The 72089-nt window shown below is 39.2% G+C and overlaps 3 protein-coding genes across 3 annotated transcripts; 1 reads left to right on the forward strand and 2 right to left on the reverse strand.

Annotated features, from left to right (window-relative positions):
• Positions 1 to 12415: 12415 nt before the first annotated feature.
• On the reverse strand, positions 12416 to 15001 carry LOC104884546 (uncharacterized). Its single transcript, XM_057393085.1, has 3 exons — positions 14592 to 15001; positions 13736 to 13793; positions 12416 to 12848 (listed from the first exon to the last, which is right to left on the reverse strand). The coding sequence occupies exons 1-3, from the start codon at positions 14844 to 14846 to the stop codon at positions 12802 to 12804; spliced, it is 360 nt and encodes a 119-aa protein (XP_057249068.1). The 5' UTR covers positions 14847 to 15001; the 3' UTR covers positions 12416 to 12801.
• A 13890-nt stretch (positions 15002 to 28891) lies between these two features.
• LOC104884548 (xyloglucan O-acetyltransferase 3) lies at positions 28892 to 47125 on the forward strand. The gene is made up of 3 exons (XM_010669224.4): positions 28892 to 29712; positions 30167 to 30450; positions 45838 to 47125. The coding sequence occupies exons 1-3, from the start codon at positions 29463 to 29465 to the stop codon at positions 46618 to 46620; spliced, it is 1317 nt and encodes a 438-aa protein (XP_010667526.1). The 5' UTR covers positions 28892 to 29462; the 3' UTR covers positions 46621 to 47125.
• Positions 47126 to 50997: 3872 nt separating this feature from the next.
• On the reverse strand, positions 50998 to 52198 carry LOC104884549 (hypothetical protein). The gene has a single exon (XM_010669225.4). It carries the CDS (start codon positions 51648 to 51650, stop codon positions 51096 to 51098), a length of 555 nt encoding a protein of 184 aa, XP_010667527.1. The 5' UTR covers positions 51651 to 52198; the 3' UTR covers positions 50998 to 51095.
• Positions 52199 to 72089: the final 19891 nt, after the last annotated feature.

The following is a 72089-nucleotide window of genomic DNA, read 5'->3' on the forward strand; positions in this document are numbered from 1 at the left end:
CTGAGGAAACGAAAATAAACTTGGAAACGAATTTTCTAAATTTTTTTGAATTGTGTAGCATGTTTTATTCCAATTTTAGTGAATAACTTATTATAATATAAGTAGTTACAAATTATTTAAATTTGTTTCATCATGTTATTAGTATATTATCATGTTAATATGTTATTATAACATTTAGTGATTGCATCATGCTAAAATGCTATAATAATATTTTTTAGTGAAATTAACATGTAATAATTCGTAATTATATTTGCTAATGTTGTTAGTATGTTATAATTTGTAAAGACAAACATGCGTAGATATTAAAATAAATATTTGAAATTGATTAAATAGTAAATAATAAACAAAATTGATAATTAGGCTTAGTCGAGGGCTTTAGGCAGTGAGAGTGCGCGTCTCGAGGTATTTGGACCACGACACACTCGATCTCATGGTGTCGATGCATCTTGTAGGAGGACGAGGGAAGAAGAGCATGCTAAGCCGACTCCTATTCCTAAGGATGTGCCTCACATTCCGGGTTGGGATACCGAGGATGAGGAGGATTTAGAAAATGCTTTGAGTGGTGCTGCAAATCAAGCCACCTCCCGTGTGACTGAGGAAGGGTAGAGGAGGGAGGGTTGTTTCAAAATCGTCGGGTTCCATACGTAGTAGGACTACAAGCAAGACTAGAGCTACCAGTGATACTTCCTGGTTAGTTACGGAGTCTAGCATGAGGACCCTCTTGGCGGTAGCGTGATTCCTTGTTGGCCGACTCACATCAACGCCTCTATCTACAATAATTCACCGGCTCATCTAGTTATGTTGTGTCATAATCGTTGTAGTGTGTTTGATGGTTTGATGAATTTACCATTCCATCAGCATTCGCAGCAGCGTATACATGCGTCTGGTATTGGCCATCTGTCGTTTATTATGTTTTCGCACCTTAACTTCCCATTGCTTTCAGTATTTGTAGAATGTTGGCAACCCGTCACCAACACGTTTCACTTGCCTTTTGAGGAGATGACGATCATGTTGCATGATGTTCGGCAGATTATACGAGTTCCTATTGAGGGTGGTATAATGAATGATGCTTTGCCATCTTCTAATTTGTATGTTCAGTTAGAGGAGCTACTTAGTGTACTCGAGAGGAGCTATTTAAGGAAACACACCTATTTGGAAGAACGGTGGCGTTAGTGTTTGCGAGATTTTTAACAGATGCAAGTGTGTTGATCGTCCCGTTAATGTTAAGATTCGCGCTTATCTGCTCATCAAACTTGGATGTACGTTGTTCACTAATAAGAGTGGTACCTGGCTCTTGCCGCAGAAGATTATTGAGTTGGATGACCTTGATTCACTACATAGGTATTCATGGGGATCAACGACTTTGGCTTATCTATATCGTCAACTAGGGTGGCAACTAGGCAGTTGCCAGACGGAATTTTGGGTGTCTCACGCTTTTACAGTGTTTGATATACGAGTACTTCCCATTTTTTCGACCTCAAAGAGATGGTTTAGCGTTGTTTGGTCACGAGGAACGGGCTATAAAGTCGGATCATCACATCGTCAGCAAGGATTTTGTTCGACTAGAGTCGATGCGCAGACACTTTGGACACCCTTTACGCTTAAGAGATACGCAATTTATTTAATAATTGATGTAATTGGGACCCTCGGATCTTAAAAACTTGCATACAATAGGGAAATCATGCTACAAAGGTTTTATATCTATTCCTTATTGAATGATTCATGTGTTTGATTAGGTTTGCGATCCTATGATAGATGTTAGGAAATCGTTTCCTGAAATTCCGTTATATGCATTTATACATTCCTATTGTGATACATCTGAATATGTAAAGGCATAATATACATTTTCATTCAGGGATGTAATGCCATAAGAATTCATCTTGGTTCTTGTTTTTTTAAATAGGAAATCAACCAATTCACGTTCCTAGTAATTATTAGTTCGACAAGAATGCAAAGTGTAACATCCCAGCTCTTCCGCAGTCAATCGTCACCAACGCGCATAAAGGGCCAACAACTGTCCTCAACAACCAACACAAGTTCTTCCGTCGCATTTTGTCCTCACTCATGCGCACCTCGAGAAAGTTCCCAAAAGATCACCCATCCCTAGACTACTCGCAAGCAAGCATGCTAAACTGTGGAGTAACTAAGGAAATGATCTTCCTAAAAGAAAGATGCATCATGTTGGAATGAGTAGCCTTCTAAATCCATTTAAAGCAATCATGACGGGTATTACATACATTCCCACATGAAAACAGCAACGCCCTTGTGGCGCTTGAGGACTCCACATATTCGCTATACGACATGTGGGTCGCCCCAGCCTGAAAACTAATTACATATTTGACACGCAACCGATGATATAGCCCTGGTTGCCTCTCGCACTAGGTGACTAACCTTGGATTAACTATCCACACGACCAGCACGCGGTCGCAGGGTTGCTTTGATACTATTTGTAACACCCTAACTCTTCCAAAGTCGAGTTTATCGTCACCAATGCGCATCCAAAACCAACAACTGTTCTCAACAACCAACACAAGTTTCTTCTGATGCATTGTCCTCACTCATGCGCACCGTGGGAAACTTCCCAGGAGGTCACCCATTCCTGGACTACTCCCAGTCAAGCATGCTTAAATGTGGAGTAAGGTCTATGAGGACTGGAGGTCTCACTACTACATAAATCAGCTAACACAACATGCCTATTGCTTCGCCTTTATAAAATGTATGACGCACAAAGCTAACGTGTCGCATTTATGTATAAAGTTGGATGTGATAGGGTTGGGAAAAATTCTGAAATGGCCCATCGCATCCCCTCTAACATAATAGGCGACACATAAAGTTTTCATGTCATGTAAAATTATATCTTTGACGCAGTAGGGTTGTGGCTATTACATTACCTCTAACATAACCAGTTATGCAAAAAGCTACTGCATCGCCACTGATGTAACTAGTGACGCGTTAGATGATATGCGTCTACCAATAGTTAAAGATGATACATTAGAGTTATTCTAGATATACTTGAAAAGTACCTATCTCGTCCGCTAATAATTATGGGCGACACATTAGGTTTTATTCTGGACGTGTTTTTTTTGTTTTGGGACAAAAGTTGTAAACCTTACTGCTTCTCTCACTCTTTAACGTCTTTCACACACTCTCTAATTTCTATTCTATCATGTCTCCTCACTACATACTCGACAGTCACACAGTCTCACTTCAAGGACCAGCGACCATCACATCGAGGGCTGCTACGCGCATAACCACCCACCAGTCTTCGAGCACACCACCACCGCACCACCGACGTCCGGATGTAAGTTGTCTCTTTTTTTTTTCTCATTCAATTTCAATTTAGGGTTTGCAAAAAGTTGAATCAGTTGTCTTTGATTTTGAGTTTAAGGTTCTACTTTGATTATTTTGTAGTTGATTAATTACGAACTCATTTAAGATTCCTATTTTGTTATAGTTGTTAAAACTGTAAAACGTCTCCTCACTCCAGTCCTTGTAAGTCTAATTATACTTAACATGCTCATGAATAATCTGAATTGAACATGAATTACATGGGCGGAAGCTTTAAAGTAGATGAGAATTACCTCCAGCCATTGCTAATCTGATATCTCCTTCCTCTTGTGCGAACTATTGTAACCAATTGATTTGGATTTTCTGAAATTTCGGTGCCAAACCCTCACTCTCACTGTATAGATGGTGTTCTTTTCTTATTTTTGGAGAGCAGATTTAGTGACCTTTTTCAGAATAAAGCACCTATTTCTATATTAGAGTCTTGCCATCAAAGAGCCCTAAGAAAATGGTGAACGTTATGAGTGGTTAGCAGAAGTGGGGAGAGAATCATGGGGAGTTCCTTGATCATGGTTAACTACGCACATAAATGGACCACTAAATATTTTTTGAAAACTAAATATTAATTAACAAAATATAATTGATTTTTTCAAAGTTTCCAACATTCTCCCACTTGGTCCATTTTAACGAGAAAAACTTCATATATGAATCATGGCGATAAAATTCCCTTTAGAACAAGAATCTATCTTCCATGTATCACAATATACATTGTCTTTCACCACTCATACTAATTAATGAGTAAACCCTATGTTTATGCAAGGTCAAACATAATGACATTTTCTCAAATAACAAAAACAACATGTACATGCATAAACTTGAAAGAGAAATATCCAACTGAATGAAAAGTTACAACATAACACAAATAGTGTTTTAAATGATATAGGACCAAGTCCCATGCTCTCTACATGACCCTTGAAAACTTTAATTTGCATGCCTTTTGTCAAGGGGTCAGCAATCATTAGTCCAGTGCTAGTATATTCTATGATCACTTTCTTTTCTTAAACACGTTCTTTTATGGCTCGAAACTTAATGTCGATGTTCTTACTTCGACTTCCACTCTTATTGTTCTTAGCCATAAAAACAGCAGCGGAATTATCACAAAACATTGTTATCGGCCGATAAATAGAGTCAACGACTCTAAGTCCAGATATGAAACTTTTCAGCAATACACCATGTGAGGTAGCCTCAAAACAAGAGACGAACTCAGCCTCCATAGTTGAAGTAGCAGTTAAGGTCTGTTTTGCACTCCTCCAAGAAACTGCACCATGGGCTAACATAAACACATATCCAGAGGTGGATTTTCTTGAGTCAATGCAGCCACCGTAATCGGAGTCAGAATAACCAACTACTTGGAGATTATCAATCCGTTTATACATAAGCATGTAGTCCTTAGTACCCTGAAGATATCTCAACACTTTCTTTGCAGCCTTCCAGTGATCTGGACCTGAATTACTCTGATATCTTCCTAATACTCCAACAACATATGCTATGTCAGGTCTTGTACAAACCTGAACATACATAATGCTTCCAACAGCTAAAGCATAAGGAAAAATTTTCATCTGTTCCCTCTCAATATCATTCATAGGGCACTGGTCCAAACTGAACCGGTCACCTTTCACAATGGGTGCTACACTTGGTGAATAATTTTTCATATGAAACCTATCAAGTACCTTGTTGATATAGGTCTCTTGAGATAAACCCAACATGCCTCGGGATCTATCTCTATGAATCTTAATGCCAATGACATAAGATGTCTCACCCATATCTTTCATATCAAAGTTACTTGAAAGAAATTGTTTCACTTCATATAACAACCCTTTATCATTAATTGGTTGCTAGCAAAATATCATCCACATATAACACAAGGAAACAAATCTTACTCCCACTGACCTTATGGTATATACATTGATCCATGATGTTTTCTTCAAAACCGAATGAAGTTATCAATTGATGGAACTTCATATACCATTAGTGAGAAGCCTGTTTCAATCCATTTATGGATTTATTTAGCTTACAAACCAAATGCTCACCCTTTTTAGAGAAGAATCCTTCTGGTTGTTTCATGTAAACTTCTTCTTCTAAATCACCATTGAGAAATGTCATTTTCACGTCCACTTGATGCAACTCATAGTCAAAATGAGCTACTAAGGCCATAATAACTCGAAGGGAATCTTTCTTTGATATAGGAGAAAAGGTCTCCGTGTAGTCGATTCCTTCCCTTTGAGTAAACCCTTTGGCAACGAGTTTAGCCTTATGTCTCTCGATGTTGCCTGCTGAGTCTTTTGTTGTCTTGAAGACCCATCTACATCCAATGGCTTTAACACCATCAGGCAACTCGACGAGATTCCAAACTCTATTTGATACCATAGAGTTTATCTAATATTTCATGGCATTCATCCACAATTCAGAATCTCTTGAACTTGTGGCTTGTGAAAACGTAATTGGATCATTGTCAGCTTCATCATTACAATCCGATTCTTACAAATACACCTCATAATCATCAGAAATTGCTGATTTCCTCATTCTAACAGATCTCCTTAAAGGAACTTGATCCATCTGTTGATCATCCGAATGTTCCTCATTCTCATTATTATCTATTAAATTATCATCAACATTTTGTGGAATTTCTGTCACTGGTTGTCTAACGCCTAGTTTATCTTGAGGAGCGTGAACAACAACCAGCCTATCACTTGAAATATCAGTCAAGTCAGGGGGTGAAACTTTATCGTGATCCTGTTCAGAAACAATGTCCCGAATTTGATCACTCCCACTAACTAAGTCATTTTCAAGAAATTTAGCATTTCTTGATTCCACAATTCTGGTATTGTGAGACGGACAATAGAATCTATAACCCTTAGATTTCTCAGGATATCCAATGAAATATCCACTAATAGTTCTCGGGTCAAGCTTCGTTTCATGTGGGTTGTAAACTCTCACTTCTGAAGGGCATCCCCAAATGCGCATATGGCGCAAGCTCGGTTTCTATCCTTTGAATAACTCAAAAGGCGTCTTTGGGACTGCCTTGGAAGGAACCCGGTTTAATATATATGCTGCCGTCTTAAGAATTTCAATCCACAAAAATGATGGAAGTTTAGTGTTACTCTGCATACTTCTCACCATGTCCATTAGGGTCCTATTTCTTCTTTCTGCTACACCATTTTGTTCTGGAGAACCAGGCATAGTGTATTGGGCAACAATCCCATTTCTTGAAGAAATTTTGCAAATGGTCCTAATGCTTGTCCATTCTCGGTGTATCTACCATAGTACTCTCCACCTCTATCAGATCTCACGATCTTAATGTCCTTACCACATTGTTTCTCTACTTCAGCCTTGAACAATTTAAAGGCATCTAAAGCTTCGTCTTTGGAACGAAGTAAGTAGAGATACATATATCGTGAATAATCATCAATAAAAGTGATGAAGTATTTCGGATCTTTAGTGTTCATGTCCGGACAACAAATATCTGTATGTATGATCTCTAATAGGTCGAAGCTCCTCTTAGCACCCTTTTTAGATTTGTTAGTTTGCTTTCCCTTAATACAACCAACACAAGTCTCAAAATCAGCAAAGTCTAGAGCATCAAGTACTCCTTCCTTTACCAATCTCTTAACTCTTTCAATGGAGATATGTCCCGATCTCCGGTGCCATAACATTGAGGACTCTTCATTCACAATACAACGCTTTAAACCAATATTAACATGCAAGGAACTATTAGCGATATTATTTTGCAATTCAAGATGATATAAACCATCACACAAAATACCATAACCAATAATTTCATAATCTTCAATTAAACTGAAACTAGAGTCTGAAAAATTAAAGGAAATTCTCGAAGGTACAAGTCATGAAACTAAAATCAAATTTCTAGAGAAATTTGGAGCATAAAATGTTCTCTCTAAATGCAAAATAAAACCACTACTTAAAGTTAAGTTGCATGTCCCAACGGCCTCTACACACGAACTCATCTGGTTGCCCGAATAGATGTGATGTTCACTCCCCATTCGTTGCCATAACATTGAGGACTCTTCATTCACAATACAACGCTTTAAACCAATATTAACATGCAAGGAACTATTAGCGATATTATTTTGCAATTCAAGATGATATAAACCATCACACATAATACCATAACCAATAATTTCATAATCTTCAATTAAACTGAAACTAGAGTCTGAAAAATTAAAGGAAATTCTCGAAGGTACAAGTCATGAAACTAAAATCAAATTTCTAGAGAAATTTGGAGCATAAAATGTTCTCTCTAAATGCAAAATAAAACCACTACTTAAAGTTAAGTTGCATGTCCCAACGGCCTCTACACACGAACTCATCTGGTTGCCCGAATAGATGTGATGTTCACTCCCCATTCGTTTCCTTAGGTTTGTCATACCCTGCAAGGTATTCGAAACATGGATTGTAGTACAGAGTCAATCCACCATGTATTGTTATTAACACTAACCATATTAGATTCATAACAAACAAACGTAAGAAAATTACCTTTCTTCTTAAGCCAAGCCTTGAACTTTACACAGTCTTTCTTCATGTGTCCCTTCTTCTTACAAAAAAACACGAAAACTCTTTCTTGATGGCTTGATTGGGTGGAATCTGACCCTTTCCCTTATCCTTACTGTGATCCTTCTTCTTCTTTGCAGAAGTAGTAAAGTTCACCTTTTCACCATCCTCCATCACCAATCTTCCCTCCTCTTGCACACACATGGTCATAAGCTCATTAATTGACTATTTATCCTTATGTGTGTTTTAAGAGACCTTAAAAGGGCCATATTGGTGAGGAAGAGTGCACAAAATTTAATGCACAAGGAAAGTGTCAAAAATGGTAACATCCAAGTCCTTAAGCTGAGTTGCAATATCCCTCATGCGCATGATATGATCACGCACTCCCTTAATCTCAGTGAGCCTCATGGATGAGAACTGCATAATTAAGGTGCTAGCAAGAGCTTTGTCAGAAGATGCAAACTTCTCATCGATGGCCTTAAGAAGATCCTTGACTTTGGTATGCTTATCGACGGAACCACGAATACTAGAACTGATCTTGGTCTTTGTGAACATAACAGAGAGGCGGTTAGACCTCTCCCACTTTTCATAAAGATCAACTGCCTGGAGTACTAGTCTTTGTAATGCCAGACGGTTCGTCTTTCCTAATAGCATAGTCAATATCCATCCATCCCAACTGCAGTAGCACTCTCCTTTTCCATACCTTATAGTTATCACCCTTTAATTCAGGAATGTCATATTTGATATCAGAAATATTCCCAGGTAAAACTACTGCAAAAATAAATTACAGTTAGAAAAAATCATGCTTATTAATAAATTTGAGACCTTTAACATTAACCATGTTTTACCAATGTAAATCATGTAAAATATGAATCTAGTGACATAAAACTTGCCTGTGGGCTAAAGTTTACTCAATTAGATTTATAGTAATAACCATATGGTGAAACTAATAAACTGTATCGATTTCTTAATTCCTGTGGGATGCTTAAGAAGCAAAATTTACATTTTACCCCAATTAATTGTTCAAACACAATAAAATTCATGTGGGTAAGTTTTATTCTATCATATACAATTAACTACAACAAAAATCTAGTATCCACAAGTGATTCCAAAAATAAAATTTTAACAATTAGAGGTGCTGTGGCTACTCCCCAACTAATAAAATTTTGAACCACTCAACTTTTACTTGATTTTATATACTAAACAAAATGTATATAAATTATCTTTGACCGAAAACTGAATTGATCTAAATCTTCAAATTTTATTTTATTCTAAAACAACATAGTATTATAATGATCGTAGAGCCTAAATTGATTTATACTCCAAGGAACATCACTGACCACGCTAGATCAACATATCTGACCAAAAACCTCCAAAATATTCCACTAGTGCCATCATACTCCAAAAGTACATTAAAGTCAATAAAAAAAATAATGACAATGAATGCAAATAGGGGGACTATGGCAGAGAAAAGACAAAACAAAACCACGATACAGTAGCAAACTTCATCTTCCTCATTGATTTAAAAAGTCTAAAGCATGAGAAAAAATGAAAAACTCTCCAGCCACGAAATACAATCAAATAAAAAAAATAGAACTTTTCTTCAACAATAAGCAAAAATATTTCAAACAAGTAAATGCACTCAATTGCTCAAAACAAGAAAATATCAGATCTGAAAAGCAGATGAAGAAAAGAAGAGCCAAGCAAGGCAGAGAAGCAACACTGGCTCTGATACCAAATGTAAGTCTAATTATACTTAACATGCTCATGAATAATCTGAATTGAACATGAATTACATGGGCGGAAGCTTTAAAGCAGATGAGAATTACCTCCAGCCATTGCTAATATGATATCTCCTTCCTCTTGTGCGAACTATTGTAACCAATTGATTTGGATTTTCTGAAATTTTGGTGGCAAACCCTCACTCTCACTGTATAGATGGTGTTCTTTTCTTATTTTTGGAGAGCAGATTTAGTGACCTTTTTCAGAATAAAACACCTATTTTTATATTAGAGTCTTGCCAGCAAATAGCCCTAAGAAAATGGTGAACGTTATGAGTGGTTAGCAGAAGTGGGGAGAGAATCGTGGGGAGTTTCTTAATCATAGATAACTACCCACATAAAATGGACCACTAAATATTTTTGGAAAAACTAAATATTAATTAACAAAAAATAATTAATTTTTTCAAAATTTCCAACAGTCCTCAGTCCTCACTCGGCACTCCGCGTCTCCTCACATCTCACTCCACCGACTGGCGACCTCAGCACGTGACTACGTCAATCGCTGTTGGGCGCACACCAGTCCACCACTTACCAGTCTTCGTGCTGTAAGTTAACTCTTCGTTTCTCCTTCAAATTTCAATTTTCAATTTATGGTTTGCAAATTGTGAAATTAGTTGTATTTAATTTTCAGCTTAAGGTTTTCAACTTTGATTTTTAGTTATAGTTGTTAAACTAATTGCTAATTATCTCTATATTTCCAATTGTATATAAAAGATGACTGATTTGTTTGATTTAAGTTAGCTAAGTTTGAAGCTGATTTGTTGTGAAATGCTTACTGTTTTTAGTTAATTGAGAATATAAGTTTAGTGTCCAAGAAGCCCGATTTGATGATTTGATTACATTTGCATAGATAGATAGAGCATGCTATAAAAGGCATGTGGGTTTTCCCCTTTTCTATCTAGCCTTTGCCCATGTTAGAGAATTAGGATACATCAATACTATGAAAAGAAATTTTGGTAAATAAATTACTGTAAAATTGAAGGAGAGTGATTTGGGCAAAAAGACAATTTATGTACATTTTTGAGACTTTAAAAATTTTCTAACTGAAATTTTATGGTTTGATTGTGTAAAGCTTGTGAAACAGTAGCCTTAAGTCCAGCTATATTAATGGTTTATTTGTAGTTGGGGTCCTATATATCTGAGAGATTGAGTTGATTTTGTCTGCTTGGTTTCATGATTTATTTATGCAAAACTATTTTTTGTTTGTTATCATAGATCGTAATTTGGAATACATAAATGAATGTTGCCATCCTCTATCTTTAAGTGCAAAAGATTGCCAATGCTAAATGGCAGTGTGTAGTTATTAGCTTATTCAGGAAGAGGACCTGGTAGATCTCTATTTTAGTTGATTCAATACTTTGTGTATTTTTTTATGTTTGTATATATTACTTGATCATTCATGACCATGTATAGATGATATAGACTTGTATCTTTGATGAACTGGACCTGATATGGGTATCCTGCTAGTAATCTGAACATTTAGAACTTTATCTTTCAGTCTCCAATGTTCATGACTTGCAGCACTTTTACTTTTACACTGAGATGTTGTAGATCCTACAGTTCTATATTAGTTTTTACTACTTCTCTTTGAACTTTAGTTCTATGCCTAACTATTTTATATTTGGTACCTATGCAAGGTTGGCCTTAAAATTCTCAGTCGAGTTGTCTGACATTTGTTTTCTTCTTTATTGCATAATTGGCAATGTTCTTGTTTGATTCGCTTTTATTTATCAGGGTGTAAGTACCCTCCTTATCATTCTCTTTACATTCCGAATCTCCTTCTTATGACTATTCCTCCACTTCTGAATCTCTTCCTTAGTAGTCATAAATATATTACTATTCTTATCAGTATTAATATACTTCTAAGCTTCTTCTTTAATAAATTTCAGCCTATATATCATAATGGAATGAATGAGTGGAGCTGCTGCAAAAAAGAAGTCACGACTTTAGCTTGTTTTTCAAACTTCGAGGGTATGTGTCTTATGTCATTTTAGATATGTATGGTCACTACTACAAATATTGTTTCTGGCAATCCTTAGGATAATAGCTTGAGTGATAGGTTCATTTGGTTTTCTTTTTTCTTATAAAGTTTGTCTTAATACATTCTTTGGTTTCTTTAACTTGTGACTGATGAGATCTTTTCGGCCCGTTTGGTAATTGGTTATAAATGATGGTAATGGGAATGAATTTGTGTGTAAATTTGTGAAGAATATCATTGTCCACTCCCATGGTAATGCTAATTTATCATGAAGTGTCAACTTTCCTTCTTGAATTTTTATTCCCATCCAATACCACCTTGTAGGTGGTAATGAGTGGTAATGAAAATTGCTTCCTCTTGGTGACAAAAACACAAGTTTAGGGGTGAGATTGCTTGCCCATGGAGAAAAAATGTATCCCCATGGAGAAAAAATGTATCCCCATGGAGATTTAAAGGGTGCTGCCCTAATAAAATTACACTTAAAATTCATTTCTATTACAACAATTTATTAACGACTACCAAACGGGCCGTTTGTGTAATGAACTTGGGCAATGAGGAATTGTAATTAACTCAGCCCATTGTACTTGCCAAGTTGTGTAAACTTACAACTCTTAGTCGAGTGAAGCGTCTTCTTGCCATCTTTATGATTAATCTTATGCTTAAGGAAGATTTAGCATGTATCATGACAGTCGTAGTATGCCATAATATGAATTATAGCCCTGCCTCATAAGTTACAATGTAAAATCTGAACACGAATTCTTAAACCTGTTGTAACGCCCGGATAACCAAGAGAACTACGAAATTCCTAAACTAATTAAATAAATAATATTACGACTGAAAATTTCGACAAGGTTTCCCCCCAATTAGCATAATCTTAATGATGGGGTACCTAGTTTTCTCCCACCAGCTTTTATAAAAAAAAGAAAATAAATTCCAAGGCGTTACCGCCACACTTATAGAGCATAAGTGCAAGGCTTAGTGACTGCCTATCCAACAAACCCATTTTAACATCAGTATCACTAGATAACGTTTTGTGCCAAGAGATTCTTCTAGATGGTTAACTACATAAGTAACTATTTACAAAACTCCTTATCCATACATAGCCTAAATTTACAACCCAAAATGACCCTTTTTCCTTATTAGAGAAAAGATTATTCCTAAAACATAATCGCAAGTACTAAGCCGTCCTCACTCCAACGCATTCCCAAAAACATCATTACCTGTAACCTGCAAATCTGCTCACCATGGTGCAGACACAATGGATCATCACAGGTCAAATAATAGAAAAAAAACAACACACACAGACAAGAAACCGTCAGCGAAGCTGGTAACCACCATTCCACCTAATTCATAACAATGTAAAGTAACTTAATATGTAAAGATATACCACAACAAATATCTAATAGAAGTTTGCCAGATAACAAATTCTACTTTGCTCAATTTTGCATTCCAATAATCTGAACAGGAGATTAAGGTGGATCCGGGAGTCCCGGCCGACCCACTAATAAATATTGATAGACCCGGGAGCCCCGGCCGGTCATTTCATAACGTAAACCCGGGAGCCCCGGCCGGTTTACTAATAATTTCGATGGCCAATGACCTATAGTGTGCACACCCCTCCACTCAAGCTTTTATGTGACCCGGGACCCCCGGCGGGCCACGCTAGAGTAAGGACGGTCTAATATCTTGCCACATACGGCGATAACAATCAATTCTTGCCCCCAAACAGCAGATAAAAACCAATACTTACTACAATCAGTAGTAATTAACCTAATTAAGCCATATATACTTCTGAAGTCAATTCAATTCAATAATCCATAATCAACTCATAATTTAAAGTTCCATATTAAGTTCTCTCAAATTTAGAATCATAACCAAAGTATTAATAAACTTACGCATATGAATTCCAATCATGGTTTTTATACAACTAACATCATCTATCAGAAAGAGATAAGCTAGTATATACGTACTAGTAAAACAAAGTTCCAAGAAAGCATTATTTAAGGTTACTTAGAATCTTAAGAGCCTAAAACTATAACTCAAAGTTTCATGAGTGTCATATATACATATATATATATAGGTTTATTTTCATTCTTGGTGAAAAAGGTGTTCATGGGGTTACCTTGAGTGAATCCGATGCAAGCTGATGATCTTCTAATTCTCAGATTGCTCCCCTTCTCCTAAGGTAGTTAATAAATCATGAGTACAAAGTGGGGAATTAGTTTTTGCTTAGAATTTAAACTATGAAATTTAAAACTTACTTCTATACTTGCTTTCTATATTTCCCAAAATCAAACTATGTGAAATCAAAGACGTATACTTTTAAAATTCATAGCTCCTTGGAAGGAAATTAATAATATGGTTATCTATAATAAAATCAGTATTTTGAGATGTGTTGTTAAAGATTGAAAGCCTATAGTGAACTTGTACATGCAATGGTAGGTAGTCTGTAATGAAAGGTCACCATTTCTTGCCTTGCATACTCTTATAAGAAATTCTCAAATGTAGATGTATGTCCATATATATATAGGTTTATATTCGCACCATTTATATCCATATAACTAGTCTTAGTAGCCACTAACACCAAATTTCATTTCCAACTTATGAGATAAGAACTCAGTTTTAGTTACAAATTGAACCTCCCATACTTTGTGGATGATATTTATTTTGTAAAAGCTGTAAGATACGAAGGGAATTATACAATTATGTATTTAAGAATTAAGCAACCTAAAGTTCCAGTATTAATCTTCAAAAACTGATTCATGTAAATTATACACCCGAAATATCAGAATTTCAATAGTTTAAACTAGGATTCAGATAATTAACAAGTTCAATTCATAAAAAAAACAAAACAATCTACCACCACCATGAAGGCGGCGGCAGCAACAGTGGCTCGATCACAACCGCCAGCCGCCTTTTCAACAACCTCCAAACATCGACAAAGAAGAAAAGAAAAGAAGAAAAGAAAAAAAAAATACCTTCAGGTTCTTTGTCGGCGAGAGAGAGCGGCGAGGGATGGCTGACGGTGGAAGAGCGAGTGAGAGCTCTTCACAGAGTGACGGGTTGAGGGCGAGAAGTTTCGAGAGAGTGAAATTGGAAGATTGAAAAAAAATTAAGTCTAAGAAGGATGCCTCAACAGGGGAAATAAGTAAGGGGTGAGAAATGTCGGTTAAGGATTTCAAATTCCTAGCTATACCATTTAACTTTTGGTATTCGGGTTTTCCCTTAGTCATCTTGACTTTATCGATCTGTTTTTTTTTTTAAAAGACTAATTGGATTAATTAAAACACTATGCAAAATATGATATTAATAATATTTCAGAATACCAATACTTTGAAAATTTAATTTATAGAAAAAAAAATATTGGGGTATTACACGTTATCCCCCTTAAAAAAAAAGTTCGTCCTCGAACTTAGACCAATTACCCTTATACAATAACACTACTCTAAGTATGTCCATATTACGTGATATAATTACACAAATTAACTCAACATCATTCACAAGGCTAATAGAATCCAAAGACTCTTTCGTAGAGAAAGATTTCTTAATTATTGGGTCGATATATTCTAGGTCATAACATTTTTTTTTTCACTCTCAAATTTTTGTTCCATACCTTGTCCAAATAAATGTGGGAATTTTCTTTTCATATCTGCTTCCGTTTCCTAAGTAGCCTCTTCAATTTCTTGGCTCCGCCATAAAACTTTTACAAGTGGAATCTGTTTATTCCTGAGTACCCGAATTTCTGTGTCAAGAATCTTTATCGGCTGCTCTTCATAAGTTAATTTTTCTTCCAATTCGACGCTTTCGGGTTCAATGATATGTGAAGGATCATAAACATATTTTTTTAATTGGGATACATGAAAAACATCGTGTATCCGATTCATCTCCATGGGTAAAGCCAACCTATAAGCAACTTCTCCTATCCTTTCTAAAACTTCGTAAGGCCCTACGTATCTTGGGGTTAATTTTCCTTTTTTTCCAAATCTTACAACCCCTTTTGTTGGAGATACCTTTAGGAACACTTTCTCTCCAATTTCAAACTCCAAAGGTCTACGGCGTATATCTGCATACGACTTTTGACGATCTTGAGCTTCTTTCAACTTTTCTCGAATAATCTTAACTTGTTCGAGCGTCTTACTAATATAATCGGGACCTAAAATGAGAGTTTCACTAATGTCATCCCAACATAACGGGCTTCTACATTTCCTTCCATACAAGGCTTCATATGGGGCCATTCTAATACTAGAATGGAAGCTATTATTGTATGAGAATTCTACGTTGGACAAATGTTCGTCCCAAGCTCCCTGAAATTCCATGGCGCATGCTCTTAGCATATCTTCCAGAGTTTGAATAGTTCTTTCAGTTTGTCCATCTGTTGCAGGATGAAAAGCAGTGCTGAATTTTAAGTAAGTTCCCATAGCTTGCAACTTCTTCCAAAAGTGAGAAAGAAAACGAGAATCTCTATCAGAAACAATATCTTTGGGAATGCCATGTAATCTCACTACTTTTTTCATATATGCATCTGCAAGTTGTTTCAACTTCCACGTATCTTTCATGGCAATGAATCGGGCAGATTTAGTAAGTCGGTCTACTATCACCCATATTGCATTCTTCCCTGATCTAGTGAGTGGTAAACCCATAACAAAATCCATCGAAATAGAGTCCCATTTCCACATTGGTATCTCTAAGGGTTGAATCAACCCACTTGGTCTTTTATGCTCTGCTTTGACCTTTTGGCATGTTAAACATTTTGAAACAAAAGTTGCTACCTCTTTCTTCATTCCCTGCCACCAGAAGTGTTGTTTAAGGTCTTTATATAATTTGTTTCCGCCTGGATGAACTGAATAAGGCGTATTATGGGCCTCTTCTAAGATTTTTCTTCTAAGTTCCTTATTACTCGGAATACACCATCTGCCTTTATACTTTATAACACCACCAACATCAATTTCAAAATCTTCTGCTCCACCTTTTTCTTTCATTTCCTTAACTTTCAAGAGCCATTCATCTATTTGCTGCTCCTCCATAATTTCATCAAATAAACTCGGTCGAACACTCATGGCATTGAATACAGCTTCTATTCCTCCCTCTGGAACAACTTCAATTGAGAGTTTCTGAAACTCGTGACAAAGCTTATTAGGAAGTACAAATGTCATATTCAATGTATGCTTTGATTTTCTACTGAGGGCGTCAGCAACAACATTTGCTTTTCCTTCATGATACTAAATCTCGAGATCATAATCTTTTATTAATTCTAACCATCTCCTTTGTCTCATGTTGAGCTCTTTTTGAGTGAATATGTATTTAAGACTCTTGTGATCTGTGTAAACCTTACAGGAAGACCCATAGAGATAATGTCTCCAAATTTTCAGTGCAAAGACAATAGCAGCAAGTTCAAGATCATGCGTTGGATAGTTGACTTCATAAGGTTTTAATTGTCTTGAAGCATAAGCAATAACCTTCTTATTTTGCATTAATACACAACCTAAGCCGTTCTTAGATGCATCACTATACACTTCATACCCTTCCAATCCTGAAGGCAAGGTTAGAACTGGTGCCGAGGTCAATTTCTTTTTGACCTCTAGAAAAGCACTTTCACAATCTTCCCTCCACTCAAACTTAGATTCTTTCTTCATCAACCTCGTCATAGGTTGAGCTATTCTCGAAAAGACCTTAACAAATCTTCTATAATATCCTGCTAGTCCTAAGAAACTCCGAATTTCTGAGACACTGGTTGGTTTTGGCTAATCTGAAACGGCTTTTACTTTTGCAGGATCAACAGAAATTCCATCTTTTGAAAGAACATGCCCTAAGAGAACTATCCTTTCCAACCAAAATTCACACTTTGATAACTTAGCATACCATTTATCCCTTCGCAGTATATCCAAAATTTTCCTCAAGTGTTTTTCATGCTCTTCCTTTGATCTCGAATATATAAGAATGTCATCAATAAACACAACAACAAACCTATCTAAAAATTCATGAAAAGTCCTATTCATTTGATCCATAAATGCTGCAGGTGCGTTTGTCAACCCAAAAGGCATGACTGTAAATTCATAATGGTCGTACCTAGTCCTGAATGCGGTTTTAGGGATATCATATTCTTTTACCCTCAACTGATGATATCCCGACCTTAAATCAATTTTCGAGAATATTTGAGCCCCTTTTAATTGATCAAACAGATCCTCAATCCTTGGCAGAGGGTATTTATTTTTAATAGTCACTTTATTTAAGTCTCTATAATCTATACATAATCTCAATCCTCCATCCTTCTTTTTCACAAAAAGAACTGGTGCTCCCCATGGTGATACACTAGGCCGGATATATCCTTTTTCAAGCAATTCTTCTAATTGAGTTTTCAATTCCCGCAATTCCATAGGTGCCATTCTGTAAGGTGCTTAAGAAATTGGTGAGGTTCCTGGTATTACATCAATACTAAGTTCAACTTCCCTATAAGGTGGCACTCCTGGTATTTCATCGGGAAAAACATCTGCATATTCTCGAATTACACGAATTTCTTCTAATTTTTCTTCTAAGGTTGTGTCTCTAACATTACACAAGAATATGGGGTATCCTTTTCGAGAATATGACATGGCTTTCATCATATATATGATTTTAATACCAGGTTTCATCATCACTCCTTTATACGAAATTCTAATTCCTCTAGGCCCCCTAAGTGATACTTTTTGTTCATGACAGTCTAAGCTAGCTTTATATTTACTAAGCCAATCCATCCCCAAGATAGCATCAAATTCAGCAAGATCAAATTGAATAAAGTCAGCAGTAAGTTGAGACCCCGCAATATCAATAGGTACATTTTCAAATAATTTAGAACACGATATTACCGTGCCAGATGGAATAGTTACTTCAGTACCATGAATGGCAGAAGGTTTCAGGTTCAACTTTGTAACAAATGATGTTGATATAAATGAGTGAGATGCACCCGAATCAAAGAGTAGATAAGCTGGAGTAGATTGAATAAGGAAAATACCAGTGATAACATTTGGATTATTTTCTGCTTCAGTTCTATTCATGATATACATTCGTGCTTGATTTCCATCATTACGGTTTCCTGCTCCAGTTTGTTGCTGTGGCTTTGCAACTCCACTTCCACCACGGGTACCAAGGTTGTTACCTGCATTGGAGCTTCGAGGCCCACTAGAACTTCCTTGCCTATTATACCCTTGGTAATTGAAATTTTGAATTCCACCCTGCCCGGGATTGTTTCTTGATCCTTGGCCACTATAATTAGGCCTTCTAACCTGGCTTCCACTTTCATCAAGCATGCTAGGACAATGAGCAGCTCGATGTCCCAACCCTTTACATTTAAAGCATGTCACAACTTCACCAGCACAAGTCTTTCCCGGATGATACGGCTTGTTACATCCCCTGCATACTGAAGTTTGACGATTAAAAGATTGGCCTTTATTTTGGTTGATTCCCCCTCCAAATCCTTGATTTCCTCGATAATTGTTATTCCCACCTTCATTATTGTTACGATTGTCGTATCGGGGTTTCTTATCATAACTACGCTGATTAGAGGAATCTCCTCCTTCTCTTCTCTTGTTCCGGTTAAATACAACATCTTCATTTTCTTGAATACGCTGCAGGTTTGTTGCTCTCTCATAAGCTTCCTGGAATGTCTTCGAAGATATTCCACCAAGTAATTTTTGCAACTTAAATTTCAATCCCTCTTCGTACTTCTTAGCTTTTTCTTCTTCAGTAGGGATAATGTGAGGGGCAAAATGAGAAAGCTCAACAAACTTATCAGTATATTCTTGAACTGTCATACCCCCTTGATTTAACTTCAAAAATTCTTGCTGTTTCTGCCACTTCAATGCAACTAGATAAAATCTTGCCCTAAGCCTCTCTTTAAAGGTCTCCCATGAGAAGTCACTTTCAGCAAGGCAAGCTACCTTAACTGTACTCCACCAGTTGTCAGCTTCTTCCTTGAGATAAAATGTCGCCACCTTAATTTTCATGTCCTCCGGGCAGTTGGTAGCATCAAAAAGTTTTTCAATGTCCCTCACCCAATTCTATAGGGCTTTGGGATCAACTTTTCCTCCATAAATAGGTGGGTTATGCGCCGAAACTTTCTTTAGAATTGAGCTGGAAGGATCAAGATCTTGTTGTCTTTGTATCAGATGTTGGCCAATGGATCGAGTAAGGTCTTCAAGTACCCTAAGTCTAGTAGTCATTTCATCATCATTGGTGCTTCCCTCATTTCTTGAGGCCATCCTGGAGTAGAAGATCACAACGTTCTTAAGCAAGCTGTTTTCTAGTCTGCCGCAATAAGTCTTTGAATCCAAGTTTATTAACTTATCTAATGTAGGCTTTGATGAGGTTATAGTCTAAACTAGGGTCTACATAAATAACGTTTAGGCATAACATATACCGTTTAATATCAATTTACAATCAAATAATATTCATTCACACAAGCCACAATAATAACATTATCAACAGAATTCTTAACATACTTGTCACAACCATAAAGCCATTCCACACTGGTGATAAAATCCAGTGTCGGCTAACACACATCTCATTCTCCGTTTTCCATATTCTCATATAATTACAAATTCAATATCAACATTCTCATTTCATCATTTTATAACATACTAACAAGATTTATATATTTCTCATAAACATTATTCAACTAAAATAAAATAAAAAATTTTGAAAAATAAATTACCACCGCCTGTAACACCCTCTCTCGATGCGATCCCTCTTCCCAAATGTTTTAGTTTTCCTAATTCTATTGGTTTTACAACCTATAATCCTTATTCTAACTTCTTCACCACCACACTCAACCAAAATTAGCCTTCGGTTCTGATACCATTTTGTAACGCCCGGATAACCAAGAGAACTACGAAATTCCTAAACTAATTAAATAAATAATATTACGACTGAAAATTTCGACAAGGTTTCCCCCCAATTAGCATAATCTTAATGATGGGGTACCTAGTTTTCTCCCACCTGCTTTTATAAACAAAAGAAAATAAATTCCAAGGCGTTACCGCCACACTTATAGAGCATAAGTGCAAGGCTTAGTGACTGCCTATCCAACAAACCCATTTTAACATCAGTATCACTAGATAACGTTTTGTGCCAAGAGACTCTTCTAGATGGTTAACTACATAAGTAACTATTTACAAAACTCCTTATCCATACATAGCCTAAACTTACAACCCAAAATGACCCTTTTTCCTTATTAGAGAAAAGATTATTCCTAAAACATAATCGCAAGTACTAAGCCGTCCTCACTCTAACGCATTCCCAAAAACATCATTACCTGTAACCTGCAAATCTGCTCACCATGGTGCAGACAGAATGGATCATCACAGGTCAAATAATAGAAAAAAAACAACACACACAGACAAAGAAACCGTCAGCGAAGCTGGTAACCACCATTCCACCTAATTCATAACAATGTAAAGTAACTTAATATGTAAAGATATACCACAACAAATATCTAATAGAAGTTTGCCAGATAACAAATTCTACTTTGCTCAATTTTGCATTCCAATAATCTGAACAGGAGATTAAGGTGGATCCGGGAGTCCCGGGCGACCCACTAATAAATATTGATAGACCCGGGAGCCCCGGCCGGTCATTTCATAATGTAAACCCGGGAGCCCCGGCCGGTTTACTAATAATTTCGATGGCCAATGACCTATAGTGTGCACACCCCTCCACTCAAGCTTTTATGTGACCCGTGACCCCCGGCGGGCCACGCTAGAGTAAGGACGGTCTAATATCTTGCCACATACGGCGATAACAATCAATTCTTGCCCCCAAACAGCAGATAAAAACCAATACTTACTACAATCAGTAGTAATTAACCTAATTAAGCCATATATACTTCTGAAGTCAATTCAATTCAATAATCCATAATCAACTCATAATTTAAAGTTCCATATTAAGTTCTCTCAAATTTAGAATCATAACCAAAGTATTAATAAACTTACGCATATGAATTCCAATCATGGTTTTTATACAACTAACATCATCTATCAGAAAGAGACAAGCTAGTATATACGTACTAGTAAAACAAAGTTCCAAGAAAGCATTATTTAAGGTTACTTAGAATCTTAAGAGCCTAAAACTATAACTCAAAGTTTCATGAGTGTCATATATACATATATATATACATATATATATATATATATATATATATAGGTTTATTTTCATTCTTGGTGAAAAAGGTGTTCATGGGGTTACCTTGAGTGAATCCGATGCAAGCTGATGATCTTCTAATTCTCAGATTGCTCCCCTTCTCCTAAGGTAGTTAATAAATCATGAGTACAAAGTGGGGAATTAGTTTTTGCTTAGAATTTAAACTATGAAATTTAAAACTTACTTCTATACTTGCTTTCTATATTTCCCAAAATCAAACTATGTGAAATCAAAGACCTATACTTTTAAAATTCATAGCTCCTTGGAAGGAAATTATATAATATGGTTATCTATAATAAAATCAGTATTTTGAGATGTGTTGTTAAAGATTGAAAGCCTACAGTGAACTTGTACATGCAATGGTAGGTAGTCTGTAATGAAAGGTCACTATTTCTTGCCCTGCATACTCTTATAAGAAATTCTCAAATGTAGATGTATGTCCATATATATATATAGGTTTATATTCGCACCATTTATATCCATATAACTAGTCTTAGTAGCCACTAACACCAAATTTCATTTCCAACAACTTATGAGATAAGAACTCAGTTTTAGTTACAAATTGAACCTCCCATACTTTGTGGATGATATTTATTTTGTGAAAGCTGTAAGATACGAAGGGAATTATACAATTATGTATTTAAGAATTAAACAACCTAAAGTTCCAGTATTAATCTTCAAAAACTGATTCATGTAAATTATACACCCAAAATATCAGAATTTCAATAGTTTAAACTAGGATTCAGATAATTAACAAGTTCAATTCATAAAAAAAAAACAAAACAATCAACCACCGCCATGAAGGCGGCGGCAGCAACAGTGGCTCGATCACAACCGTCAGCCGCCTTTTCAACAACCTCCAAACATCGACGAAGAAGAAAAGAAAAGAAGAAAAGAAAAAAAAATAATACCTTCAGGTTGTTTGTCAGCGAGAGAGAGTGGCGAGGGATGGCTGACGGTGGAAGAGCGAGTGAGAGCTCTTCACAGAGTGACGGGTTGAGGGCGAGAAGTTTCGAGAGAGTGAAATTGGAAGATTGAAAAAAAATTTAAGTCTAAGAAGGATGCCTCAACAGGGGAAAATAAGTAAGGGGTGAGAAATGTCGGTTAAGGATTTCAAATTCCTAGCTATACCATTTAACTTTTGGTATTCGGGTTTTCCCTTAGTCATCTTGACTTTATCGATCTGTTTTTTTCTTTTTAAAGACTAATTGGATTAATTAAAACACTATGAAAAATGTGATATTAATAATATTTCAGAATACCAATACTTTGACAATTTAATTTATAGAAAAAAAAATATTGGGGTATTACACCTGTGGCTGGTTTCTATGTTAGATTACGAACAGTCGTGCAACTTTGCAAATGCTATATATTCGGAAATTCAATGAACATTAGTGAATTCTTCTTTTGGGATAATGTGGTGTTTGTCGTTTCTCTTTCTTCGACGGGCAAGTGTTGGGAGGGGGATATGTTTGGTATTGAGATTATGCAAGGAGTTCAAGAAATAATTCCCTGGGCATGGTATTGTTTTGACTAGTGTTGTATGCTTGCTGTTGTACAACCATTACTATGAGGGTGTTCAATATCATTCTTGTTAATTTAGAAACTAGTAATTGTGTGCACATGTTAGAGATGGCGTGACATATTGTTGGAGCTTAGTTCTAGCAGATTATATACTAATACTATGCACTTTGTTTATCTTCAAAACCTAAGTGTGATGTAATTGGGCTTATTGAATTTTTTGGGTAGTGTAATATAAAGTAGTATCTCCTCTCAAGCTTCTTGTTGTTGTATTCTTGGTGTTGTACAGCAGCAACAACATTTTTTTAAAAAGACGTAAGTGCTCCGGTTGTTAGGAAAAAAGCGAAGCACTTCACAAGTGCTCCGGTTTTCTCTTATCAACCGGATCACTTGACATATTTTCAACATATAGAATTCACAAGTGCTCCGATTTTTAAGACAATGCGAGAGCTTGTAAATCTAAGTTCTTCAGTTTTTAACCGTAGCACTTGGTAAATACTCAGGTGCTCGTATGACGTCTGCTATGGGTGAAATACGGAGCACATGTAAAAATCGAAGCACTTGATAAATACTCAAGTGCTCGTATGACGTCTACTACGGGTGAAATACAGAGCACTTATATAGTTTTTAACCGGAGCACTTGAAGTTTTTTCCACTAGTATTATACAGGTATCATTGACTAATCATTTCAAGTTCATGTTTTAATTATTTCAGGTTACGATAGGATACCATGTGCAAGATTTGCAAAGTTAGTGGTCAGGTGCAAGATTCATACATGCAGGAGGATTAGGTGGTGTTTGAGGTGCAGGACCAAGTGCATTTAGATTTGTAAATATTTTGCAATTATTTGAAAGTTTTATTTCTAATAGAAATGATCAAAATATGTACATTAGACCATTTAATTCAAATAATTTATGATGTTTCCGTTAATCAAACCTAACGCGTTACCTCTTATGAATCATGCAACTCGTGAGGCTGTTTTTTTTATAAAGAAAATTACCTATCACATCACCTTCTATGATAGAGGCGACACATTAGAGGGTCTATCGCGTCCCTTTTTATAATGGAGGTGACACATTAGAGGGTCTATCACGTCCTCTTTTATGATGGAGGCGACACATTTGAGGGTCTATCGAGTATGCTCTCATCATGGAGGTGATGCATAAATCTACCTAATGCGTCGCATATTATATAGCAGATGATGCGTTAGTTTAATATGAAAACTAATTTTTGAGGCTAACGCATTAGTTTTTATTTTTTGTTTTAGGCGACGCGTAAACCAACCTAATGTGTCGCCTATTACATAATTATTGGTGCGTTAGCATGAGGCTATCATGTCCCCTCTTATGTTTTAGGCGACGCATAAACATTTCTAATGTATCGCTTGATATACAAGACGTTATGTATATAGTGTCGGCAGCTATTATGACGGGTCAAACGCGACGCGATAAGTCCTCTAGAGGGGACACGATAGGGGCTTTTTGTAGTGTCTGCCACTCAAAGAATTTGGCCAGAAGAATTTGCTTGAGAAGTGTGCCACTGAGTACTTTATCTTCTCAGGCATGTTTGGTATCAGTGTGTGTACAAGAATGAGCTCAAAATACCTCCAGTCTTGCACCATGAAGGTTAAGCGGAAGACAGATTTGGATGTGCTTGGGAAATTTATCACATCGGCTTCTTGGCAAGCCGACCTTTGTTACTGAAATGGAATTTCAAATTGAGGTCATATAGTTGCGCAAGTATTCCTGAATTTCTTCTTATACCTTTTTTCTTTGTCTGAGGAAAAAAATATACAACTCGGGGTGAAAGACTTCGTTCTACTTGCAGGCTTCCAAGTTCTACATATGTTTGCCCTTACTAGCTGACAAGGAAGCAAACCCTCATCTTTTTCTGATGGACTCTAGTGATGGTAGTGAGTTTCTTATTATCTGCCATATGTTAAGTTTTTACATTTGGGATTGCATTATAACTTCCTTTATCCCCTTGAACTTAAAGTGACACTAGGGGAAAAAAAAGGAAGGGCTGCGCAGGAAGGGCTGCGCTTTTTATATAAGCGCAGCCCTATAAATTAAGGGCTGCGCTTTTCTACAAAAGTGCAGCCCTACAGAACAGAAGGGCTGCGCTTTTGTAGAAAAGCGCAGCTCTTCAGTTAGTAGGGCTGCGCTTTTTAAAAAAGCGCAGCCCTTCTACTCTATAGGGCTGCGCTTTTTTTAACAGGCGCAGCCCTATTGGGCCTTAAAATAAAAACCCGCCAATAAACTTCAGCATCCTCACAAAAAAACCCTCGCTCATACTAAAAAACTTCAGCATCTTCACGCCTCTCTCTCTTCTCTCTCATACGCCCCCACTCTTCTCTCTCATACGCCCCTTCTCTTCTCTCTCTTCCCTCCCTTTCATATGCCTTTTACACTCATGCTGTCAAATGGCTTAAAGCAGACGACAAACACCGTGACTTAGTCGAGAAATTCCGGTTATCTTCCACCGTGACAAACACCGGTTTGCGGATGTTTTCAAGTACACCGTGACAAACACCGGTTTGCGACAACCATCGTGCTGCTGCATTTCGAATTTTCTGGTTATCTTCCACCGTGACAAATTCCACTATTGCGCTTTGAATCTATCTCCTTCGTTCGTCTCTTCACAACAACAACAACCACCGTCGCCATCAACCCCGACGAGTTGGTCTTCAGATCTATAATTTTAGGGGTTTTTTTTTGCATTTTTGTTCATTTTCGTTCATCTTTTTTTATTTTTGTTCTATTTTCGTTCTTTTTTTTCTATTTCCGGTCGTTCGTTGCAGTAATTTCAGATCTATAATTTTAGGGTTTTTTCTTCATTTTTTTTTTTTTCGTTTATTTTTTGTTACATTTTTCGTTTCTGATTTTGTTTTTTTTTGTAATTGTGATGTAATTTTTTTCGATTTTTCTTTTCAGGATATTAATTTCTGTTTTTTTTTGGTTTGTATTCAATTCTTTTTGTGTAATTACTATGTAATTTTTTGGGATATTTTTCATTTTGTTGAATATTTTGCTGCAGTAATCACTTTTTGTTTTTTGTTGTATTGTTTATGTTTTATTTTGATATTTATCTCAATTTTTGCGCAAGTGTTGATGGCGGATAATGAATTGTGTTTGTATTTGATGTTTTTTTTTTTTGTCAATTTTATGTTGTTGTTCGTAATATTTCTCTATATAAAAATGGAAAAAAAAAAAAAAATTTATTTTTTTTTTGGGTCAAAAGGGCTGCGTTTTTTACTAAAAGCGCAGCCCTTCAAGCTTAGAAGGGCTGCGCTTTTTACTAAAAAGCGCAGCCCTTCTAAGCTTGAAGGGCTGCGCTTTTTTTGTAAAAAGCGCAGCCCTTTGTTGTGAAGGGCTGCGCTTTTAGTAAAAAACGCAGCCCTTTGTTGTGAAGGGCTGCGCTTTACTAGCGCAGCCCTACTTGAAAAGTGAAGGGCTGCTATTGAAAGGGCTGCTGTCAAAAAGCGCAGCCCTACATGCCATTTTTAGCGCAGCCCTTCTTCATTTTTCCACTAGTGTGAGGATTTATCATTGAAGTTAATCTGCTAATTATTGTATTATGAGCATACTTTGTATAAACTTTAACTTTTATCTATATATAGATGTTTGTGTGTCAATTTAGTATCAAAAGGCAAAAAGAAAAATTTAGTATTTGGAGTCACAAGGGTAATGGTTTTTGCATTATAACTTCCTTACCCCCTTGAACTTCAAGTGAGGATTTATCAGTGAAGTTGTCTTAGTCTTTAAATCTGTTGACGTTTGTATTATGAGCATACTTTGTATGAAAACTTTTAACTTTTATCTATAGATAGATGTTTGTGTGTATTTGGCATAAAAAGGCAATAAAAAATCAATTTTTTGGGTCACAAGGGTAGTGGTTTTTACTCAAAATTGCAACCCTTAATTATTAAGGGCTCCGGTTAAAATTGTTAAGGATTGCGGTCAAAAAAACGTAATCCTTAGGCCGCTTTGGACTACCGTCCTTGCCCTTTTTTCCTCTAGTGATTGGAAAGAATAGTATCAATATTCAAATGAGAAAAAAAAAGCTTTAAAGACTGGGGGAGTATTAATCATCAAATTTTAATGCAGCTAACATATATAAATATACATTAAATAATTAGAATATAAATAAATTGATTAAGCAAAAAAATTCCCATGTAATTGTACACGAGTTTAAAATCTAATGCAATATAGTACTTTCATTTCACAATACATGCACCATTTTTATATAGCACACAAACCAAGGGTGAGCAAAGTGAGTAATATGATTACATTTATAAATTGATGTGATTATGATTTAATGGAGGAGATGTATTGTCAAACATCCAAAAAGAGAAAATTATACATGCATTGTGAAATATCCTAAAGAGGAAAATGGCGCAGATAATGTGAAATGGGCTAGTATCCATAAATCAAACTACTCCTCCGTCCCAGAATACTCTTGACACTTATTAAAGCATGTAGTTTTAGATGATAAGTTGTTTGATTATCAATTGTTATTTTATTAAAAAAGTAGATGTGATAAGAGTTAGTAGTTAGTAAAAGTAGTATTTTATTTATTTCAAGGAGAGAAAATGTGAGCCATGATTAGAATTGGTAATTAATAAAAGTGGTATTATTTTATTTGGATGAGAGAGTGTGTGAGCCAACAGTTTAAAAGTAGAATGATTAAAATAATAGTAGGTCATATCCAAAATAAAAGTATAAAGAATATTTTGATACAGATAAAAAAATTTAGAGTTAAGCATAAAGTTGAGCCCTAACTTTTAGTATTTTTCATCACCAATTGGGGGCTCAAGTTTTTTTTCATCAATTGAGTACTCTGATTGATTTTCACTACAATTAAACCATAACCACTCCTAATCAACTCTCTCCTCTAGTCCTCCCCTCACCCCTTTCTCTCTCTTCCCCACAAACACAAACACTCACCCGCACAAACACTATTTGCCACAAAACAACCATCAGCAGACACCTAGCTACAACCAACCGCCCACCACTCCACCTCAACACCGACCAAGCTCCACCTCACCTCACCACTCCAGCAAACCTAACACTACCATCATTAACCACCCCAAAACCCAACCTAAACCCGAGCACCCCCGCAAACCAACATCAAATCCAACCCCACCACAACACAGCCAACCAATCCACCAACGGTCCCCCTCTAGCACAACCAAATCGGCGGCACTCAACCCAAACCAACAAGCAACCTAAACGAAAGAAGAAGGTGGTGAGAGAGAATTTCGAACAACAACCACGACCATTGTTGTTGAGGTTGTTCGTTTTCTGCTGTTGTTGGTGTGATGGTGTTGAAGGGCGTGTGGTGGTGACTGGCACTGGAGGTCCAGTGAGATCTCAAGCGAGGGTGAGCGAGCATGAGTGTGGGTAGGTGTGTGAGGATGAGGGTGGTTGCACGTGAAGGGACGACGGTCGGATAGGGGCGGCCAAGGTTGCTCGCCGGTGGTGGTTGTGGTGGCGAACATTAGGGCAGTGGTGTTGGTTGTGCTGGTGGACAATAGGGCGGTGGTGGTGGTTGACTGCTAGTGGCTTGTAGCTTAATTTGGTATAGGAGAGAAATTTATGGTTTAGGGTCTAATGAGAGAATTGAACCAAAGGGATTAAATTATAATTACTGCTGTTCAAATTGGTCTCAGTACCTAATTGGTAAAAAAAAAAAACTTGAGTTCCTAATTGGTGAAAAATACCAAAACTTGGGGCTCAACTTGATGCTTAACTCAAAAAATTTAGTGTAAAAAATATTGTAGACGGAGGGAGTATGATTCAACACGTGTCTAAATCTAATGCAAAAGTTAACACACAAACATGGTACAAATACTATGTTTTTGCTGCACTTTTGACGACGTTCGGTGCTGACTTTCACAGAGGAAATTCTCAACATCAGAATCAACTGAACAACTTTCCTTTCTTTCTTCATCAAATCTTCTACGCTATTTACTTCCTTCCTCAATAAAACCTAAAACAAAATAGGGAAATATTATTCCACTCACAAAACCAAAAAGAGTAAGGGGTTTTGCAAAATAAAACAAACCAACGCCAACAAAAAAAAATCACTATTTGCATTGTTCAAAATTCTCATTGATCTTTCTTTTTCTTTTCATTTTGCATGGGTGAAATAGAAAAATGAAAACATCATCATCATCATCATATTCATATGAAAACAATCATAACAATGGAAAAAATCATAACATCTATTTTATCAAAAATTACAAAGGTGGACTGCCCCCATTTTTAATATGGTCAGTTGGTCTAACCTCCATTTTTAGCCTCTTTTTTCTTTACTCTATTAACCCTTTTCATTTCTCTTCCCAACTACTGAAACCACAACAACTTTCTCGCAACACTCATGCGCCGCCGATCAAACCCCAATTTGGTAAGTCATAAACTTCTTTTTTCCCCATTTCTTAGAATTCAACCATCTTCATCGAATTAAACCCTTTTATTTTACTTGAGTAAAAAATTTAAATTATCATTGTTTTACGTTCTTTGATACAAATTTCTAGTTAGATGTGATAAATCAATTTTGCAAATGTTTCCAGAATTACGTTCAAGATTGCTTCTTTTCGTGTCTTTCTAGTTTTTTTCTCGTGTTCCCAATGTTGATTATTTTAAAAAAAAATAAAAATTGAATAAAATATTCGGGACTTGGCTTAATTTTTTCACTTTCTTTTGGGTTTTTTTGATTTTATTTTGGAAATCAAGGGTATATTATTTATAGTAAGCTTTTGATGAAGGATGAAACTTATATTTGGTTTTATATGTTATGTATGTATTTTTATAAATGTGGTATGACTCTTAATCAGTGAAGTAATTCTTTTTTCTAATAGGTGAAGATGATTGTGATTTGTTTAAGGGTAAATGGGTACGAGACCGAAATGGATCCCAGTATACAACAACTAGTTGTGTAACAATTCCGGACTCAAAAAATTGCTTCAAACATGGAAGAATGGACAAAGATTTTGTGAATTGGAGATGGAAACCAGAGAAATGTGAGCTTCCAAGATTTAATCCCCATAAATTTTTGCAACTTGTTGGTGGAAGAAAATTGGGTTTTGTTGGGGATTCAGTTGCCCGAAATCACATGGAATCTCTTCTATGCCTTTTGTCTCAGGTTAGTTTTTATGTTCATTTCAATTTTGTTATTTTTTACAACTTTTATTTAATTTCTTCAAATGTTTCATTTTGGTGACCACAATGGAACAAGGCATAAAAGTTGTTGAAGGGAAATGCATGTAACAAACTCATTTATGAATCTTCTTTGCGTGAATGTGGAGAAATGATATGTAAAATGTAGATTCTATGATTTGTTTGCAAGCAAATGTGATGGCATTTTATTAGGGAGAGAAGTTTTAGGTTTGACTAGCATTTTCTATGTCATGACTAATTTTAGTGGGGGCTTAGGGTCTGTTCTTTTCGGCATAAAACAACTGAACTGAACTGAACTTATTGGAGCTGAACTGAACTGAACTGAACTTATTGGAGTTGAACTGAACAGAACTGAATTGAATTGAATTTAATTTAATTGAATTGAATTGAATTAAATTAAATTAAATTGAATTAAATTGAATGTAATAAATATATAAATAATATTTTAAACAATAATAATATGAATACTAAATAATAATTATAATGATAAGTAATAATAATGAATAATAATAATAATAGTATTTTGGATATTTTTAAATGATAGTTATAAATAATAATAATAATCATAAATTAATAATAATAATAATTAATGATAATAATGATAATTAATAATAATTATTTTATATTATTTGTATTAATATATTAATACTTGATGATAATATATAATAACAATAATATCTAAGAAGTAAATTAATATTACTATTTTAATAATTAGATTGAATAATATAAAAATATTTATAAAAATAATGATTGGGTTGGACCGCGAAAATTACATCATAAAACGTCTTGACGCGATTTGATTGGTTTATGGGCTAAAAAAAATGAGTTTATTTGTGCTTTGACCTAAACCATGTTCCTCCTAATAATAATAGTAATAATAATGAGTAAAGGTATAATAAACAAAATAATATATAGAAACAACAATAATAATTATAATACTTAATAGTAATGATATATATTTAAATAATAATAATAATAATAATAATAATAATAATAATAATAATAATAATAATAATAATGATAATACTAATAATAATAATAATAATAATAATAATAATAATAATAATAATAATAAGAGTAATTAGTAAAATAAATTATACCAACATAATAATAATATTTAACAAAATGATTATAAAAGAATGGAGCTGAGCTGAACTGAACTTATTGGAGCTGAACTGAACTGAACTGAACTTATTGGAGTTGAACTGAACTGAACTGAACTTATTGGAGTTGAACTGAACTGAACTGAACTGAAAATAAGTTGGGGAGAACAGACCCTTAGTTTAAATAATTGATATGAAATTGTAGACAAATAAAAACTACAAAATATAGCTAATTTAGTAATCTAACACTAGTTTACTATTGTTGTTTGGTTTTCTTTATGAATTTAAAATCTATTGTTACATGAGAATTACGAGGATCTCATTCCATATGGAGTGATTTGTGTGAGCATGAGTTTCCATACACAAATATCTCAACCAAACACTTACTTATTCTTGGTAGTATCACTTCCTTTCATTTCTAAACTTTTCACCTAATTATAGGCAAATACCTCCATAGTGGATTATTCTTTGAGAAATATTCTTTTATCTATGTAAATAGTGGGAATAGAAGGACAAGAAGGAGACGTATTTGATGCAATCTATCTTAATATAGGAGATCATATGAATTTTTTATTTGAGATTGACGCCAAGAACCTTATAATTCATAATGGATTGTAAAGTTTAATACAGTACTCCTTCTGTATTTTTTTTTATCTTTCTCATTTAGAATCTTGACACTATTCCTAATTAGAGAGAACTTTTTAGATTTTTCTCAATATATAAGAATAAATATAGTCGTGCGGGGTCTTATTCAATTATTGTAATTTTACTAATATGTAATGAAAGATATTTAATGTAGAATAAGTGTATTGACAAACGTGCAAAGTCGAAGTAGGAAAGATAAAAAAATACAAAGGGAGTACATAAGACACACAGACTACAACCTTGAACCTTATACTCTAGACCTTGAGAACAGTGGCGGATCTTGATCAATTATTTCACAGGGGCCGAATAGATAAATTAAAAGAATTTAAGGGTTTGTTCTCTTCGGCATAAAACAGCTGAACTGAACTAAACTGAACTGAACTGAATTGAACTGAATTGAATTGAACTGAACTGATATGAACTGATCTGAACTGAACTGAACTGAAATGAATAGTGATATGTGAGAGTAAAAGTATTGTCAAGAGCTGAACTGAACTGAACTGGTCTGAACTGAACTGAATTGAACTGAACTGAACTGAATTGAACTGAACTGAACTGAACTGAAAATAAGCCGGGGAGAACAGGCATTAATGAAAAAAAAATTAATCGAAGCACATCAAGTTTGAATGAATATACTATTATCAACAACTATAAAGAATTTATAGATAATGTAGTTGCTATAAATCTCGATCCTTCAACTTTGAAGGAGTTTTGTATATTTATTTATTTGACCACTATCGAATCTTCAAGAAATTGAAAGAATAACTTATAAGTACGTAAATTTTACGAAATTGAAGTAGTTTATTACTCTCCTTGTTTTTTTTATTTGCTACATTGTTGTTTTCACTAGATTTCAAGAGATGTTCTTTTTAATATTTTTTGGTGTACTTTTTGACTCCTTTAACATTAAATGTGGTGGAAAACATTGAAAAAGTAGTACTTTTTAGTGAAAAAAGAAAAAAAAAACAAATATAATAGTACTTTTTGGTGGACCAAGTCTTCTAATAAGTAATTAGGAAAGTTGAAATAATGTAGCAAGTAAAAAAAAACAACCATTTAAGAAAAATTTAGCAAGTAAAAAAAAAAGCAAAAGTAGTAACTAAGTCAATTACCAATTGCTTTCTTAAATTATAACAAAAAGAAAGAAAGAGATACACTTGACTTTTATGATTGTTGGATCTAATTTGAAGAAAAATAAAGTACAAAACAATATCACAAAAAAATGTAAAAAAATATCACTGTTGGAAAAAAGAAGAAGATAGGAACGATTAAGGGGAAAAGGCAATATTTTTGAAGATAGTTCGGAAAATAAGTAGAAAACATTAACTCAGTGGGGTTCGAACCCTCGTCCGCTTATGAATGTTGCACTGCATCAAGTAGACCTACCACTGTGCCAATTTAAACATCAGCTATTAATTGCAGTTTGGATTATTTTTACGGTTTTTTCTCCAAATACCCCTGACAAATCAACAAATTTACAATATACTCTCAAGGTTTCAACAATTCACTATATACCCCTGACTTTTCATTTTTGTGCACTAAATACCCTTTTTTTAACTGCCGTTATCTCACCGTTTGCATTATTTACGATTTTACCACAATTAACCCATAACCCTAACATCTAACCCTGATCCTAAACAATAACCCACCCCTAATCCTAACCCCCTGCCAGCCTAGACCCGCCCCTAACCTCCTGCCAGCCTAGACCCACCCCTAACCTCCTGCCAGCCTAGATCCCACCCCTCCGTCCACCCCAGCCTAGCCCCACCCCTCCCCCTTCCCTCCACCCCAGTGCAGCCACACCACCGGTCTCCCCCACCCATCCCCCACCGTCGCAGGCCGCAGCCCACTGGGTTTTCTCTCTCCTCAACAACTCCGAGGCTCAATGCCTTCTTGGATTCCTCAGCTCGGTAGGGTCGGGAATCGAACCCATGGCTGCTGCTTTTCTCTCTCTCTCCTCACTGTGTTTTTCGCTCTCCTAAAATGGCGAAAACCCTAGAAATGGAAAAAGGGGGAAAAGGGGAGAATGTGATTAAATCTGGGTTGCTCAAATCTGGCGGCATTAATGGTGACCCACGAGTTCTTAGATGGTGGTGGAGAAGAAGGTTCGCACCACCAAAACAACAAGAACAACAATGCCGTTTCTCTCTCTCGCAGCCCCTTGACGTTCGCACCACCAAAACAACAACAACAACAACAACAACAACAACAACAACAACAACAACGACGACGACGGGGATTGGGTGGCTCGATTTCTGGGCTTGGTTGGGTCAGTGTCGGGGCTAGGGTTGGCTCGACTTCGCAAATAGTTTTCGATTGTGGAGATGGTGGTCTAGGCTAGCAAGGGGAGGGGTGGGGGATTGCGGCGGATGGGCCATGAGGTCCGACGCAAATTGGGCTTTTGCAACGCACTAAAGTACCATGCGACGCAGATAGTGGAATTTTCTTTTTTCTAAGAGGAGACGATTTGCGTCGTATGTGCCAGGTGGTCCAACACACATTGGGCTTTTGCAACGCACCTATGGTACGTGCGACGCAAATAGCTCGTACTGGTGCTCATTTACCCATGATGTGTGTCGCACTCTTCTTTGCGTGCGACACAAATTACCCTTTTGCGTCGTTTTGCTTTACATTCGACGCACTTGGGGCGACGTAAATCATCGTTTTTCTACTAGTATTCAAAAAAAGTTCACAATATATCTCTGGGTACAAATGGCAGTTTTAAATAAATATTTTGGATTTATTTTGATGAATGCTGAAGTTATACTTACATTTGTTTGATTTAGCACCAAAAAATATCATTATCAATTAATGCAAATTCTCTCGATGTCAAAAAAAAAATACACATAAGGTGTAAATGAGTTGTATCAAGTTTTATCCTCTTCATGTCCGAGCTCTTTGTTGAAGTTCAGCTAAAAAATCTTGTCCTTTATCAATTTATAAATAGTTCTGCAACTAACTACTAGACATTTTTTTTTGTCTTCGAGCTCAACTTATCTATTAATCAAGCTTCCGGTAGGAATTATGCCTTGAATCTGGTAATATTTGTCAAGGGAGTTGTTCGTAGGGCAGCCCGATTGGGCGGGGCCGAAGAAGCTCAATAGGACTAATTACAGGGCGCCCGATCGGACATAGGTACCGAGCTACGATCGGGTGAGGGTCGCCCGATCGGGCCCGAGTACATTTGGGGTTTGAGAAAATACGCCACCCGATCGGGCGGTGAGCTGTTTTGACGCGGAAACGCGTTTTCTCAATCGGGTTATAAATAGGTTTTAAACTAGTTTCTTTAGATTAAGAAAAAATCATTAATTACTCCGTAATCTGGATTTTCCTCACGTCAATAAAACTATTCTCTCTCTCTCTGTCCGTGGACGTAGCCAACACATCGTTGGTGAACCACGTAAATTTGTGTGTTATTTATTTTTTTTAGCATTCGTTATTTGTTATTTCTCAAATCCATTATAACAAATTGGTATCAGAGCTTTGTGTTCGATCTGGGTGAGAAAGATGTTTGGGATGAATGTGAAAATTGATAAATTTGCTGGGGGAAGCAGTTTCAGTCTGTGGCAGATCAAGATGCGGGCTTTATTGAAGCAACAAGGGTTGTTGATACCGTTGACAAAGAAGTCAACATACTGAGATGACCACTCTGGAGGAGAAGGCTCATTTAAAGATTATGTTTTGTCTGAGTGATGGCATAATCACTGAAGTCGTGGAGGAGGAAACCACGTACATCTGATCTGTGGTTGAAATTAGAGAATTTGTATATGACAAAATCTCTAATCAACAAGTTGCTTTTGAAGCAACGTCTGTGCAGCCTGCGTATGAATGAAGGTACACCTCTTAGAGATCACCTAGATCAATTAAATACAATATTGTTAAAATTGCATAATATTAATGTTAAGGTAGAGGATGAGGATGCTTCTTTGATTCTGCTTGTTTTCTTTACCGTTGTCATATGAAAATTTTGTGCAATCTTTCATTGTTGGTAAAGATTATGTGTCCTTAGAAGAGGTTAGATCATCTTTGCATACTAGTAAATTGCCCCATATGGCATCTGGAAATACGAGTACAGATAATCAGGCCGCTGGGTTAGTGACCAGTAGTAGTAGGGGGTGGGATTCTAGAGAAAAGAATTTCAAGAAATCCGGAAATTCCAAAGGGGACCCTAAACCTAATGATATATGTAATTACTGTAAGGAGAAGGGGCATTGGAAACAGGAATGTCCTAAAAGGAAGAATCAGGAAAATAAAGCTGGGTCTGGCTTTGCTGCTGTTGCAGCAGAAAATTCGATTTCTGAGGATGATCTTGCTTTAGTTGCTAATGAACAAACATATTGTAATGACGTGAGGTTTATTGATTCTGGAGCGTCGTATTATACGAGTCCTCGTAGGGAGTGGTTCATTACTTATGACTTATGAGCAAGTAGATGGAGGTAATATTTCAATGGTTAACAATGCAATATGTAAGACAGTTGGAATATGCTTTCTCAAGATTTGGACACATGATGGTACATTCTGCACTCTGAATAATGTCAAGCATGTTCCATAGATGACCAAGAATATGATTTCACTTAGACTGTTAGACATAAGGGGTTCAGTTTCAGAGGTGGGGGTGGAGTTGTGTATGTCTGCAAGGGTTCGAAGGATGTTATTGAAGGGCGTCAAGTGTGGTGCCTTGTATGTTTTGCAGGGTTTTACTCTCTCAGGTTCAGCTGCTATTGTTTCATCTGAAATTCCAAAGGATGATATGACCAAGCCATGACACATGAGACTTGCGCATATGAGTGAGAGAGGGATGCAAATTCTCTCCAAAGCAGATCTTCTGCGTAGACATAAGGTTACAAACCTTGACTTTTATGAGAATTGTATTTTTGGGAAACTACATCGTAGCAAGTTTTCTAAGGGCATTTATAGAACAAAAAGTACTCTGGATTATATCCACTCTAATTGATGGGGTCCTTCACATGTGGAATATTTGGGAGGTCACATGTATTTTGTATCCTTCATAGATAATTTTTCAAGAATGACTTATTTAATTGTCATGAATTTAAAAGGTGAAGCTATCAAAATTTTCAAGCAGTGGAAGGCATTGGTGGAGAATCAAACAGGGAAGAAGATCAAAAGGTTGCGAACTGATAATAGTCTGAAGCTCTGGTTGTCTGAGTTTGATGCGTTCTGCAAGAATGAAGGGATTGCTAGGCATCATACTGATAGGAATACACCACATTAGAATGGTGTAGCTGAATGAATGAATCAAACACTTCTGGAGAGAGCTTGGCATGCTTTCTAATGCTGGTATGACTAGAAGGTTTTGGAGAGAAGTCGTTAGTACAACAATCTGACCAGCCGTGGACCTCACTCTAGAATCAGTCCCAAAACACCATATGAGAAGTGGTTAGATAAACCTACAGATTACTCAAATATGCGAGTTTTATGGTTGTAATGTTTACCATCATGTAAATGAGGGTAAGTTGGAGAAAAAAAAACAAAATGGGAGTGTTTGTAGGATATAGGGATGAGGTGAAAGATTATAGAATTTGGTTCCCATCTGAGGGTAGGGTTATACCGAGTAGAAATGTTGTCTCTGATGAAAATTCTATGTTTAATCCTACTATGAAGTCCATTATTGTAGCAGATAGTGGTAGTGTTGATAAACAGGGAGCAGCAAGTCACTCATGAGGAGAGTGATTATCTACACATTATTGATTATGAAGCATCATAATCTCCAATACCAAATGAAGAGGCGCCTAGCCTTGCTCGGGAGCGTCCTAGGAGGAAACATTTTGGGAAACCCCCAAACAGGTCTGGTTTTGAAGATATGGTGGCTTATGCACTGCAGGTTGCTGAGGAGGTGGATGTATATGAGCCATGTACCTATAGGGAGGCAGTTACATGTACGGAGTCTACCCATTGGCTTGCTGCAATGGGAGATGTGACACTAGTGAAAAAATATGCAAGGGTTACGGTCAAAACAGCCCCAAGGGCTTCGTTTTTGGCCAGCAGTCCTTGATGTAGCAACCCTTCAGCTAAAAGGAAGGGCTGCGGTTTTTATACAAACCGCAACCCTTTAGTACTTGAAGCGTTGAGGTTTAGGGAGAAAACCGCATCCCTTCACTTTTAGAAGGGTTGCGGTTTAATAGAAAAACGCAACCCTTCATTATCAAAAGGGTTGCGTTTATTCATAAACCGATGTCCTTCAAATATAGAAGGGTTGCGGTTTGTGTCTAAAACTGCAGCCCTTTTAAATATTTTTTTTAAAAAAAACAATTCCCAAAGGCCACACCCTACTGCCCCCTGCCCACCTCCCCACACCCCTGCCCACCTACTTGCCCACCTCCCCATACCCCTGACCACCCACCTACCCATGCCAGACCCGCCCTCTGTCCACCCAGACCATCTTCCTATCCACAGACCACCTCCCACACCCTCTACTTCCCCCAGCACCCCCATCCCACACCTACCTGCCCACCTCCCCACACCCCTACCCACACCCCTACCCACACACCTACCCACCTGCTCACCCACCCACAGACCATCTCCTACACCCCCTATGCCCACCTTCCACAATCCCTACACACCCACCTTCCACAATCCCTGCACACCCACCTCCCCACCCTCTGCCCACCTCCTAGCCCACCTCAGCACCCACCGTGGCAAACCCCTCCCCTCGCCGAACACCTCGCTTAAAAAAAAAAAACCGAAATGCAATAAAAAATTTATAAATAACTTAAAATATATATTGAAATAATGTATGAAGTGTACATAGAATTGACAAAGTGTACATATTATTAGGAAAATAATATCACAAAATCCTCCCAAAATGTTCATAAGCAATCGTCACAAAGGTAAGTTGCCAATTTATCCCGAACATCATTTAATTCCTCCATGGTGAAGCGCTTCAACCTTCTCTTCATATGAACCTTGCAAAACAACCAAGGAATAAAACACATACTATAAGAATTCAATCATTTACCATAGTTAATAGTTCTAAAAATTACATATACCTTCCCGAAATTCAACCAACAATAAATTGAAGGTTCAAAATCTACAAACTAGGTATATTATACCTTATATAGTCATATTCAAAAAAAAAAACATTGGACTTAAATGACTCAAAATCTAATACTTGGACGCGAAAAGGCCAAAATAGGCCTAACATCACATTTACGTTCCCGAAATTCGACCAAATACTAATGCAAGCCTAAAAATCTACACAATATTTATATTATACCTCATATTATCATGTTCAAAAAGAATTTCGGGTTAAATGACTCGCGAAGTACAAATTGGACGCGAATCGGCGAAAATAGGCCTAAAATCACATTTACGTTCCCGAAATTCGACCAACAATAAATGCAAGCCCAAAATCACATTTACGTTCCCCAATTTCGACCAACAACAAAAACAAGCCTAAAAATCTACACACTAGTTATATTATACCTCATATTATAATGGTCAAAAAGAATTTGGGGTTAAATGACTCGAGATGTACAAATTGGACGCGAATCGGTCAAAATGACTCCTGCAATCACATTTACGTTCCCGAAATTCGACCAACAACAAATGCAAGCCTAAAAATCTACATACTAGTTGCATTATACCTTATATTATCATGATCAAAAATAATTTGGGGTTAAATGACTAGAAATCTAATAATTGGATGCGAAAAGGCCAAAATAGGCAAGTGTGCAGGGGTGGGGGAGGGGTGGGCATGGGGTTGGGGTAGGTGGGCAAAGGTGTGCAGGGGTGGAGAGGTGGGCAGAGGTTGGGGGAGGTGGGGGAGGGGTGTGCACCAGTGGTAAAAACCTTATATGTCACTTAGTAACATATCCGGTTTTTTGCAAAACCGCATCCGAAAATCAACATTAAAAATGGGAGGGAAAGCTGGGAAGACAATCTGATGCAGTCCTCTTATGAAAAACATCAGATTATAAAAACTGATGCGGTTTTTTCAAAATCTGATGTGGTTTGGTGGACCGCATCATATTCTCTTATTTTTTCTATAAGAAAAAGAACCCAGCCCACTCCCTTATAATCTGCCTCTTCCCTCAACTCTCAAACCCTAAACCTCATTAATCAAATTGAAACACATGACAACTTTATCTAGCTCATCAACCAATCAAACAAAAAATAAAACATGCAAAAAAATTAAACATTATACCTCTTAACATCAGTGACGAGAAATGAAGAGAGAAGAGATAGTTAGAACTTTATTTTATCCTTACTTAGTCTCTTTTCCTACAATTAACGAAACCTATATTGCACATTTAATCACATAATATCAACAAGTTTAACTAAAAAAACCCCTCCCCACCCCCTAGCCACCACCACACACACCCTCACCACTCCCTGCCCACCCTCCCCTACCCCCTGCTCGCCCTCCCCGGCCATCCCCCACACCCTGCCCAACATCTCCAGCCCTCCCCACCCCCACACACACCCCCGCCCACCCTCCCCAACACTCCCACACCCCCTGCCCACCCTTCCCCACCCTCCAACCCACTTAATTAAACGAAGATTTTGTATTAATGTTTTGGAAACTTAAAAAATGAAAAAGAGGGAATTATCGAAAGAGGAGGATAGAAGAGAGTGAAGGTGGCGCTGCGTGGTGGTGGTGGTGCACATGCAAAAAAATGAAACTCACAACTAGAAACCCGCAACTAGAAAAGAGGAGAGGAAAGAGTGAAGGTGGCGGAAGTGAGTGAGGAGTGAGAGGTAGTAAGTGAGGAGTGAGAGGTAGTAAGTGAGGAGTGAGAGGTAGTAAGTGAGGAGAGAGTGAATGTGTGCGTCGTCAGTGGTTGAGTTAGGGCTCCAGTGGTGAAGAGGAGAGGAAAGAGTGAGGAGTGAAAGGGAGTAAGTGAGTGAGTGACCGAGGGAAATTCGTGCAGTTTTTAGTAAAATTTGTGCGCGTAGTTTTTGTCAAGGGAAGGGCTGCATTTAGCCCTTCACCGGAACCCTTCTAAAGTGAAGGGTGCGGTTGTTTAGTGAAGCGTTGCGGACATCAGTACACCGCAACCCTTCGTTACAGAAGGGTTGCGGTTATTTGGAAAACTGCAACCCTTCACATATAGGGTTGCGATTACCTTAAAAATCGCAACCCTTCCTATTAAAAAGGTTGCGTTTTTTAGTTAACTGCATCCCTTCATACTTAAGGGTTGCTTTTTCTAAAAAACGCATCCCTTAAAGCACATCCCTTCTAGGTTTTTACTCTAGTGAGATAGAGTCACTCCACAAGAACGAGACTTTGGAGCTTGTGCCTAAGCCTTCAGGGAGAAGAATAGTTACTTGTAAAAAGGTTTTCAAGAAAAGGAGGGGATAACATTTGCAGAGTGGGTCAACTGTAAGGCTCGACTGGTTGCAAGAGGTCACACAAAGGGAGGGTGTAGACTACGATGAGATTTTTCACCTGTAGTCAGACATACTTCTATCAGGATGCTACTACTAATAGTTGCACATTAGGATTTTGAGCTTGAGCAACTAGATCTTAAAACGGCTTTTCTACATGGAGAGTTGGAGGAGGAGATATACATGGCTCACCAGATGGTTTCCAGGTTCCGAGAAAAGAAAATTTTGTTTGCAAGTTGAAGAAGTCCTTATATGGACTAAAACAGTCTCCGAGGCAGTGATACAAGAAATTTGATAACTACGTGACAAAGCTAGGCTACAACAGGAGTTCATATGATTGTTGTGTGTATCACAACAAGCTGACATATGGATCTTTCATCTAGTTAGTGCTGTATGTAGATGATATGTTGGTAGCTACTAGGAACAAGTCGGATGTTCAGGAGTTGGAGGAGCTTATCAGTGCTGAATTTGAAATGAAGGATTTGGGTGCAGCACGAAAATTTTTGGGTATGGAGCTTTGTATGGAGAGGGCTCATGAGAAGCTTTTCTTGTCAGAGAAAGGCTACATTGAGAAGATATTGTCAAGGTTCGGCATGTCAACAACAAAACATATAGATACTCCAAGTGCCTCCAATAGTCATTTGTTCGTTCCTTTTGCACCTAAGTCTGCTGAGGAGGAGTATATGCGTCGGGTTCCTTATTCTAGTGCAGTAGGGAGCTTGATGTATGTTATGGGTTGCATTAGGTCGGATCTTGCACATGTAGGAAGTGTGGTTAGTAGGTTCATGGGTGATCTTGGTAAGGAGCATTGTCTTTCGGTATCTTAGAGGTACGTTAGATGTTGGTTTTATTTTATGGAGGTGATATGGCATGTTTAGTTACAGTTTCTCTGATTTTGATTATGCTAGGATGTGGACGGTAGAAGATCTATTAGTGTTTATGTGTTCACTCTTATGGGTTCTGTTGTGAGTTGGAAAACAACTTTTCAGCCTACATTGACTTTTTCTACTACTGAGGCAGAGTGTATGACCTTGACAGACGCAGTTGAGGAGAGAATTTGGTTAAAGAGACTAGTCAGTGATTTGGGTCTACATCATGATTAGGCGATAGTGTATTATGACAACTTGAGTGCGATATGCTTGGCCAAGGATCAAGTTCATCTTGAGAGGACTAAACACATAGATGTCAGGTATCATTTTCTGAGAAGTGAGACAAGAATTAAGGTGAAGAAGGTAAATCGGTTCCGTAAAGTAAGTTTCAACATTATTTGAACTTGCTCAATGTTCGTGATTGTTAGTTACCCTTTGTGGGGCAAGTTTGGGGTCCTTAGGGGCTAATTTGGTGTCCTTAAGGGACAAATCTGGCATGATTTTTCTCTCGGGGTAAATTTGGTTGAAGGGAGAATCTGGGGGTTGTGATCAACGCATCTATTATCTAGTTTTCTGGTTTATTGTAAGAGAATTCAAATTAATATGGAGATTTTTAGGAATTATGCTTGAATCTGGTAGTATTCGTCAAGGGAGCTGTTCGCAGTGCCGTCTGATCAAGTGGGGTCGAAGAAGCTCAGCAGGGCTAGTTACAGGGTGCCCGATCCCGAACTACGACTGGGCTAGGGTCGCCCGATTAGGCCGAGTTCATCTGGGGTTTGGGAAAATAGGTGACCCGACCCGATTGGGCGGTGAGCTGTTTTGACACCGGATTGCGTTTTCTTAACCGGGATATACATAGGTTTTAAATCTAGTTTCTTTATACGACGAATTAGTCATTAATTACTTTGTAATCTAGATTTTCCTCATCTCAATAAAACTGATCTCTATCTCTCTAGCCGTTGTCATGACCAACACATCGTTGGTGAACCACGTAAATCTGTGTGTTATTTATTATTTTTTTGCATTCGTTATTTGTTCTTTCTCACATCTGTTATAACACTTCCTTTTAGATAGCTATTTTTTCTTTTATAGACTTATGTTTTAATAATAAGCTAGAATACGAGCTTCAATCTTCTACAACTTTTTCAATTGTATCGGGGGTTGTATAAAGTATTTTTCTATTAGTCTATTCCTTTGATCCCTTTATAATCGACACAATATGTATTTTACTTTTAAGTGATTTATATGTGAACCAGAAAAGTAATTTGTAACACAAAATTTGAGTCAAAATAAATAAGATAAGAAACAAAGTAACAAATAAATTTTATTTCAATAAGTATATTGTGTATAATCTCTATAGACAATTTATAATGAAAATAAACTAAATATTGTGATTCTGATCCGTAACTGGAGAGTGACATGTGTTGATGTCTATCTTGATTTGAGTGTGGAGTGACGTTTTATCAACGTAAACTGAGTTTGATTGTGGAATAGAATAATGTTATGTCAACATCAACCTAAGTTTGAAGGTTTTGTTTGAATGCATGCGAATGAGGGCTAACAAAGCTTGAATCTCGATCGAATATGTTTGAGTGTATTCCAATGAGGCATGAAGAAAGCTTGAATCTTAATCAAAGGATGCTTGAGTGTATCTAAACGGTCGCAAGGATTTGATTGTGCTTGTTGACTATTTGCAAAGACAATTCTAAGATATTTTTATGAGTTGTTGAGAATAATGATGAGGATCCTTTCATGGACTCGGTAGTTTATGGATTTGAATCCGTTTATGACTTGGAAGTCCTTTCTCACCTTTGTCATTTGACAATCGTATTAAGACTATTGATATGAACTAGCGCAAATATCTGACAACCTAAATTATACGTGTTTGATTTAATTTGGATATTTTATCTAGGTGGACTAAATTAATTAATTGAGCCAATTATATTTATTCTATCTCAATAATAATTAACTTATGTTTGTATAAAACACCAATAAATTTATGATGTCTACAGTAATCATGTGAGGCCCTGTTTATTTTATCCCTAATATCAACATTTTTAGTTCTTACTGATTATTAATCAAATAAATTAATAGTCAAAGGTACGTGTTAGCAATATTAAAGGTCTAATTATGTAGATTGAATAAGGATATGGCCCATGTGGGTTGTGCATACTTTTTGCAACTTGCTTTGCTTTTTGAATTGCTCAGTACATTTCTGGGCTATTTGGCTAAACAAAAAGAAATATTTTCCTTGAGTTTGTTTTTGCCATACATTAAAGGAATAAAACTTCCCATTAAAAGTTCTACTTGAAAATTTCCTCCATTTTTGGAAAAGTAGGACTTCATATGAAGTTTAACATTCTTTAGCAATGAAACAACTTCACATATTATTACTTCATAGAAACTTTTAGTTCCCAGCTTATTTTCAGTTTAATTCAATTTAGTTCGGTTCAGTTGCAATCAGTTCAGTTCAGTTTAGTTCAGTTGCAATCAGTTCAGTTCAGCTCCAACTATAATTTCTGTTAGTTATAATTTAATTCATTTCAGTTCAGTTCAGTTCAGTTGCAATAAGTTCAGTTGAATTCTGTTGCAATCAGTTCAGTTCAGCTCAATTCAGTTGTTTTATGTCGAAGAGAACAAACCCTAGACATACACTCTCAATGTCCTATATGATATTGTAAATTGTTCTTCCATTTAGATTTTGTTTTCGTTTACTTTGACTTAATAAGTATTCACATACCCAACTTAGACCGTATTCGTTGATATTATTAATAAACATTGTTTGTTGAAGTGCAATAGAACGACAAAAGAAAAACAGAAGGAATACATGAGATAAGGATAACTTTGATGAACTCCTTTGCTTGTGAATAATCTCACAATATTAACACATTAGATAGCCTGAGCACTCGAGTTTTATTGAGGTGCATGTATCTGGCTATCTGCCCCATCATATTACAAGAATGAAATAAAGTCTTCAACAAAAAGCAAAGTCACATGCCCTGTTTTTCAAAATTGGATTGAAATGGTTATGCATAAAATTAAAAAAGGGGCCTCGGTTGCGTAATTGTGAGTTAGCATTGTTATGGACTCTCAAATGGTGCAAGCCTAAATCAAAAATAACATAAGTGCTATCATTCTGAAAATCTCACTCAATATATAATTAGAGAATCTTGAAATATAAGTGCTATCATTCTGACTTAGCATTGTTATGGACTCTCAAATGGTGCAAGCTTAAATCAAAAGTAACGTAAGTGCTATCATTCTGAAAATCTCATTCAATATATAATTAGAGAATCCTGAAATATATTTTGGTCAATCTGAATTACGTATCTTTGATTATGGAACCAAATCATATACACCTTAACATATCTAATGGTTTTTTTTCAGGCAGAAGTACCAATGGATACATACAAAGATTCTGAAGACCGGTTCCGAACATGGTATTTTCCTTTATCAAACTTCACCCTCATGACCTTTTGGTCAAAATTTCTTGTCAAGTCAGAGGAAAGGATGGTGAATAACACTAATACCGGCAGTTTCGACCTCTATTTTGATGAGGTAGATGAGAAATGGGCCTCGAAACTCCCTGGTTTAGACTATGTCATCATCTCGGATGCTCACTGGTTCTTCCGAAGAAACTACTTACACAACCAAGGCAAATTAATTGGATGTGTTTATTGCAATGAACCAAATATCACCGAACTAGGCCTTAATTATTCCTTGAGAATGTCATTTCGTGCTGCCTTAAAATACATTAACAATTGCAAGGGATGCAAGGACATGGTTACCTTAGTGAGGACATTCTCACCAGCCCATTTTGAGAATGGAGCATGGGACACGGGAGGTGGTTGTAATCGGACAAGTCCTCAGAGACAAAAGGCTAATGAGGAGTTGGAAAACACTAGATTTGAGTTGGAGTTAAGGAGATTACAAGTGGAAGAACTTAACAGGGCAAACAAAGAGGGTGAGGGAGAAGGGAAGAGGTTTAGGGCTTTGGATATAACTCGGGCAATGTTAATGAGGCCTGATGGTCACCCGGGCGAGTTTTGGGGTAACAGATGGATGAAAGGTTATAATGATTGTGTTCACTGGTGTATGCCAGGCCCCATTGATGCATGGAACGATTTCTTGTTAGCAGTTTTGCAGAAAGAAGTTGAATCAATAACATGATTAAAGGAAAATACAAGTACATGGTTTATACACATGTTAAAAACAGTAGATAGAGCACTAAACTCGTTAATTAGAGCCATTTCAAACAAAATTAATTTTTTTGTGGTTTGAGCGAAATAAGTGAGTACTTCAACTTTTGGTTCAAGAAAGCATGATTTATAATGCTTTATGGTTATAACAATTACAGGATATTTATCTTTGATAAATAATTGATGGTGTTTCCTGACGAGATTTTACAGGGATTCACCTTCTGGGTTGCTTCAATAGCTTTGTAACCAGGCTCATTAACCTTGAGACAGAAGTTTTAGGATTATATGATTGACATTTGAACGGATAGAGATTTTCTGATTGAAAACCAACTCAATTTTCGTCTCTTAGGAAGACGGAAATGAAGGACCAAATGTATGAACATTATGTTCGTCCCCTAGGGTGAAGCGAAAAGATTAGAATTAAGTGTCTGGTTTGTATTCCCTCAGCTTTTTTTAATCATTATCACTTTACTGTACGTATCTCCCGATGCACATCTTCGAACTTAAATATCTTTCGTTATACATTAGTAAAAATTATAACAATTGAATATTAATAAAGTACTAATTGAGATAAATCAAACAAAATCCCACATGACTATATATTTTCTTATAAATTGAAAAAAATTGAGAAGACTCTCTCTAAGTCTAAATAGTGTCAAAAAAGTGAGAATGATAAAAAACAAAGGAAATATGTGTTTATTTTAGTGATTGAGCCGGTCTTTTTATCGTTTCACACTTTATTGTCATATAAAATTGGTGAAGAGCAAGATTAATGGCAATAAAACTTCTAGACCTGACCACCTGCGAGTAGTGAACACAGATGACTCAATCTTTGCACAATTTCCAATTGCATTTTAGCACACATTATGATAATTTTAGTACTATGACATACTTCTGTATGTTCTAGTAGCAACCAGAAATCAGAAGGTGGAACTGTGGTAGATACAAGTACAAATTGTCAATCCAAAATTTCAAAATCCGATGTCCTAAATACTGAAATTCTTTCGTTTTCCTACACATTGAACAAATAGAAGTTCAGGCCATAGATGCTAGCAGATTAAGATCTCCAATCTAGACTTTAGTATCTTCTACAAAAGGTTCAGGCATGCCACGACTAGGAGGTAACTCATGTTAGCAAGAGAACGAAATGGCACGACTCATCGCTAAAACCCCACTAGTGTCGCTAGGCATCATCGTCGTTAGGGGCACCCATGTGCTGCTAGGCCATCACTTCCCTCAAGGTAAGGGTAAACACCCATTCTGGTATCATAGCTTTTGAGTAGAGGCCAATCATACGCTCCAGTACATAGAAGGTTGTAGTGAGGCCCTAAGGAGCCTACAAACAAGGTCTCCTCCTCAATTGTACATCCATCCAAGAGAATTATTTTACAATACAAGCATTCTAAGCAACATTCTCTTCTCTCTTGAGCACTACTACTTCTCACACAGTCACTCTCGTAGCCTTAGTAGTTAGTAGCTAGCCAACATATCTGGTGTCTTGACTAGTTGTACAACGGGAGTTTGACGACAGTGTGCAGCATGCATGCAGATAAAAAGAAATCAGTCCATACATGACAGAAAGCCTACTCTTTTCTTGATTAAATTTCTGGTCCGCTAGTTAGCAACCGTACTTGTTTTAATATTAATAATGTAAGGCTTAAAATACAGGAAACGAATTCCCGATCCCGCGGTGATGAAGAAAATTCGGTGCTAAAACGCCGACGTGGGATATTTGGACGTCGTATTAACACGACAATTGAAGAACCTTCGACTCCTAATCATGGGCAACCTTTTTTATTAAGAACCTATACATTAATTCATGTTTAAGTCTGATTCAAGGGTAGTCTGAAACTGGGCGGCCCTTACCTCGAAACGTTGAATGAAATAAATGGTTAGGTTCTCTGTTTTTGCAGTGCTCTCAACGTCTAAAAATAGCGAGAAAGTGAAGAACATATAATATTCCAAACAAAAAGAGAAATTGAGTGGCAAATTCAACTCTCTTTCCATCCATGTTTAGCCGTCCTTGTCCATGTGGGTACTGTTGATGGCGGTATCGATCAACTACAAGATTTTTTAAAGTCGATGTCTCAATGTTCCCAAGAGTAGAATGAAAGAGCAACAAGGAAACATATCCAAACCCAGAAAGACAATGGTTCGGACCGATAATGCGTCAACCACAAGTAATTTTCATAATAAATGATAGTTATAATAGAAGATAACATTATATACATATATATATATAGGGTTGGGTTCTAGTGAGAACCCTCTTATGGTGAGAACTGTGAGAACCACTTAAAATAAGCAAAGACTTCCTAAAATGAGCAAAAAAAGTAACAAATGAGAAGAAATATAAAATGAGTAGAAAACATTAAGTTATCAAAAACGTAAAATGTACCAAAATGTAAAAGAAGAAAAACGTAAAATGAGCATAAAAAAGTTCAATGAGAAAAAAACGTAAAATGAGCAAAACGTAAAATGAGCAAAAACGTTGATAAATGAGCACAAAATTATTAAATGAGCAAAACCATAAAATAAGTGAAACAAAAAATGAGCAAAAATGTTATGAAATGATCAAAATCTTCGTAAAATGAGATAAAATGAGTGGTTCTCACGGTTCTCACCATAAGGGTGGTTCTCATATGAACTTAATATATATATATATATATATATATATATATATATATATATATATATATATATATATATATCTAGGCAAAATTGGCCTCAACACCCTCAACTATAGCGCCGGTGCACCAAACAGCCCCGACTAAGATTTATAGCCAAAGTATGGGACTGGGTGCATTCCGTACCATAAATGAGTTTAGTGACCGGAATTCTCACCGACGACGGGAGAATCTTAGTTTTGATTATTATTTTCCATCCCCCCTTCTTATTTTCTTCTTTTTTAACCCTAATTTTTTCACATAAACAAAAAAAAAGCATGTGCCTTTCATTTTCGACTTCCTCAATTGAAGACAAAAACTTTCTTCCGCAAATTCCATCTTTCTTCCCCAAATTCACTTTCTTCCCAAATGAACTCTAAATTTTGAAGATTACCCAAATTGGTAGTGAAAGAGTGAAATTCGCATAACAACAAAGAGTTCAGCTTTATCTTTAAGTTTCAAGAAGAATTCATATACCAGTTTTAGGTAATGGTCAGGTTTATTAGGGTTAAAAAAAGAAGAAAATTTTAGGGGGAATGGAACATAATAACAAATTAAGATCCTTTCGTCCCCGGTGAGAATTTTGGTCATGACCTCATTTATAGTACGGATTGCACTCAAGTTCGTATTTTGGTGTGTTATGGCTATAAGTCTTTGTTTGAACTGTTTGGTGCACCCGTGTTATAATTCAGGGTGTTGATGCCGATTTTGCTCTCTCTCTCTCTCTCTCTCTCTCTCTCTCTCTCTCTCTCTCTATATATATATATATATATATATATATAATATTAATATATATATATATATATATATATATAATGAAGAGTGGTACAAGTTGATATCCGATTATAGATTATCACGACAATCTCAAATAAGTGGAAGCGACTTGAGACTTGGGTGCTTCAAACCCATGATAGATGGAATAAGCTGTCTACCTATTCTAGGTAGGATAGAGTTTAGCAGAAAAAGTAAAATGTATGTAGTTCCACATATAAGGATGACATGCATGTTTGTTAGACAATATTCTAGATCAGACATAGTTTTTAAATTGACTATAATCAAAGCATTAAACTCTCGTTAACTCACCTGTAAAATCGCCATGTGATTGAATCAAGTTCTTAGAAGAATAACCAACTACCTAATCTCCACAAACACCAAATATATGCAGTTTTGTATGAATCAGAAAATGGACCCGGGACATCTTTTGCTGTGTAGCTCCTCCCTCACACCAAAAGGAATGCACGAGGGGGATAAAAACATATGCCACACTAACTTAGCTACTCTAAGCAAACATTACATTATTTCGTTGCTCAACTCCTACATAAATTTATCATCTATCAAAATGTCAGGATGTGCAAAGGCATACTCATGACAAGCAATGACACAGTCTCCAGTTAACCCTTCCAAAAAAATTCATTTCAGGAACGAGACGATACAAAGTAAACCAGAAGTAAAGGTAGTGCTACACTACTAGTACTCATTGTGGCACCTACTATCCTCAAGAGCAAAGTACATTTCAAACCACTCATACTACTAACTATCGTCTGGAAGAAAGGAATCGGTCAATATTTATTTGTTCACAATTCACCATGAAAAAATATAAATTAAGAACTGCAATCATGATCTAAACAGCAACAATTGATATTGATATTAATCTACAAGCAGAATTCTACAAACACCACTAAATCTGATTTCAACTTCCAAATATATATATAAATAAAACTAGAATTTCCCAATTCAAAAACACAATTGCAAAATCTAAAAAACTAGTACTAGAGAAATGAAATTAAGCATCTAAATTATTACCAAGAATGAAAGAGAAGAACTCTCTGACAGGTGAAAACTCAACCAATCCAATATCCATAGCATAGCCATTAACAGGCAGCTTCAAATCCCTTAAAACACTAAACGCTTCGGCGATTCGATTCTTGGGAACATCTTGAGCAACTGGGCAAACGGGTATCCACGAATCGACCCGATAATCATCCCCAATATCAACCCCTTCTTTCCTGAGCAGATCACAGAGTTGGGAGTGGAATTGGATGAGAGATAATGTAGGGGTAGGAGAGAGAAAAAGCAGGTTATTTCCTTCATTAGGTAGAGACCCAATTGAAGAAAAATTAAGTTGCAATGGCTCTTGTTTTGCAGCGAAATTCTTGATTATTGGTTCTAGTTTCGATGGGTCAATAAATGGGGAAGAAAAAAGAGTAATATGAGGACGAGATTCGATTTCTATCAGTTGAGTACTCAGTTGCCGACGAGCTAAGACGTTCCAAGCTTTCAGAACTTGGTTTTCTAAAGCTGGATCGAAGTAAAGCTCGATTGAATACCCTTGTGACATTGTTGGAAGTTCAAAAATCTTGGAGAGAAATTTTGTATGGGAGAAATTTGGGGAAGAAAATTAGGAAATCAGTGGGTCTTTTTTTTTTTTTTTTTTTTTTTTTTTAAGAAGTGAGATGAAGGGAAAGTGGAAGTGGAGGAGAATAGAGTGTCCGGATCCTCTAGAGTTAGAGTTAGGAGAACTCTAGAGGTAAAATTTGTGTAATCTCAACCCTCTATTTAAATCTATGGTTAATAGCCTTTTAAAACCAAATAATTTTGATTTATAGCAAAAAGAGAAAATTTTGTTTAAAAGAAGATAATTTTTATTTGAAGAATATTTTTTAAAAAAGGATATGAAATTGATTGAATAAACTGCTCATCTAATTCTTTGTCGCCGAACTTTACAATTGCCTTTGCCGCCAAACTTCACAATTGCAAAATGGAAAGTTAATATGAAAATGAAAAAAAAAGATAATTTTTAATTAAGCAAAAAAAAATAAAAAAATGTTTAATTAAGGAAAAAAAAATTAACCATTTAGCGCCAGCCGCCATAGTTCTACAATTACAAATTAACCTTTACAATCACACTTCACAAACCTCCTTCCCTAACAATTTACTCTATCAATCACAAATTATTTTAAAAAAATTTCTCATCAGAAAGAAGACTAATAACTATATTGGAGGAGATTGATTATATATTTTGAGTGGTGTATATGCATATATACTTTGGAGCAATGTAAGTTCAATGAAACTCCATTTATATTATTTGTTGATTGTACACTAGAATTGATCTTATTAGCTTGATTTATTAACTTGTATTCCAAAGCGTTTTCTAAGTTGCCTAGATAAGAATTATTGGGTGTTGCAGTCCGTTATGTCTGTGCGGCATAACTATACGAGGTTAAATTTATTGAATATGTTTGTATAAGTTACTTTAGCAAGTTCTAGTAGAGTTTGTTTAGTTAGTTCTGGTAGGTACTTTCTAGCACTTATTGATAATAAAATCTCAACATACTTGGTGTTTATATACAATATGACAATATATACTTGGTGTTGATAATACAATATGACAGTATAAAATATTTGTATAAGTTACTTTAGTTAGTTATGGTAGAGATTGATTAGTTGTTGTTGTTTCGGGTAAAAACTTGTATTAGGTGGGATGGATCGAGATTAGGATTACAGATGGCCGAATGCTCGGAGACGGCTGGGAGACCTGCACAAGACGAGAGTTAGACTACCCCGGGGTGGATCCGGGATCGCCCCTCCGACGATCAAGTTAGTTGATGCGAATTAATTGGGATTTGTGAAGTGGATTGTCTAGAATTCCTTACCTCAATAAATGGGGATCTGCCCAGTATTTATAGGCGTTGAAATGTGTGAAGATTGTCCCAGCCATGCTGGCACGAAATTTAAGGTAGGTGGGTCCCACTGGGGGACTTCTACACTGGCAGGAGGACTTAGAGCCTTGGATAATGCAATTGGTCACCAGGCAAGATTGGGTCCAAACATTAGGCCCACGAGAAATATATGGGAGGGACCTTAGTCGATGCCATGTGTTTTGCGGAAATCACTGGACCGTTGCCTTATTACGAAGGTATGTGAAGGTCTGGCTCGGGACTATTCGGGGACCAATGAGCCCTGAATAACTCGAGGGAGTTAAGTTGCCTTTTTCGAGGTTATCCTGGGCCCTAGACAACTCGAGGGAGTTAAGGGACCTGACTCGAGGTTACCCGGGGGCCAAGGAGTCCCAAGTAACTCGAGGGAGCTCACGGACCTCGCTCGGGGTTACCCAGTGGCCAATGAGCCCCAGGTAACTCGAGGAAGCTCATGGACCTCGCTCGAGGTTACCCAGGGGCAAATGAGCCACAGGTAACTCGAGGGAGTTAAGGGGCCTCGCTCGAGGTTACCTAGGGGCCAATGAGCCCCAGGTGACTCGAGAAAGTTCGGGTACCTCGCTCGAGGTTACCTAGGGGCCAATGAGCCCTAGGTAACTCGAGGAAGTTCGGGTACCTCGCTCGAGGTTACCTAGGGGCCAATGAGCCCCAGGTAACTCGAGGAAGTTAAGGGGCCTCGCTCGAGGTTACCCAGGGGCCAATGAGCCCCAGGTGACTCGAGGAAGTTCAGGTACCTCGCTCGAGGTTACATAGGGGCCAATGAGCCCCAGGTAACTCGAGGAAGTTCGGGTACCTCGCTCGAGGTTACCTAGGGGACAATGAGCCCTAGGTAACTCGAGGAAGTTCAGTTGTCGCTCGAGGTTACCCAGGGGTTAATGAGCCCCAGGTAACTCGAGGAAGTTCGGGTACCTCGCTCGAGGTTAACCAGGGGCCAATGAGCCCCAGGTAACTCGAGGAAGTTCAGTTCCTCGCTCGAGGTTACCCAGGGGCTAATGAGCCCAGGTAACTCGAGGAAGTTCAGAGACCTCGCTCGAGGTCACCAACGGGTTGATGATCCTGTGTGTAACTCGAAGAAGTTTGGAGTCCTCGCCCGAGGTCGCTCGGGCCAATGAGCCTCGAGTAACTCGGGGAAGCGACCTCGCTCGAGGTTACCCAGGCGTCCCAGGTTCACTCGAGGGGTACGACATCATAGCACATGACGGGCGTCGATCTCAGCGACGGTGGTGGCCAAGATATCCCCCACTCGATCTGGGTGAGGTGCCTTGAAGTAGGTCTTCGGCCTCCATCTGGGCACAGATTTCCCAAGGAGTTAGAGCTCCAGCAAGGAGAGGTTTTCACGAGGGTGCAGCCGCACTCTAACACTAGATCCAGCTAGGTTCCAGCCAAGCCTTAGGAGAGCTAGAGGGGACTGGACCAAGAGGTTGGCGTTTATTGGGCTTTTTGATAGGCCCAATGACGTGGCGTCCTGAGGTTGTTCTGAGCCCGTCGGGATATAAACCGTCCTTTTCAGGCAATGTATATAAATGAGGGCAAGTACTTTATTTTGTCTCATTTGTGTTATGATCCTTTTGAGAATCTGCCTTTCTTTCCGTACGATCTCGAGAGCCTTGAAGGTCGATTGCTTCTCCTCAAGCCGCGGACGGACCTCGAGAGTCTTTTCTTAACAAGGTGCGATCTCTCTTCCTTTATTTCTTTCCTTTCCTTCCTTATGGACCACTCTGGATGGAGCCCCCCATCGATGGACCTGGGGGCACCTCTTCTAGCTCGGGGACCCCGCCTCCCTTGCTGGAACCATTGTTCGACGGGATCCTAATTGGAGGGATTCCGGTGGTGTCCGCGGCTTTCGAGTGCCTGGACCCTACTCAGGTCCTCGATGCCCTACCATACTCGAGCGACGATGTATTCGTGCTTTCTGGTGGGGAGGGAGAGTTAAACAACCCCCCCACTCTGTTACTATTGCTCGACCCCGGGCCGTTAGGAGTTACTTAGATGATCTTCTCGATAACTAGGTTGTTCAAGTGATGGAAGGGAGTAGTGAGGCTAACTCTTTTACCGCGAGTACGAGTGGTAGAAGTGAGGATGCAGTAGATCTGCCTCGAGGGATAGCCCACTTCGACTTACGAGAGCCATTTATGGACTTTATATTGGGAAATCTCTGGTTCCTCGAGAGCTCTTACTTCATCAAGCACCCTTACGCCCTCTATATACCAGAGCCTACCGAGACTGCCTGCACCCCACCGACGGGTTGTATAGCGTTGTATAAGGCGCACCTCGAGCTAGGACTGAGGGTTTCTTTGCACCCTTTTATAGTCGAGGTACTGTCCTCTTATGGCTGGCTCTATGCTAGCTTATGCCCAACAGTGTGGGCTCGATGGTTGGGTTCCTGGCTATGTGTAAGATGATGGACGTCCGACCTTCCTTGATTCTTTGGAGGAACATGATGAAGCTGGTCAGTCATGTCCGCAACCCCGAATGGAGAAGGTTGGTGGAGCTTCCAAGTTCGTTACCTATACAAGGTCGTGGGTGCTATGCCTACGAACCAACAATTCTTTCGTATTAAATTTATGTACGTGTATCGAGCCGAGCAGTGGGATTTCCCGGTGGTCCCTCCACTCGAGGGTCCTAATTTATGGTTGAATAGATTCGTGCCTCGCATGACAAGGGACGAGGCTAAGGTAGCCATTTACTGCCAATGTCTCACCGTCCTCGAGAGGGGTGACAAGAAGTAGGTCCCTCAATTCTGGAATCCCGCCGTGGACGACCTGAGCAATGAGCACTTCCTGTCGGCGGTTGGGTTGAGCCCAGCATATCCCCAGGGTAGGGACGTTTGCATGCTTAAGGCACTCGACCACCATCCTCTCTTTCAAGGCCTTTCTAACTAAATATCTTGTTATTTTTGCAGTTATAGCTCGCCAAGAACTTGACGAGGAGATGCAGAAGCGACTGACTGCCAACCAGAGGGTTCAAGAGCAGCTCAAGATGAAGCTGTCGAAGGGTGACACCCTGGTTCCTCGAGCCCCAAAGGTAACTCTGGCCTACGAGCGGTTGTGCTTTGTATGCTGGTTTCTTTCTAACTTGATTTCTTCGTCACCCCTTAGGGGGAGGTTGATAGGAGGACCGTGGGAATGGGGGCCACTTCTCGACTGGTAAGGGACACCTAGAAGGTTAAGTGGAAGTCAGTCGCAACAACGGAGGTAGAGGGTGCATCTTTCACTCGAGTGGAAGAGCCCCCTAGCTCGAAGAAGAGGAAGGCGTCAGAGCCCGAGACTAATACTCGGGACTTCACGCAAAAGGCCACCCTCGAGAAGGCCGACCTTTTCGATTCAGTGGTCAATACGATCATTTCGAAGCCCGACCTGAGGCTGATCCGGGGCCTTACTGAGGAGGAGGAAGTCGAGCAGCTCCACTCCTCTTGGATCGATGTAAGTTACTTCGACTATTAGTTATGTACGGCCGTTGGCTAAGCCGAAGCTCATTACTAATATCTCTTTCTTGCAGTACTCGATTCGCATGGCGGTAATGAGCCATCGACACACCGCCGACTTTCACAAGCTCCGATTAGGTTTGAAGGAGAAAACTGAGCTGGCCGAGGAACAAGCCAAGGAGATCGAGGAGCTAAATAAGGGCTTCAAGGAGGAGAGGGCGCTTTGGGACAATGACAAGGTCATCTTTGAGCAAAGGATCAAAGACCTAACGAGCCAAAGGGACAGTAACCTGCGAAATCGGGACGAGATCATCGAGGAATGGAAGATCTCGAACACCGGTCAAGAGTTTGCAGCGGAGATGGGCCTGGAGGCGTCCGAAGTGGCCGTTCGAGAGGCCGTGGAGAGGCTCCACGATGCCTTCCGGAAGGTGTATCCCCAAGCGAGCTGGTCCCCAGTCGAGGCGAAGTACAATATCTCCGTTGAGGCAGCCCTCCACGAGGGCGGTGGGACCGACCCCATGCTCGAGGTGGATGATGCCATCGATATCGGCGAGATTTTGGGGGGCGGGAGCCCCAAAAGGCCGAGGACCCTCTAGCCTCTAGGGAACCCATTGCTCAAGAGGAGGCGGTCCATGAGGAGAGCTCGAATGATCGGGCGGTCTCGAGTGACAGCTCCTCGGATAGTGGGGACGTCGAGGCGGTGTCTGAGACCTCGCAGAGCGACTCCTCGAGCAGTTCTGCTTAGCTTCTTGTATTTAGACTTTTGGCAGCTTTTTGCTTTTGTACTTAGCCGTGCCCTGCGAGGCATTTAGGTTGCTTCTTTTGGTAGAAATGAAGATTCATTTTTAGCCAAGCCCTGAGTGGCTTTTAGGATTTACTTCGTTCTTAATGAAAATGAAGATTCATTTTTCGCTCATCTTTTGCCTCTTACTTTTATGCCATTCGATGTTTGAGGGCCCTCATGGTTAGGACAAGGAGACCAACAATCAGTGCGCGTGCGGGGCGCGTCAGGCCTCCTTCCGGCCCTTGCCACGTGGGAGTCCATTCGAGGGGAGAAATTAATGCCTTTTTGGGAAATTGTAGTCAGTACTGCTTATAAGTACGAACAATTAGCCCTGCAGATTTCACAACTCTACTTTCTCTTCTTCTCTCTCTAAACTTGATCTCCCCATCTTTGTTAACTTCGACCCACGATGTCTACGCCCTTGATAACCATCGAGGCCCTTCGAGCGGCCAAACGTCGAAGGCTGGCAAAGGCTGGCCTGGGCTCATCCTCGTCCTCGGGGGCGACCACGGGATCCCCCGTGGTGAAACTCGAGGCTAATCCCCCCGTCGAGGGGGGGAAGCAGCTTCCTTCCTCCTTGGCTCCTAAGCCTGAACCAAAGGAGGTTAAGGCCGAGGCCCTGGGCTCGGTCAAGATCGAGGATCCTCCTGCCCCCTCAGCACCTGCTACCTCGAATGCTGCCGCGGTTGCGGCGACCTCGAAGAAGAGACCCTGGCCTGAAGAGGCCATGATACTACCCTTCTCCGCCCTCTCGAGGGCCGAAATGGTCTCGCGCTTCGACAAGGCTTCGGAGCACCTTGTGACGGAGCTGGACAAAAAGGCGTGCCTGACGCCTGATGGCCAGGAGGTCGAGGCCGTTAAGGCGACCATGACTGAGGTATGGTGACTTTCCATGTTTATACTTAGTCATTGTACCTTTTGTCATTTTGTTTGCTAACATCTTCTTTTATCAGCTGTTGATCAGGGTGCTGGCCTTGGCTCGAAGGTCTGCTTTCGGGATAGCTGCCGGGACCGCTTCGGGGGAGATGTCCTGGGATGAGAGGCAGACCCTCGTCAACCGCCTACGCCTCACCGAGGTGCGGGTCTCGGAGACTGAGGACTCTATGATCAGGTCTCTTAAGGCCTTCGAGGAGAAGAAGGTGGAGGTAGAGCAGGCCCTCGACGATGCCCTTAAGCAGAGGGACTCTACTAGCAAAAGGCACAGGGAAGCGGTCAAGGACCGCAAGAAAGTCAGGGAGCGGGTCGAGAAGGCTCGGAAAGGCGCTGAGGAGGCCATTACCAAGGCTCGGGAGTGCCGGGCAGCCGTGGTCCAGTACTGGAAGGACTCTGAGGAGGGGAAGGCCTTCCTCGACGACGCCTCCCTTCAAGCCTCTGAGATAGGGCAGGCTGAAGCCCTCCGCAAGGTGTGGGTGGTCCTCGAGAGGCTTGCCCATGATCTTCCCTGGTCTGAAGTCGAGGAAGGCGCCAAGGCGCTTTCCAAAGAGGAAGGGTCTGCTGAGGCGGGCCAGGCTAAGGACCTAGTTCCTCTCCCCGCCAATCTCGAGGGGTGACTTTTGACTCTTCTCCTCTTCTTCACTGCTTCAGCAGTCCGAGAGGTGGATCGTGGCTCTTCTTCACGGCTTCAGCAGTCCGAGAGGTGGACCGTGGCTCTTCTTCACGGCTTCAGCAGTCCGAGAGGTGGACCATGGCTCTTCTTCTTTTCTTCTTGCTCCTCCTTTCTCCTTGTCTTCTTTTAGGTTTTTCTTATGTCTCCTACTAAGGTTAACATTAGACCCTTTAGGCTTCCTTGTTTGATTTAAGCTTTTCCTTTAAATTGTAGCGACTTTGATAGCTTGTACTATGATTAATGGAATAAAACTTTCGATTATTTGTTGCTTTATTTTATTTGTTTGTCTCTTCGAGCTTTTATGCTCTTCATTTTTCATTGGAATTATAGTTATGCCTGAGTAATCGAGGCCTTATCAGTTTGTGCTAAGTGAGCTCGAAGCACTTTATATAATAAGCAATTCACACGAAAGGCAATCTGTTATAAATAATGCCCAAAGACAAAAAGGCAAGTGACCTGCGATGTTTACAACGATCGATGTTCTTTTCAATGCCTTACAAAATGATTACAGGAGTGCCCATATGGTATGCCCCCAAAGCTCGAGGGATAAACCAATTAGACATAAAATTTACGAAGGTTGTCCGCGTTCCATGGTCAAGGAAGGGGACGTCCATCCTGGTCTTTGAGGCGGTAAGTGCCCGGACGGACTATTGAGGTCACGCGATATGGTCCTTCCCAGTTGGCCTGCAATTTTCCCAAACTAGGTTGTCGCCCAGTGAACTCGAACTTCCGGAGCACCCAGTCGTTAACCTGAAAAGGTCGCTGCTTGACTCGACGGTTGAACAACCGGGTGATCTTCAGCTTATAGACAATGACCTTGAAGAGGGCCGTTCCTCGAGTTTCAGGGAGGAGATCGAGGTCAATCTTCTTCTCTTCGTCGTTGATGTCTTGATCGTAAAACGTAATTTGGGGCGAAGGAATGCCTAACTTGACAGGCAAGACAGCTTCGCTCCCATATACTAAGTTGAAAGGGGAATGACATGTTGCTTCTCGAATAGTTGTCCTGGTGGACCAAAGAATTCTTGGTAGGTCATCGATCCACGAGCCTTTTGCTCCTTCGAGCATCGTTTTGAGCCCTTTCAGAACCACTTTGTTGGCTGCTTCAGCCTGCCCGTTGGTCTAAGGTCGACTAACGACAGAAAACCTGGTCTCAATCCTAAACCTTGAATAGTAGTCGCGAGTAGGGCCGCTGTTGAACTGTCTGCCGTTGTCTGATATGAGTATTCGAGGGACCCCAAACCGGGTGATCAAGTGTTGCCAGATGAATTGTTGAACTTGCTTATCAGTGATGGAAGCCAGAGGTGCCGCCTCGACCCACTTGGTGAAGTAATCGACAGCGACCAGTAGGAACATCCGCTGCCCTGATGCTGGAGGGAAAGGGCCCAGGAGGTCCATTCCCCACATGTCGAAAGGTAGGGGGGCTTGGATAGTGGTCAAGGTGCTTGCAGCTTAATGGGGTAAGTTGGCATGCATCTGTCATTCTTTACATTTTCGAACCATAGCCGAGGCATCTTCCCTCATGGTGGGCCAGTAATACCCTGCTCGAAGTGCCTTGGCGGCAATGGTTCGTGCCCCTTGGTGGCTTCCACATGACCCTCGGTGGGTTTCTCGAAGGACATAGTCCCCCTCCTGGGAAGTGAGGCAACGGAGGAGGGAGTGAGTAAATGACTTTTCATACAATTGTCCTTCATGATAGGCGAACCAACGTGCTTGCCTTCGAACTCGCTCTGCCTCGAGCTCATCTTCAGGGAGGATACCATCTCGAATGAAGGCTATGATTTTGTCCATCCAAGTTGGACTTCTGTCGAGAGTGGTTATTTCCCTATTAATGTTGGGCGCCTTCAGGACTTCCCACATTATGGGTCGAGGCGAGAGATCTTCTGTCGAACTTGCCAGCCTTGATAAGGCGTCTGCTTGCTGATTTTCTGATTAAGGGATGTGAGTTATGGAGAAAAGAGATAAGCTGGTGATTTCTTCTTTCACCTTCCTTAGATACATCCGCATACTGTCCTCCTTGGCCTCGAACTCCCCTGTTACTTGTCCCACGATCAATTGGGAGTCAGAGTGGGCCTTAAGTTCTCGAGCACCAGCTGCCTTGCAAAGTTGGATGCCTAAGAGCAGCGCCTCATATTCGGCCTCATTATTTGAGGCGGCAAAGTCGAACTTGACTGCATACTCAATTCTGTTGGTTTGCGGATTGAGGATCAAGAGCCCAACGCCACATCCTACTTTCGACGATGATCCATCGACGAAGAGGTTCAAGGGTCCTTTTTCGATGGCCTCAGGCCGGGAGGTGCACTCTGCTATGAAATCAGCAAGGGCTTGAGCTTTTATGGTGCGCCGGGGCTCAAACTCTATACCGAAGTCAGATATTTGGTTGGCCCAGTCCGTAACCCTGCTTGACTGATTTTTTTCCCTCTATCACCTTTCGCATAGGCTGGCTCGTGAGAACTTTGATAGGGTGAGCCTGGAAGTAAGGCTTAAGCTTCCGGGTTGCCAGAACTAAGGCAAAAATCATCTTCTCGATTGGGGGTACTTGGACTCTGTGCCTCGGAAGGCGTGGCTCACGAAATATATTGGATGCTGATTCTTCTCACGCTCGGCCACAAGGACCGCACTGATGGCGTGCTCAGATACTGCGAGGTACACGAAGAGTGTTTCTCCTGGTAAAGGTGAAACCAACTTGGGAAGACTTGCTAAATGGTTCTTGAGTTGCTGGAATGCTTCTTTTGCTGAGGCATCCATTCGAACTTTGATTGTTTTAGAGCTCGAAAGAAACAGAGGCTTTTGTCAGCCGATCGAGAGAGAAAACATCCTAAGGCCGCCATGCAGCCGGTTAGGCGCTGGACTTCTTTGACAGTTCCAGGACTTTTCATCTCGATAATGGCCTGTATCTTGTCGGGGTTAGCCTCGATCCCTCTCTCGTCGACAAGGAAGCATAAGCACTTCCCCCCCTTTACACCGAAGACACACTGCATCGGGTTCAACTTCATGTTGTAGGTGGAAAGTGTTTCTCTCAAGTCAGAGAAATGATCTTCTTCTTTCCTGCTTTTGACGATCATGTCGTCCACGTAGACCTCGACATTCCGTCCGATCTGTTTTTCAAACATCAAGTTTACAAAGCGCTGATAGGTGTCCCCGACATTCTTGAGGCAGAAAGGCATCACCTTATAGCAATATACCCCTGAACTCGTGGTGAAGGCGGTATGGACCTGGTCCTCGGTGGCCATCTGGATCTGATGATACCCCGCATTTGCGTCCATAAAGCTGAATAAGCTGAATAATGCATGGTCTTGGAAATCATCCTTAGGACATGCCTTGTTCAGGTCTGTGAAACCGACGCACATCCTCCAGGCTCCGGTTTGCTTTCGGACCAGGACCATGTTGGCTAACCACTCGGTATACTGGCATTCTCGAATGAGGCCGGCGGCTAGCAACTTCTGCACTTCCTCGGAGGCCGCTGCACTCCTTTCGGCCCCTTGGTGCCTCAATTTCTGCTTGATTGGCCTATATCCTTCTCGAATGTTGAGCCGATGAACCATAAGCTCATGGTCAATTCCGGGCATCTCGTCAACAGTATAGGTGAAGACATCTTGAAACTCTTTGATAACCTCGAGGATCTGAGCCTTAATCCCTTCGGAGACCTGCTTGCCTATTCGGACCGTGCGATTACGCTCGCTATCGGTACACACCTCTTTGTCTCGGTCCGCAGGTCGAGGTCTCTCGTACCGCTTTGGGTTATTAGCCATGTAGAGCCTCATCACAGGGAGGGGGCCCTCTGGCTCGGGGCACTTTCTCTTGTTGAGTGTAGGACGCCCTATGATTACATTATAAGGAAGGCTGGTGTCGACCACTAGATAATCGATGATGACATTCCGTCCTGCCCCCTTCTCTCCCATCCGTGTAGGCAGTTTGACTGAGCCGAGGGGATGAACTGATTGCCTCCCAAATCCTGCCAGCGGCTGGTCGATAGGGGCGAGATCTTTTCCTTCGCACTACAGCTTTCTTAAGCTGTCCATAATGATGATATATGCAGAGCTCCCGCTATCAATCAGAACTCGACCTACCCCGCAGATTATCTTCATTTCGACAACCAGAGGGTCGTCGTGCGGGGTTTGTATAGGTCGGTGCTGTCTTTGAAGGTCATAGTCGGGCATATGGCAGAGGAGGTCGCATCACTCCCGTGTTTCAGGGTGTAGAGGTGTTTCTTGCGGGAGCGGCTGGTTAAGCCACCGGAGGCGAACCCTCCTGCAATGACGTTAACGTACCCTGTAGTCCCGTCACTTCGAGTCTGCTTTTCCTGGCGGGGTTCGACTTTCTTCTCTTTTGGATCCTTCAGATATCGATTCAATTTCCCTTCGTCGGCCAGCTTGTCTAGTGCTCTCTTTAGTTCTCGACATTCACGCGTGGTGTGACCACAATCGTGATGGAACTCGCACTAGAGCCTCGTATATCGCTTGCTGGCTGATGTTCGGATGGGATTGGGCTTCGGTAGGGGATACTTCCCTTTGATATCCAAGTAGATCTCTCTTTGATTCAGGTTGTACCGGGGGTCATTCCAGTTGTTTTCTAATCGAGGCTTCTTGTCTTTCTCTTTTCGAGGGACATCCCTGGGGTTGTCCGCTCGAGGGGTGAACTCGTGCTTTATCTTTCCGGAGCTAGGCTCCTCATGTGTTTTGCAGATATCGGAGGCCTGAATGAACTTTTGAGCTAGGTTCATGCCTTCTGAGAACGACGAGGCCTCGCTTTCCGCGAGCTTCAACTTGAACCTGCTCGATGGATATAATCCGGACATGAGCGCGGTGAATGCAACGCTGTCCTGCAGAACAGAAACTTTGAGTGATTCTTCGTTGAACCTCATGATGTAGTCAGCTAGGTCATCTTCCCTCCGTTGTCTGATCGACATGAGATGGATACTGGTCTTCTGATGTCTCCTTCTCGCAATGAAGTTCTGCTTGAAAGCTGTCTCAAGGGTAGTGAAGCTCGATATGCTCCCGGAGGGAAGCTCGGTGAACCAGGTCAGGGCCAAACCCTTTAGACTGGTCGGGAAGAACTTGCACCATGCTACATCACTGCTGGACTGAACGCTCATTTGCGCTTTGAAGGAGGCCAGATGATCGATAGGGTCAGTTGTCCCATCGTAATGATCGATAGGGGGAACTTTAACGTTTCGAGGGGTGAGAGCCCTCATGATGTTTTCGTCGAAGGGCGTAGAGAACCCTAGGTTCCCCATTTGTACTTCCGACTCTTGACTCGACTCGGAGCTCGAAGCCCGCTGTCTATGACCCCATCGATGTCGAGGCTCGTTCTTCTTTCGAGGCTCCCTGTGATCTTGGGGCTCCTTCTCCCGAGGTTCCCTTTCCCGAGGTTCCCTCCCTCTAGAATCCTTCTCTCGAGGTTCCCTCTGCTCCCGGTTAGGGCTCGGAGGAGTACTTCTCGCTCTTGACTGCGCTCGTTTTTCGTTCAGGACTTCTTGGGCGTCACGGTTACCGTTCCTCAAGTAACGCTTATTGATCACACGTCGCGCGTTCCCTTTGCTGGGGGCGGCCTGAGTGGCTCGTCGAGACACCCGTGCTGGGTTCGAGGGATCGAGGGCTATGACCTGGGGTTGTACGAGGTTCTCCGCTCGATTATGGTCGAGCACAAGTCGAGGCATAAGAGGCAGAGGAGCCTGTTTGAGGTACTTTCTCCCCCTACTTGGAAGTTCAATATCAAAGCTCGGAGGCCACGCTCAAAGTTATCGCTAAGGCGGTCGGCCAGCTGCTGAAGATCCTGCTGGCTGACTGGGTTTGGACTGGTCTTCTCGAGTCGCGGAGGACCCGCTGGGGTTGGAGCTGTCCTAACTTGACGCGCTCCAAGGTAAATTGCACTTGCCGCCTCTCGAGGGTTGATCTCCTCGAGGACGTGGTGGTTGCAAGCCGAGAGGATAGGACCCTGTCGGGGGTTACCCGCTGTCTCGTCGGCCACCTCGGGAGATGGCGCTCTCGAGTGATTAGAGGGGGCGGGAGCCCTTTGTCTCCTTCGGTTTCTCCGGGTGACGACCATGGCCTTTAGTTCAATGTCCCCACAGACAGCGCCAACCTGTTTCGGGTAAAAACTTGTATTAGGCGGGATGGATCGAGATTAGGATTACAGATGGCAGAATGCTCGGAGACGGCTGGGAGACCTGCACAAGACGAGACTTAGACTACCCCGGGGGTGGATCTGGGATCGCCCCTCCGACGATCAAGTCAGTTGATGCGAATTAATTGGGATTTGTGAAGTGGATTGTCTAGTATTCCTTACCTAAATAAATGGGAATTTGCCCAGTATTCATAGGCGTTGAAATATGTGAAGATTGTCCCTGCCATGTTGGCACGAAATTTAAGGCCAGTGGGTCCCACTGGGGGACTTCCACGCTGGCAGGAGGACTTAGAGCCTTGGATAATGCAGTGGCCCACCAGGCAAGATTGGGCCCAAACAGTTGTCACAAAATAATATTTATATTTATGTATCTAGTAGTATTATTGTTATTGATAGTTCAAATCATCCTTGTGATTCACGTGTCTCAGTTTTAATGGAAGGCTCGTCGGCAAATAATGAATTAAATGCTCATATAGATGTGTCGGAAAATTGGATCTCTCATATTGGTATGGAATTTGATTCGGTGGACGATGCTTGGATTTTTTGGTTAAATTATGGGGGAAAGATAGGTTTTCATGTTTGAAGCATTGGGCAAACAAGAGAAAGAATGATGGACTTGTGACATCTAGAAGATTTTTATGTGCAAAAGAGGGTTACCGTTGTCCTGACAAGTGGGATAACTTGACAAAAAATCCTATAGTAGACAAAAGAACAGGTTGTAAGGTTCGTCTTGGTATCTCTTTAGATAAGGCCGCTGGAAAATATCGAGTTCATGATTTTGTATCCGAACATAATCATGTACTCCATTCGCAAGAAACTAGTCACTTACTGTCGTCACAAAGAAAAATAACTGAAGTACAAGCCATTGAAATTGAACTTGCTGATGATTTTGGTATTCAGCCTAGAGCAGCACATAAGTTCATTGGTTCGCATGTGAGTGGAACATCCAATCTTGGCTACACTCGTCGAGATCACAAAAATTATCTAAGGAGTAAAAGCCAATGAGATATGATGTATGGGGAAGCTGGAAGTTTGTTAAGGTACTTTCACTTGCAAACAATGGAGAATCCTTCTTTCCAATATTCAGTTCAGTTGGATTGTGAAGAAAAAATAACAAACATATTTTGGACAGATGCAAAAATGATCATTGATTATGCTTCATTTGGAGAAGTAGTTGCCTTTGATACTACATTCGACACAAATAAAGAAAATAGACCACTTGGTGTTTTTGTCGGTTTCAACCATTTCAGGGAGACAGTTGTTTTCGGAGCTGCTCTATTATATGATGAAACAATTGAATCTTTTAAATGGCTTTTTGAAACCTTTTTAGTAACCCATGACAATAAGTATCCAAAGACTATATTTACAGATCAAGACATCGCTATGGGAATTGCTATTGCAGAGGTGATGCCGGATGTGTGGCATGGACTATGTACTTGGCACATCAAGGAAAATGCAACAAAGCACTTGTTAAGTAATGGAGCTGATGTTTTTCCAGAATTCAAAGCATGTATGTATAACATCGAAGAAGAGACAGAGTTTGAAAAAGCTTTCGATGCATTGCGTGGGAAAGTGAAAAAGTTAATTGGTTCGACTTCATTTATCCCTTCAAGGAAGAGTGGGCGGAGTGTTATATGAGAAATGTATTTTCCTTGGGGATGCGGAGCACTCAATTAAGTGAAAGCTTCAATTATGATTTAAAAGATTATCTAAAATGCAACATGGATGTTATGCGCTTTTTCAAACAATTTGAGAGAGTACTTGATCTAAAACGTCAAAACGAGATAAATCATGAGTTTGACTCGAAGGAAAATCTGCCAAGGATCAAGATGAGGAGAATTCCTTTACTTAATCAAGTTGGTAAACTATACACTCCTCAAATTTTTGCAAGCTTTCAAGATGAGTATGAATTGTCTACTGCAGCTTATATTAAGGATGTTGTAGAAGGTCAACTTCACAATGAATATAGAGTTGCCATCTTCAATCTAGATAATGATTGCTCTATTGATACGGAATACTTGGTATTTGGTGATGCTTCGACTAAAATAGTTACATGTAGCTGTAGAATCTTTGAGAGATTGGGGATATTATGTGCTCATGCTTTGAAGTTCCTTAATGTTATGAACATTAAATTGATTCCCGATAAATATATTTTAAAACGCTGGACAAGAGAAGCTAGGAGTGGAGTTGTGCAAGATAGATGTGGGAGGACTGTTCTTGGGGACCCTCGACTGAAAGCTACTCAGAGATATAAAGCTTTATGTAGGAAGTTTTTAAAAGTTGCTTGTCAAGCATATAACTTTGTAGAAGTATCCTCGTTGGTCGATAATGGGTTGGATAATATTATTATTGAGGTTAACAAGAAATTGTCAAGCATGAAAGCAGAGTAAAGGAATCAAGTTACTTCTATTGTTCCCGATTTGAATGCAGAAGTTCAGCCAAGTGTGTGTAGAAGACTACATTTCTAGCAAGGCTACATTGAAGAAAAAAGAATCCAAAAAGGCACGAAAAAGGAGAAAAAGTTGGACCGAGAAATTTCATGATAAGAATGTCAAAAAGAAAATCAACCACCACAGGTATAGTAAATAAATTTTCAAAACATGTTATATGATATTGTATATTACCAACTTTTTTTTTGGTGCCTCACAGCAAGTTGAAAAAGCCGTATGCAGGAAAATATGGCATGGAACTTAGAACTTACTATCAACATCCTCAAGCCTCTGGGAATAGCTTTACTCAGTTGCTCTTGGTATAAATTACCAACTTGAATAAACAAGAGTATTCATAATGGTATATGTTTTTCCTTTTCTCTTACACTTTACTTTATGTTGTAATATAGGACCAATATAATGGAAGTCACGACCAATTTGGTTCATACTTGTGCAATGAAATCCCATTATTATTTCAGGTATGACATTTGATATAGTAAATATAATTTAGGAAAAGTTTTCTGGTTGGAACTATGAGCAAATTCTGGTTGGACTTCAGAGAGAATTTTTTCAATGAATAATATAGAACTCTTTAATTATTTATGTTATCACCCAATTATGTGTTTTTTATTTAGGGCGAATGTACTCCAGCTGCAAGTCTAGAGCAACCTAGTTCAAATGTGAATTTGCTAGGTAAGTGTTATTACTTGTATAGGTATGTTTTTTGTTGCTTCCTGTCCTTGTTCTTCTATGTAATGCAAGCACGCTACTAGATACTAACTTCTCTGTTTTGTGTGGATGTATGTCTATAGGTTCTTTCTTACTTGGTTTTAGATGTTCGAAGCGACATGTATGCAACTCATAAAGTTGGTTGGTCTTGTTCCCGACAACTAGTTTTCATTGTAATTGTGTATTTAGAGTACTTGTCTAATTGTGATGTTGTATTAAAGTTGCTTGGGACTTATCTAGCTTCATTTAGATATTGGAACATTGCCATTTGACATAAGAAGCCTTGAATTCAATACCATTTTTCACATGATTTGAGCTTAAAACTTATTTTCAATAGTAATTTGTACAATTACTATTATGTTTGGATTGAGGGATAAAAGTTTACTCCTAATTGTTGCTTTAAAGCAAACTTGCCTATGTAGGAGTTGAACCTACATCTTTGCATGTTGCCACGCAATGCTCTCCCATATTGAACTAATAGGCATAAATCCTATGATAATTAAGTAAACAAGAGAAATTTGGTTCAATTCCATTGCCACACAGGAAACAGGGGCAGGAAAAAGGAGAAGGAATTGGTTTGGTTCCCTCTTTAACCTTCCAAATTCACCAAATAATCACTTCTCCTCTACTGTAACTATAACACTTAAAAAAATCAATTCCAATATGAAATGTCCTCTAAAGAACAGCTCACATAAATTGTCAGTGGTGTGGTGGTAATGAGGTCCAAAATCAGTATGGTTTGTGGGGGTGGATTTAGTAGAAATATCTTATGGTTTGTGGGTTTGACTTAGCGAGCATAATGAAGAAAAGTTGCCCTTTGTTATTGCGACATCTATATCAGCCTTATAAAGATAATGTAAAGGCATGAAGCACCCACCTCTCTCAAGTCTCAAATAGGCACAATTACAAGGATTAGCATTCTCTAAAGTTCCCAACCAAAATTGCAAAATATTATCAAAGTTGTGGCAAATCATTATGAATTGAAGAGTAAAAGAATACTATCCCCAGCTCTCTTCAATTAAAGCTCAAAATGACTCATTGCAAACAACCGCAAGCTACACCAAGCAAACTAACATTCCTAAGCATTATATCACCTTGATCCCAATATCACCTTTTGCATAACATCCTTTATGCATATTCTCTTCTCAAATGAAGCCATCATTTCTTTAATTCAAGGCATATCATCTTTCAATAACTCAAATAGAATCAATATCAAACCAAATCCCCTCGAAGCATTCAATTGGTTAAAAACACATACCTCAAAATATAAAATAAACAAAAAAAACTTACTCACAAAATCCTCCGGTGAACATTCAATCCATCTCGCACATCGGCAAAGCTCGACCAAGCAAAACCGACATCGCATATGACCACTAGTAGAAAAATGACGATTTGCGTCTCCTGATGTGCGTCGCACTGAAACGGAAATGATGCAAAAACCCTATTTTTGTCGCATGCCACAGAGTGTTCGACGTAAAACATAAGCAGCCATATCAAGTATACGAGCAATATGCGTCGCACCCTTAGTAAGTGCGATGCATATTGCGTTTGTGCGTCGCATGCTGCTGTGGTGCGACGCATATTATTGCGTCGTAGTGGGGAGAAACTAAGGCCAATCTGCGTCCCACTAGGGGTTGTGTGCGACGCACAAAGACAATATGCGTCGGACTCTCTAACCTGTCCGATGCAAATTACTTGGCCCACCTATTAGAATTTTCCCAACGTTTTTTTTTTTTTCCGAGCCCTAACGCAATACAAACTACTGCTGCTCTCTCTCTCTCTTGCGACACACCCTAAGTAACCCTTGTGCACACTTGCTGGCGCTTCATAACTCTCGCTGGTGCACCCTTACTCTCGCCGGCGCACCCTCACTCTCGCCGGCGACTTCCGCTTCTGGCGCACCTGCACTCTCACACACACACACTCTCTCTCCCCTCTCTCTCATTCTCAGTCGTGACTCTTGCCTCTTCGGCGGTGCCATCTTCGTCACTCTTGCCGACTCGCTGCACCGGTTTTCTCCCTTTCATTCTCGATCGTCACTCTCGCCGGTGCCCTCTTCGGCGGTGCGATCTTCGTCACTTTGGTCGACTCGCTGCACCGGTTCTCTCTCTCTCTCATTCTCGCCGACGGTGCTCCCTTCACGTATTCTCATCTTCGACATTCTTCACGTCACCGGTGCTTTCTCTCATTCATGCCGCCGGTGCTGACTTGCCGCATAATCGCCGGTGCTCTCTCCCATTCTCACCGGCAATGTATGTATTTTTGTGTTGATTTTAAAATTTTTATGTGTTAATTGACATTAATAATCATGCATTCTCTCACTTTGCCACTCGTTTACATTGTATTTCAGTTGTGGTTTGACGATTTTCCAATCTCACGTCGGAGTGTATATGTCTTTGCTGCTCCTTGAGAGTAGAGGTATGTATTACATTTTTTGTTATAATCTGATTTACGTTAATTTAATGAATTATTGTTTGGTTATATGATTAGGAATGTATATATGTGACTTGTTTGGTTATTATGTGATTGGGAAAGTATAAGTTGAATCATAACCAAACCTATATGGACATACCTTAATGAAGTGGGGAGGGAAATCTAAGGAATGGATTGGGTCGTGTTGTTTTATTGCAATGTGCATCATTTGCCTAGATACCCGTTCGAGGCTTACTCATTAGGAGTAACTCTTGAATAGTCCCCGGTTTGGGACTGTCTTTGAGTTTCTTATCTCACTTAGGATGTGGATGAATGTTTGGTTTTCGATTCTAAGAAAGATCCCGCTCATTTCCCTAAGCGTTTTCTGGGTACATATGTTGATAGTTTAACTACTATCTTCATCGTGTACTTGGAGAACTGTAGGGAAGTGCTGCCGGATTTTTCTTAGAATTGAAAACCAAATGTTCATTCACTAGTGAGATGAGAAACTCAAGGATGGGTTAGGTTGGAGTGATAAGGACCCAAATGGTCATGATTGCATTTAATAAACCACTTTGAATTGTGTGGTCGATTGTGTTCTTGTTTGGTGTCTCTAGTGTTTGAATATGGATCGAAACTGGATGTATGGTAATCGAATTTCAGCGACATTTCTGCAAGGGGTTAATGAATTTTGTCAGAGTTGCGTTAGAACATCAATCGCAGAATGGGTCAAAGTTAGTCTTGTGTCCTTATTGTGATTGCAATAACTCAAGGGGCCGGGTATCGTGATATGGATCAAATTAAAGATCATTTGATTTGTCGTTGTTTTGAGAGTAACTATACTAGGTGGACATGGCATGGAGAGTTTTATGATATGGGTATGAGCTCCACTAGCTTGTGTGCTGATTTGCATGTTGATGAGGTTGAGGTTGAGGTTGAGGTTGAGGTTGAGATTGAGGTTGAGATTGAAGGAGATGCTGATAATGAGAATGATAGGGTAGATGATGAAAATGATATGGTACATGATGAAAATGATAGAGTAGATGAGATGTTGCACAATTTGGAGGATGAAAGAACCGATCGCCAGCATATGTATGATAGTATTTTAAGTGTAGCGAAAAAACCTATGCATCAGGGATGTAAGAATTTCACTAAACTTTCTGGCATCCTCACATTGTTCAATATGAAATCGAAGCATAGTTGGACAGATAAAAGTCTAAGTGAGTTGTTCACTTTTTTACAAGAATTGCTACCTGAAGGGAATGAAATGCCCAACTCTACCTACGAGGCAAAGAAATTGTTGTGTCCATTAGGTATGGAATATGAGAAGATACATGCATGTCAAAATGATTTTTTTTTTTGTATTGAAACGAGTACCAGGATTTGCGTGAGTGTCCTAGGTGTGGAAAGTCTCGATACAAGTAAAAGAGAATAATGATGAGGGGATGAGAAAGAAAAACTCCGGGAAGAGTTCTTTGGTATCTTCCAATCATTCCGAGATTTAGGCGTTTATTTTGGATGAAAATAATGCTAATTACTAAGATGGCATGCGGA

This window comes from Beta vulgaris, chromosome 2 (genome assembly GCF_026745355.1).
Source record: "Beta vulgaris subsp. vulgaris cultivar EL10 chromosome 2, EL10.2, whole genome shotgun sequence".
Taxonomy (NCBI): domain Eukaryota; kingdom Viridiplantae; phylum Streptophyta; class Magnoliopsida; order Caryophyllales; family Amaranthaceae; genus Beta; species Beta vulgaris.

Excerpts from the sequence above, each read along its gene's own strand:
- LOC104884548 (XM_010669224.4), top strand. The coding sequence starts at position 29,463 with ATGAAAACATCATCATCATCATCATATTCATATGAAAACAATCATAAC. Across the intron at positions 29,713-30,166 it reads GCCGATCAAACCCCAATTTG|GTGAAGATGATTGTGATTTG; the intron begins GTAAGTCATAAA and ends TTTTTCTAATAG. Across the intron at positions 30,451-45,837 it reads TTCTATGCCTTTTGTCTCAG|GCAGAAGTACCAATGGATAC; the intron begins GTTAGTTTTTAT and ends GTTTTTTTTCAG.
- LOC104884549 (XM_010669225.4), bottom strand. The coding sequence starts at position 51,650 with ATGTCACAAGGGTATTCAATCGAGCTTTACTTCGATCCAGCTTTAGAA.
- LOC104884546 (XM_057393085.1), bottom strand. The coding sequence starts at position 14,846 with ATGACTAAGGGAAAACCCGAATACCAAAAGTTAAATGGTATAGCTAGG. Across the intron at positions 13,794-14,591 it reads CGCCGACAAAGAACCTGAAG|GAGAAGGGGAGCAATCTGAG; the intron begins GTATTTTTTTTT and ends TAACTACCTTAG. Across the intron at positions 12,849-13,735 it reads TTGCATCGGATTCACTCAAG|ATTTGCAGGTTACAGGTAAT; the intron begins GTAACCCCATGA and ends CATGGTGAGCAG.